The following is a 72,089-nucleotide window of genomic DNA, read 5'->3' as shown; positions in this document are numbered from 1 at the left end:
TTCAAATACAAAGCAATCCATCCAGAGCCCTCACCATCCACCTCCTCTGTGGCTCTCACACTGGGGGCCGCTGTCTCCCTTCCCTCAACACCCAGACACCAGGGACAGCCCCTGACATCCTACAGGCTACTCAGTCCTGAATCTACTCGCCATCCTCCCTGTTCCTTCCTGGGGAATCACAGAAATAGCACTTGTCACGAATTCCCCTCCCTCCCTCTGCCTGCTGACCAATGTGCGGCCTGTCCCCTCCTCTTGGGAGCTGCAAGTAACCAACCATCTTTTTAGAGACAGTCGTCTAGTGATCCGTTGACCTTACCTTACCTCATATTCCCTATTAATAAACTATATTTTAAACCAGTCTCGAAAGAAAAGACACTCTGTACATAATTAAGCATGAACAAATAAAGAACAAATGAACTATGGAACTTGTTATAATGTTCTCAATAACTTTAATATTTTATTATATATTAGGCTGTCTTTTCAACATAAAATTGTGAGTCCATAAGGCTGGAGAGTAGATGAGAAGTTACACGGACAAGACAAGACACCTGGGAATTCCCATACACCTGCACTTGAATGGGGAGCTCAGGCCAACACTTGAGTTGAGTTCCGCTTTGTGGGTGGATGACGCAATTGGAAATTTTTGTTTTTCCAAATTAAGCTTTTAAATGTATTGGTTTAGCAGAGGAGTTAGTTCTAAACTCATCTTTCCAGCAACATTCAAGTGACAACAGACGTAAGATGGTCTGTGCCCTGAGTTATTTATTTAGAATCTGCACGTATCATCAGGGAAACAGCACAGCACATTTCAAAACAAGCTACGTGTTTAGGAGAGAGCCGGGGTTCACGCTGTGGTGGGAAGAACAAGACCGTATCCCCGGAAAATATTAGCTCCAGATTCCTTTTGTTGGGAGCATCCATCTTCACCCATTAGATTTCCAGAGAAGCACCGGGAAAGGACACTGGATTGTTGCTGAGCTTGGCTTCCCCCCCACCCCCATGGAGCAGAGAGCTGAAAGTATCAGACAGCTGTAGTCCTTGGAGCAGCCTGACCCATGGCAAGTGCAGAGAGGAGCCCCTTCCACGGTTCCTGTATTGGTTAGAATTCAGTTGCTATAACACACCGACACCACCCCCCCACGTAATTATGCCAAATAGAAGTTTGCATCTCTCTCACATTCTGATCTGCAGGCAGGCAGTCCTGTGCTGCTCTCGCAAGGCTACTTCAGGAAGCTTCTCTGTCATCCCTGTTGCTCTGTCATCCTAGGGGAATTGGCCTCCTCCGGGGTGGACGTGGGGCAGGATGGAGCTATAGTTTCAGTGTGAAGTAGGACAGAGGGAGAAGGAGAAAGTAAGGCCTGCCTGTCCTATGTAGGAAATATCCTAGAAGTTGCACAAATTTCTTTCCTTCCATCTTGGAGGGAGAGCTTAGTCTCACAAACAACCCAGCTGCACAGGAGGCCGGGAACGTCTGTAGTCTCGGGCAGCCCTGCACTTAGTTAAATATCGAATGTTCAGTTGCTCTAAGAGAGAAGTGGGCCAGGGTGTTGGGAGCCAAATGGTTGTCTCTGCCCCCCGCCCCCACAGGTTTCAATGTTTTCTCTCATCACCCACCCCCTCCCTAACAGAGTTCAAGTTTCATGAGAGTTTTTCCAGACAAATCACATTAAATCATAGCTCAGGACCCAGCTGAAAATCATCAGCCTGTGGGTGCTTTTCATTAGGCTCACTGGCAAATTGCTGGTGGAACTCCGTTACTAACATTGTCTCTGGCTAGGGGACTCGACAGGGAAGGGTAGTGGCAGAACAATAGTAAAATACAAAGTGGGAGCAACAGGGGGACAGGCAGAGGCTTCAAACCCCAGGAGGAAAATAAACACAGACACACTCCTGTATTCAACCCTCAAAATAATTTTGTAGGGAAGAAACAGCTACAATTAAGTAAAATCATATCTAAACACTTAAAATTATCCTCCTTAGAATTTCTCTTAGAATTTTCATTAGTCAGAATCTCCATAAACACTTGATCCAGATGTGAAAGTAACTTTTTTTTTTTTTGGTATATCTAACTAGCAAGGTGTCAGAAAAAAATGCAAATGTAAACGTGGTGAAGATGCAGTGAGACCAGCACTCTTAGATGCTGGATTGGAAAAATGTAGATGGTACCACTTTTTTCTGGAGCATCATTTGGTAATATGCATTAAAGATTGCAAAATATTTATGGTGTTTGAGCTAGTAATTTTACTTCTAGGAATTCATATAAAGATAATAATCAGAGATGCTGACAAAGATTTAGGTACAAGTGTTTACCAAATAACTGGAAAGATATTCCATGTTCATACATTGGAAGAATTAATGTTGGCAACATTTCCATTCTCCCCAAGGCAATCTACACACAGATTTAATGTAATAAAAATAATTAATGTAATGTATCAAATTTCCAATGACATTATTCACAAAAATAGCAAAAACAATCTTAAGATTTGTGTGGAACCACAGAGGACTCTGAATAGCTAAAGCAATCCTGAGAAAGAAGAACAAAGTTGGAGGAATCACACTTCTTGTTTTCAAATTACAATGCAAAGCTACAGTCATCAAAACAGTATAATACTTACATCAACATAGACACACAGACCAAAGGAACAGAATGGGGAGCTCTAAAATAAATCCCTGCATGTACAGTCAACTAATGTCTGACAACAGGGCCAAAAATACTCAATGGAGAAAGGATAGTCTCTTCAATAAATTGTGTTTGAAAAACTGGCAGCCACATGCAAATGTATAAAACTGGATGTGCATGTTGTCCCACTTATAAAAATCAACTGAAAGTGCATTAAAGAAACATTTAACATCTGAAACCATAAAACTCCTACAAGAATATATAGGGGACCGGCTCCTTCACACCGGTCTTTGCAATTTTTTTTTTTTTGGATTTGACACCAAAAACAAAGAAAACAAAAGCCAAAATAAACAGGTGGGAGTACATAAAATTAAAAGGTTTCTACACTGCAAGGGAAACCATCAACAAAGTGAAAAGACACACTATGTAATGGGAGAAAGTATTTGCAAATATCTAATAAGGGGTTAATATGCTGAATGTATAAAAACCCACACAAGTCAATAGCAAAACAACAATAACAAAAACAATTTAGTTAAAAAATGAGCAGAAGAACTGGATAGATATTTTTCCAAAGAAGACATGCAAATGGGCAACAATACATGAAAAGATGTTCAACGTCAGTAATCACCAGGGAAATAAAAATCAAAGCCACAGTGAGATATCACCTCACACCCGTTAGGATGGCTGCCCTCAAAAGCACAAAAGAGGGCTTCCCTAGTGGCGCAGTGGTTGAGTCCGCCTGCCGATGCAGGGGAGACGGGTTCGTGTCCCGGTCCGGGAAGATCCCACATGCCGCGGAGCAGCTGTGCCCGTGAGCCATGGCCGCTGAGCATGCGCGTCCAGAACCTGTGCTCCGCAACAGGAGAGGCCACAAAAGTGAGAGGGCTGCGTACTGAAAAAAAAAAAAAAAAAAAAGCACAAAAGAATGAGTGTTAGCTAAGATGTGGTGAAAAGAAATCCTTGTGCACTTGTAGGTGGGATGTAAATTGGTGCAGCCACTCTGGAGAAGAGTATGATGGTTTCTTGATTATACCACAATAAAGCTGAAAAAAATCTATTGTAAAATGAAAAACAACAACAAAAAAACGCAAAACCACAGGGCTTGTGGGGAAATGGGTTTAGGGCCCAATACTCAAAAACTGTCATTGGTACATTAAAAAATAAGGGCCTGCTAGGGACTGAATATTTCTATCCCCTGAAAATTACTATTTTGAAGACCAATTCCCAATGTGATGTTATTTGGAAGTTCCGTGATGTTAGTTCAGGAAGTAATTGAGTCAGGAGAGTGGAGCTGTCATCAATGGGATTAGTGCCCTTATAAAAAGACACCCGAGAGCTTGCTTTCTCTGCTTTTCACCCAGAGAATGCCTCTCCAGGAAACAGCTCTCACCAGACAAGTGCTGCCACCTTGATCTTGGACTTCCAGCCTCCAGAACTGTGAGAAATAAATCTTTGTGTCAAAACCGCACAGTCTGTGGTATATTTGTTACAGCAGCCCAAACTAAGACAAACCCTAATAAAAATGGTAGTGTAAGTATATGTGCTAAATGGTTAAATATACACCCACAACAATATGGCACTTTAACTTGAAAAGGGCCTGCAGTTTGCTGGTTAATCTGGGTGGTAGAAGGGTTGCAGCTTGTGGGTGATTGTGAAGCAGTGAGAGAAGGGTGATTTGAAATCCCATAAAAAGCTGTAACGTCTGATGTGAGTGGGGTAGCTGTTTGAGGTGTGTGCAAGTGTGTGTTTTGTGTTTTTCCACCTGGCTAGGTTCCTCTGGGTGCAGCTGTGCATTCATTCACCAACTGTTTCTCTGGACAAAATTACATGTGAACACAAGTGAGATTCAGAATATGTTCAAATTGTTCCCTGTATGTCAGGCATGTTAGAGCAACACTTATTGCAACTCTGACAATGTATTAATATCTTTCTCCAAGATGGCTATGAAACAGCATATATGACCTTTAATCTGGGGCTCCCTAAGGATCACGAACTGCAGGTTGAAGGAATTGAAGAAACGGGATTTAAACAATTATTTTTAAATAATTAATGTAACACATTATGGAAAAAAGGAGTACTAAGGTTTAAAGCTTACCTTGGCTTCCATGTTCCATTGAGTCATTTTCTCTTAATGAATTCAGTTCTCAGATTATGCAACCAAAAATCTTTAGGCTTTTGTATAGTTAAATATAGAATATTATAATATAATGCTAATGTAGTATGAGCTTCAATAGGTGTGGAGAACAACATTTTGAAATATGAAAATCCATAAAGCAGGGTTAGTATTTCCATAGGCACCATAGTCTGTGCTGTCTAACTTTAGATTTAGAAAAATAATGACCCTGACTATCTGAGATGGTTAAAGCCAGTTTTTCAACTTTTCTTGTGGTGGGGCCCCACACTGTCTTAACAACATCTTCAACTTACATTGATTAAACAACTCTAAACTAAATGCACTTCAAGAAATATCAATAAATCTTTACCTAATTAAAAATAATATCCCAGAAATTTTCATCTATATTTTGGATGCTTCAGCATTTTTAAATTGGTTTTTACCCTGATTATGTGAGTAATGTGTGGTCAAAATTTATAAAGTACCAAGAAAATAAGAATTATGCACATCTCTATCGCAAAGAAAGAGCTAGTAAGAGTTTTATATATTTACACTCCTCATAAACTCACATGTAAATATTGTTGATTTCCCCCTCTCTCCATATATATATAATGTAATGTAATATATAATTTTTGGAGCAATGCATTGAAAGAATGCAAGATGGGGCATCTGATTTGCAGATGACACAACCCATCTTCCAGGCCTGCTCTAAGGATTTAAATTAGATTCCCAAAGTTAAGGGTTCAACATATGTAACACATAATGTAAATAGTAGCTGCTGTGATACATTTATTGACCTGTATTTAAGTATCTTCATAGACATTATGATAATGCCTGAATAATGTTATGTCAGGAACTTGGGCAATATAGTTTAACCATTTCCTTGCTAGTTAGAGTCTAGATTTAGGGCTCTTCACAATTTTTCCATCTTAAAAGTAAACTATTTGAATACCTTTTCTATGTACAAACACGTTGCCATATCATTTTTCCCCCGTTAGTAGTAGAATTCTAAGGATGGAATTACAAGAGGTTTATTATCACCTCTTTAAAAACTGCTTTCTAGAAATGTACCAATTTATGTATGTGGCTGTTCACCGCTTTTGATTTAATTGTGCCATGTTTTGAAAGTTTTCCTAAAGGTAGAAAAGATTGTATTATTATTCACTTGTGAGATCAACGTTTTATGTTGGTATTTTTATTTAATCAAAGGAATTTTCTGTGCACATCATTCGTGTGTGCGTTTTAGATCTGCTTTATTCTTTCAGTTTAAATCAATTTGCATTAATGTTTTAATATTTTAAAACTAATAGTTTATTTAAAAAAATAGTTTAAAAATATTAACTTATACAAATATTAACATCTTGAAGTTTCCCATTTTTATGTAATTTTTCTTCTATCCTTTATGTGTTTGAGATTTTCCCATCTAGAAACCATATACATCTATATATTTTTTAAAAATAAAACCCTGTTTGAATGTATATCAAATTTATTTTTTATGTTTTGAGTGAAGATGTAAATACTTTTTAAAGAAAACTAACTACCCAGTTTTTCATCACCACTTATTGTATGCTCCATAATGGCTTCTATTGACTGTAATACCTTTATCATATAGGCTCTCATCCTAGAATCTACATTTAGGGTAACGCTAGTCTCAGCTACGAATTGGCACTTGTCATCTACCTCGACAAGGATTAAATCATGTGCTGGTGCAGCTGCTGCAGCCGCTGACCTTCAACACTCCCTGAAAGGAGTTCCGGGTGGAGAGCAGAAATGAGGCACTCTGTGCTCGGGGGAAACTGGCAGGACAACTCTTCAGAGAGTTAGATACTTTCAGGAGAAGATTTTATGAGCCCAATTCTTGTATCCCCTCATATCTAGAAAAACACTAAGATCTTTCATGGTGAGGTCTGCTCTCAAGACTAGCAGCAACCTTCGCGAGACTAACAGAAACATTCTGCAAAAAATATATGTTCTCGATTGCATATACTCCCCATTCACCAAAATCACATATATACTGATCTTCCCCCCTGCCTCTTTGGAGTAGTTTCTCAGAGCTCTCTGAAATGCAGTCTCCTGGGCTATACTCCTCATTTTGCCCCAAATAAATCTGAACTTGCCACTCTCACGTTGTGCATTTTTTTTAAAGTCCACAGTAGTTTACCATTTTCTGTATTAGAACCACTCTCTTAATTTAGCTTTATATATATAATTAGTAAGGCACATTTCACTCATTCTCTTAAAAAAAAATTCTAGCTTGACTTTCAACTAAACCTTAATCACTTTCTTAACAACATACTAGGATTTTGATTGGAAGTTTATTAGAATTAAAATCGAGAAAGGTAGATCTCTCTATAATATTTGGTGCTCTACAGAATCATGGTATTTTCTCTCTTTTTTTTTTTTTTTGGTCTTTTTAAATGGTATTTTGTAAATTTGATTTTTTTCTACTTATTCATTCTCTATATTCCTTTAAAATACGTTTATTTTAAATTTTAGTTGCTTTTTTATGAAAGAGATTTATACATATGTTTTCTATATCTTAAAAGTAGAAAGTCAGCTGTTTTGTGCACTCTTTATGATTCTTGTCCATTGAACTGTTACATTTTTAAGGATTTTCAGTGCCGTTTCATTAACTATTGGGAAATCTCATAATTTCTGAAAATGTCCTTTAGCATTCAACAATTCATATATTATTAATTAGTATTTTAATAAGATAGGATTTTAAAAATTGGGGTATAGTTGCTTTACAATGTTGTGTTAGTTTCTGCTGTACTGCAAAGTGAATCAGCTACATGTATGCATATATCCCCTCTTTTTTGGATTTCCTTTTCATTTAGGTCTCCACAGTGCATTGAATAGAGTTCCCTGTGCTATACAGCAGGTTCTCATTAGTTATCTATTTTATACATAGTAGTGTATATATGTCAGTCCCAATCTCCCAATTCATCCCACCTCCCTTTTCCCCCCTTGGTGTCCATACATCTGTTCTCTATGTCTGTGTCTCTACTTCTGCTTTGGAAATAGGTTCATCTGTACCATTTTTATAGATTCCACATATATCCGTTAATATACGATATTTGTTTTTCTCTTCCTAACTTACTTCACTCTGTTTGACAGTCTCTAGGCACATCCATGTCTCTACAAATGACCCAATTTCATTCCTTTTACTGGCTGAATAATATTCCATTTATATATGTACTACATCTTCTTTATCCATTCATCTGTTGATGGAGACTTAGGTTGCTTCCATGCGCTTTCTATAGTAAATAGTGCTGCAATGAACATTGGGGTGCATGTGTCTTTTTGAATTATGGTTTTCTCAGGGTGTACGCCCAGTAGTGGGATTTCTGGGTCACATGATAGTTCTATTTTTAGATTTTTAAGGAATGGCCATATTGTTTTTCATAGTGCCTGTATCAATGTACATTCCCACCAACACATAAAATTGGTGTGTGGTTTTGTTTTGCACCATTTATGTCTGATATCAGGGTTAAATTATTTTCACAAAATACAGATTTCCTCTATTCTTCTATTCTTGATTCTCTGAAACTAGTTGTTACTTTTGTAGTCAGCTGTTTTTTGTTTTTTTTACTTGTATAACCCATACACGATTTTCAGAAGTAATTGTTGGAAAACTTTATGTGCTTTCTAGCTTATTTTTCTTTCGTTTTAGTTGTTTTAAATATTGCTTTTGAGAATTCATATTTTTCCAGAAAGTAGTCAATTTCTTGAATATTCTAATGTAGTTGCAGTATATATATATGTGTGTGTGTGTGTGTGTGTGTGTGTGTGTGTGTGTGTGTGTGTGTGTATCTGACCTGGGGTCTCACACAATGTCCCTAAATCCCTTGAAGTTTCCTGGGTGATAGAAGTGGGGCTTTTTTCTATGTTTTTTAAAGTGTTAATTTAAATTTTTTTTTCTGGTAGGAAACGATTACTTGCATATCACTTAGACCCTTTAAAGTCTCATTTTTAAGGTTTGTTAGTGCAGTTCTAGAGTATCCTAGAGTATCCTTTATTCTAGGGCTTGTGATTAGTTCCACTTCTAATATGCACAATTTCTGGTGTCTTAATTGAATGCCCCATGTATTCAAGGAGGTTTCTTCACTCTGGCTGGTGAGGATTCTCAGCCATACATGAACTTTGGAAATTATTTAATGTACAGTTTTCCAGTAATTGTTCTTTCTGCAGAAATTGTTCCTTCCCAGCCTTGTGAAATTTCACCTGTGTGTGCTCAGATTAGTACTCGACAGAGACTCAGAGGGATAATCAGGCAGTGGTGGAGGTCTCTCTCTGGGTAGCTCCTTCCTTTTGGATGCCCTGCCACACAAATTATCGCCCCCTGGGCCTCCCAACTCACTGTGTTCTCTCCCTTGCTCTTCCTTTGGAGTCCCTTCCTCTCAGTTCACCTGTAATTTCTGGGCCACTGAAAGTATTTGCATCTAACTCTGTCTTCTCCTGCTCCTATGTAAAGTCTCAGTAGCATCTTCCCCTGAATGATGACCATGGATGAAACCTAAATCCTCTTCTCCTTCCCCAGCTACTTTAAACTCCCCTCTGGATGTCTCCTCTCATCCAGGCTCAGTGAGTCAGAATCATCCATGATCCATTTTTTCATACTCAACAAGATGTCTGGCCATGTTGAGTGTTTCTCCAGTGGAGTGGGTTGAGCAATGATGGACAACGAGAGATGAGCAGACAGCAGTTAGAGACCATGTCAGACTGTGGTGGGCATGAGAATGAATGACACTGCTAAGAAGAGGAACAGATTATAGAGAAGTCACAAGGGTAGAAGAGGTTGGAAAATGTTTTCAAATACAGATCGGGGAGAAATCTGGTAGAGGAGAGGTTGAATTTATAATAAAATAAAGAGAAATGACCACTTCTAGGTTCCTCAGAAAAACTCAGTACCTGCTATCTTACTGGTAACATCTTATCAAATGTTATTTCAGTTAGAAATACTTTAGGCTACAAATCCTTTAGAAACTATCCTATACAGATTTTAGCAGTAGAATAACATAGACCAAAGTTATGCATTGCAGCATTGTTTGTAATGTCAAAAGATGGTTGACTATTAGTGTTTATCCTAATATGGACTGGCAATATGCATTATAGTACATCATCCACTCAGTGGACTGCTTTGTAGGAAACAACGTCCTGATAGAAGTTTTTTTCCCCAGATATTTTTCAACTGAATATAAGGAAGATGTAATGAAACATTATACAACTACTTATGTATTAAAATGTGGAGTGAAGGAAAATATATATTCACATTTTCTTGTATACCCATAAAATGACACTCTGGAATGATACTTGGAAAATCAACCACAGTGGCTGACTTTGAAGACAGGGGTCCTGGGCAAGGGCGGATGGCAGAATACAACATAAAGTATATAATATTTATAGGTTTTTGAACCTTCTACACATATTATCAACTTCTCATAAATGCGGACATTAAATTCTTTTTAAATCTCTAAAAATTAAAAATTATAGCACGATTTCTACCAACTGAATGAAAGTCCAATTTGTTTTTCCAGAAAGATTATCCGGCTTCCCTAAAATGTCTACTCATGAGAATTTTCTGGTGGCTTTTGCTTCTTTTCTTTCACTTTGGAAGCAGTTTTCTGATTCATAATCCTTTGTGTTCTTCCTTAGAAAGAACATCTACCGCTGCTAATTTTATGAATTAAGCTTGATCTAATTTTCTTACCTTTTTCCCCATTTTTCCCTATGAAAAGGCTCTGTACATTCATTATCAGTTGAGACAATACTTAGATAATTCATAAGGCTAGGAGGACAATTATTTGCCTTAATATTTGAATTCTTTCTCTGCATCTGACATATTAATAATGCCAGTAAGATATTGTATAAAACCGTTGACTTTATTATAATAAGAAACATTAGTCAGGAGACCATATCTTAAGACTGATTGTAAAACCAGCAGCCATGTTAACAGTGAGGAGATGTGAGGGGATATTTCATGTGGAAGAGAGGAGAGCTCTCTTCAGAGGTTTAAAGAGTGTTTAAAAGCATGTAGAGCTAGGCCCAGTGGATGGATCATTTGGGAGTCACTCCCCAGGGATACATAGGAGAGAGTCCTGAGCATCTCGAGTGCTGCACAATGCGGTGGTCTGGAGTGGTGGCTGTGGACCCCTCTGTAGATCAGTAGAGAAGAAAGTTGCACCCTTGTGTCTGTACAAGTCTGTACAAGGCGATCTGGCCTTCAGAAAAAGAAATTTGACTAAATCGCATATGGTCTCAGCTCTAATAATAAGATCTTTTCTTGAATCCTTTTCTTTTTGCTCTCAAATTCTCAAACCCGAGTAGTTATTCTGCATGAGACAATTCTCTTTTAATTCCATTCTTCAGTCTCAAATTTTGTAGCTTATCTTCAGATAAGTACCTGTCCATCTTTATTCTTTAGACAAGATAAGCAAGAGGGTCATCTTCTTATCAGACTTTAAAGGAAAACAAATACCTTTACATTTAGACTTTCTAAGGTTCTAAATGTATTTCATGTTCCCACAGTAGTATCTTCAGTCCTGAGTTTGTGGCATTTTTACCCACTTCAGAGATGACTCTGGGGAGTGAATTGGTGGTGGGACCTGACAGACCACTGGGATTTTGAACTCTTGGCAGTTAGATCTCCGTTTATAGAAGTGTTAACAACAAATGGAACAATCAGCATACAGTCCAGGGTTACAGGGATGACAGCCCCGAGAAGGCGACCTATGGATGACAGAAGAGATCGGCCTTCTGACAAGCAGTTGCATTTCACTGCGAGGCAAAGAGAAAGTGCCTGCAGATACAGAGATGCCATCAGCAGGGAGCAGGGAAACTTCACTCAGATCTGTTATCAACAAAAACGTCAGAAGTCAGTCATTCCCTGGGCTTATTTGTGCTTCCTGTTTCTGCGCTCCCTTGTGCTTCGAGACTGCTCTGCTGAGTTGATGTTCTCCTCTGTGCTTTTTCTAAATCTTTTTCTGGGCCAGGAGGATGTAGGAAGCAGAGGTGCTCTGTGGCGGATCTGCTTCATATAACACGTCTGACCGCCTTGCAGCTGGGACAGTATGTGTGCTGAGTGTCGACCTGCCTTCCCACGGGTGTGGCTGGGGTGGGACCAGAGGTCTGAATGGGGAAGGTGGTAGGGGTGCATTTGTTTTCTTTCACTCCCAGGTCAGGAGATCTTAATCTGAGGGGCTTAGGGAGCCCAGGGAGCCTGTGGCCTCCCTGAAGTCATGTATAAAATGTGTTTGTGCACAGGTTTTTATTCAAATAAAATTAAATGCCCTGGATTTACCCTTTCAGAATATTTAACACTGTTCCTAGTCTGTAGAGATCCTTGTGCACTGGAGTAGAACATAGCTGCAGTGATTTCAACACATTTCCATTGTGAACAGTACCTAGTAAAGTAAGCTTTCTGAGTCAAGAGCGAGTGGTGGCTGAAAAGGTTTAAAAACATCCTATGAAGTGTCTAGAATCGGGAGTGTTTGATCTGCACTCTACTGGAACATTTTAAGGTCTAATACTTTGTTTTCCACTTGTGAGCAGCTAGGTCAAGTTTTTTTGTTCCCCCAGACAAGAAAACCTAAATATATAAAGTCTATGTGTCTGGCCAGGGTCAAAGGACAAACTAGTTTAGGGATGGTCACAGGCAGACTTTTCTCATTACCAGAAATTAAAGTGGCAAAGAGTATTTATGACACAAACCCTAAACGCATTTAATTATTGGATAATCTCGATCTACAGAGAGGCAAAGTCTCTTCCTGTGGTTATTTGTAAATACTTCATACAGATCTATTTAAATGGCTTTGTGCTCTTCTAGGATTATTCTCCCGTGACAATGGCCAGGACTTAATGCACTTATGCACAAAACTATTTAGGTTCCTGCTCAAGTGTGGTAAACTGGTTAACAACAAACCAAACCAGTGAACTGTGTTTTAAACTGGTTGATGGTGCCACCTACTGTCCTCTCTGTAGAAATGAGCTGGGACTGGAACCTGAGCCTTATCTACTGAGAGCCACAGAAACTAGGATATGAAGGGGAATTAGACTCAAGTCTAATTATACTTTCTAATTATACTCTATTTAGAACGAGTTACATAAATAGTTATATTTATACCCTCTCCCCAACATTCCCAATCTCAGGTTACAGAAAATAAAACATTAGAAAATTATTTTAAATTGTGGCAGATGTAGGAAACAGTATCAGGCTATCATGTGCTTTCTGTAGATGCAGATTATCCAGTACCAAAATGCTTTTAGGGCTCTGCATCAAACATGCTCTTTGCCATTTCAACTCCTAGTGATGTCCGAAGCCCCGAGCCCCCTGAGTAGCGGCCCCTGCTGTGGACTCGACTGTATTTACTTTACACTGTGTTGAACAGATGACAGAAAATAAAAAGCTCTAAAAAGGAGGAAGGTTTCAGGTAAGCAAAAATAGTATTTTAGAATATTGATTTGGGTGTTTTGTTTTTAATGGACCAATCCATGATAGAACAGGCCCAGACGAGTTTTGAAAATAAAATGTATATTTTCTTCCCTGGAGAGACACTGGCAGGCAAGTTAATTAAAACATATGCTTTCTAGGAACCGGGCATAAATTCTCACTTAGTTTAGACAAATAACTGATTTCCAAGCTGGCTTAAACCCAGCGAGTGCTCAAGGAATGTTCTAGTGACTACTGTGCAGTGAGGGTTTTATTATTTGTGCTTCGAGTGTGTTCTGTCTCTAATCCTTAAATAAAAACCCATTCTCTTCCACGTAACTTACTATTTGACTTGACTGTAGGCTGTATGACAAGACATTTCTGTTATCACATGTAAAATTGTGCATGTGTGCGCGTGTTTTAAAATACAAACAGTGTACACTCTTGTTCAAGTTCATCCTGAGTTCCAAGTACACACAAAAAAACCCCTGAATACTTCAGAGGAAAAGTACAATTTCTCATTCACACGTATCAAGGTATCCATGGTTCATTTGTATATATTCTGACAACTTAAAAAAAAATTTTTCAAATATACTTTTATTTACTCACAGATAATAAAGTTTCATTTTTACTTGTCTTAAATACTGTGTGTTGCCTTGCAGCTTGCTTTTGTCGGGTAACAGCATGACTTTGAGGTGTCACGATTTCCTGCTTTGGGGTTTTCCACTGCTATTTGAGAACACTGCAGAAAGCTTTCCACAGAACCACATAACACTGCTATAAGCATATCTAGGTTCATATTTCATTTCTATCTCTCACCTTCATGCTAATAACAATATGCATAATTAAACGTTTCTAAGTTTTTAGAGATAATTTTCTTTAAAGTGAATATAAAGCCCAGTCACCAAGCAGTTTCTGTGGTGTCTTGTCTTATTCTAGCCTCGTCTTGAATTCCTTAAAACTTTGAGGCGAAAACTTCGTTGTAAACTTTAGGTTAAACTGTAGGTTATCTCTAGCGCAGCTAATTCCATTACTGACATCGGTGGTAATAACCCGTTTTCAGATTAATGCTACTAAAAATATCTAGTACATTAATGACAAAAACAAAGTTATTACAAGTCAGTTCTTAGCATGAGGCTTTGGAAGTCCGCAAGAGCCGGGAGCTGCCTGTCCATGTGTAGGGGCTAAGGCGTCTCATCATTTCCCTTCTCCACCATGAAGGGCTGAGAGGGCTATGACTCCGCAGGGATGTCGAGAGGAAAACCCTCCAGCAAGTTCAGTGCCCCTACACTTGACTCTTCCATGCTCGGTCCTGTCCAGACGCTCACATGAGGGCATCTCAGGTGACACACTGAGAATTCAGTCCCATTTGTCTTCTCACAGTCCCACCAGCACACTGGCTGGGTCATGAAGCTCTTTTGGGGGAGTTATAGCCTGATGGCCAGGAGAGGACACAGGGGCAGCTGGTCTGCACTCTTTCCGAGCAAGGCGGCAATAGTTGTTTATTTGTTGGGTTCTCTTTTCTGCATGTGTAGAATTTATTCAGCATAATCACAGGGACGTTGTAGTCATGCTGTCACACACACACACAAACACAGATATTGCACCACATCCATGTGGAGCCCAAGTGCATTCCATCTGAGACTTACTTATATGCTTTTATGTGCCACAGCCCACCTTTTATATAATACATGTTTCAATGCCAGTTGCTGTGTTGACTTTCTCAGCATCATCTGCAGACATCTTCACGACTGCAGCACCCAGAGCAAGCTGTTTTCCTTCTGCCTCAATTGCAACAATCCTATCTACTGAAGCGGAGCAAAGCTTAGCTCCTCGAGAAGCTAAGTGTAGACACGTGATATCAACTCCTTTGAGTACAAATTTGATGGCTCCTTTATCCACCTGTTGGTGTGGAAAAAGGGTCTTTTTTTATCTCTTTCTGTGTGGAATAACCTTGGGGTTGGATAAAAAGACCCTCTCTTTTTCTAAATAGAATAACTCTCCAGTCACTGTAAAGATTTCTTTCTGTTCATAGCATACCACTCTTTTAACTGGTTCCTTCTTAGGCACGATTGGATGAAGCCATAGTTCAATGCCTGGGAATGGTTCTACTTGTTCTTAATACCCATCATAGCAGGTTTTCCACTGGCTGTAGCTGAACACATTTTCTTTTTAATCAAATTTCTTGAATATGTTTCAAGGTGAAGGGGTGATGATAGGGAAGGGCCGGGAATGGCGAAAAATAGACTTAGCAAGGATACCGCAGACCCCCTACACCTGGAAGGCAAAAGGGATGGTGGCAGCTGGGGTCGTTACTCACAGGTGACGCATCTGGATGCAATTTTCCAGCTCTGGTGAAATCTCACTCCTTCTGCTCCTTCAACTACTTCCTCCGACTATTCATATGAGCACTGAGGCAATTTGTGGTGTTCTTTGGGGTTACCACTTTCTCCCTAGGGCTGGTAGCTGAAAGGGTGGAAGTTGAGCAGTAAGAAGGGACCAAGCACTCATTCTCATTGCAAGAACAGGATGGACGGGCGGCACCTGGTCTACACAGGGACGGTTGGCCATTTCTGCAGGCTCACAGGGATCAGAAGAGTGTGGGCTTCAACGCTCAGGGGCATCCTCCTGAATTCCAGTACCAAGTTAGGGTCCCTCTCACGGCGCTAACGTCCCACGGGCTAGCAGACCTCTGGTGAGTGGCTGACTAACCTCGTCTGGGACTTGGAGCCTGGCTACTTTAACTAATAAATTGTTGATGAAAATAATCAATAAACAATCTATAATAGGAATAGAAAAGCATCTGATTTGAGCCAAACTGTGGACTACAGCCTGGAAGACAACCGCTAAAATAGCTCTGATGACCTGTCTCAGGTAAGCATGGTTTTCAGCAAAGTTTTATATATTGTCAGAACAAAGAACATTAAACAAGTCAGGGATACTTTCCTTTAAGGTTTCAGGGAAAAAACAAAAACAAAACAAACAAACAAAAAACAGATCAGCTCATACACAGAGAGTCAGCATGGCCTTGGCACCTGGGAAATGAGGCTTATTATTGAAGGAGCTTCAGGATTGGCATCCCAGGAAGGGAGGCATTTCATCTTTATTTTTAACATGTACATTCTTTACTTCTGGTCAATGCACTCTTTTCTTTAATAATTAAAGCAGAAGCACAATGTATGTTTGATAGGCCACACGCAGGCTATTCTAGTATGCATAACACTCAAGTTAACTCCTGTATAAGCCAGACGACGTCCCCATACCTCAATATGTGAAAATATCTTTGTCAAAATCCTGGGTCTGGGTGGGGGGTTCAGCTTTTTCTGTTTTCTTTCTACCCGGAAGCTCCTCTTCTTGTTTCGATGGTGACTAGCAATTACTACCCTGTCACCTGTGAGAGTTTGCACACCTGGACCATCGCCTATTCCAGACACTATGGGTGCCCCACCTAGCCCGTGGAAGGGTCCTTGCTACTTCCAACTGTGGAGCAGTCTAGCTCCCAATTCCCTCTCATCACTGCTTCCCCACCGTCACATGTCAGTTTCTCTGGAAGGGAATGTTTACATGGATTTTGGCAAGCAGAGTGCAACTTAAGTGTCAACCTCTGTGACAGGGCAGAGAGGGAGCCGTATTGGCCAGATGACATAGTTGAACAGGAGTCCGGCCCCGAGGAAGCCTTGGCTCAGCCCATGGGGGCTCTGAAGCATATGTGGCCATCACAGGTGTTGTAAGTGCCTCTCTGCACTTGACCATTGGGTGTGGTAGCCCTGAGAGGGACCCATGCATGGGTGACGCTGCCTGAGGGGATCTTGGCTGGAAGTTGCCTGTTGATGGCACTCCAGCACCTGGGCAGTGAGTGTTTTCTGGGCCAGATGTGTGGGTGGCACATCTGTGTGCACCCTGTGTGGTGCTCTATATATTAGAGATGAGTAAGTGGGGAACACGTTAGAGATATTTGTCTTGTCATCTTCACCCTGCTGCACCACCTAACATGCTACACTACCTGATTCTGGTGGTAAACAGTCGTGATGATTAAATTTCTTTAACTTCATTTTGAATTATTATTGTAAAATAGATTGTTTCCTAATATTTACTACATATTCTTGTAACAAAATCTCACTATTATCAGTAAAATTACTTTAGGTTCATTGTGAGTTGTTACCCTGGAGGCTATTGAAATAATGAGGATTCTATTTTCTCACATTGTATAATCTAAGTAGATACACGCTGTTGATGCAGGCACACAGAGGGGCACATCTGGGGGAATATATTAAACAAACGTGACATTAAACACACTTTAGGTAAAGACATCTTGGGGCCTTGGGCCAAATACCACTAAGGGATGGAGGACTTCGAGTCAGCTCTGCACAGAAGTATCCAAAAATAGCCTGAATATACTACACAAGGAAAGCCTATTCTTTAGTTTGTCATAATTCCATCACTGGGCAAGTCTTGGTGAGTCTTTTGTTGGTGTCGTTTTTGTTCTCCTTGCAATCTACTGGTGCCACTTGAGAAAAAATTTTCAGCTGAGGAATTTTTCCTCAATCCCCTATCTCCAGAGGACTAATGGATGTAACCAGAGACATTCTGGGTTGTCACGCCTGAGGAGATGCTAGTGGGTAGAGGCCAGGGCTGCTGCTCAACATCACAGAATTCACGGGACAGCTCCCACAGCGAGAAGTTATCCAGCTCAGAATGTCGTTAATCCCCAGGTTGAGAAATCTTGCCCTAGAGCAAGAGCAAAGGGCTTAAATATCACAAAGTGTGCCTTCTGAACTTTTTGAGCAGAGTATTGGACTAAAACCTCTATACAAAAAGTGAATAGACTTGTTGAGGTTAGTGCCACTGTGACAACTCTTGTTGAAAGTCACCCCCACGTGATACTGTACCTCTCATGAGCTTTCAGTGTAGTTGAGCTTTAAAAGCCTGACACAAGACTGGAACAACTTTGGTCTTTCTCACTTGGTCAATGCAAAACTCTAGGAGGAGACGCTAAAAGGATCATATTATCAGGGGGAAAGCAACATGCAGATGAAACAAGCTGTGAGAGCTTTAGCCCCCACCACAGGCAGTGAAGTCTCCGGAGCTCAGCTGCAGTCACAAGCTGTGTGAAGCAGCTTAGGAGTAGATGCTTGTGCAGTTTAGCCTCCTTGTCCCCAATAAATATTCATTCAATGCCTGCTACATGCCAGACATGGATATGTCACAGCCCAGTCTCAAGCAGCACCGCTGTAAGCCTGGACACTCAGGACGTGTTATAGGTTCTGTGATAGACACCAGAAGCAGCCTCAGTTGAGGAGAGCACAGAACACAGACTAGCCACTGCAGAGGATCTAATTTGTAAACCTTGCAGCTACAAGGGTCCTGCTCACGTGTGAAGCCAAAGAAGTGCCTGATGAATGGCTGATATCCTTACACTGAGTTTACCAAGAAAAGCTGCCCGTCTGGGGGGCTGAGAGAGCAGCCCTGTGAAGGATGTGGTAGAGCTGCCTCCACAGCTGCCTGGTCCCACCGCCCACACTGGGCCAGCTTCCTCACCTCACCTCTCACTTCGTTCATCTTTTTGGCTGAATGAATACATGTCTCTATTTGACTTTTCTCTGGCATTTCTCATTTGTCTGGATGGTTAATCAATAACATTTTAAAAGTAGTCGGACAATTTTGACCATATTAGGTATTTTGCAGGTGTTTCTACCTTTAGTCCCTGTTTACTCTGCCATCTGGAATACAATGACAGCTAATAAATTTCGCAGTGACCAATCTTTGCAAATCTGAGTAGAAATTAGAAACCTCTAAAGCTGTAGTAAATTGAGTGTATGAGAATAGGCTCAATGAAGTTCTGAATATATTTAGTCACGCCAACCTTATCAGGGGAGCTTTTTTCTTATTGTATTTTTGGGCTATATCTTAAAACAACGCACAGCCTGTGCTTAGGTGGCTAGCCTTAGCAAACTACAATAGGTGCTACCATGCACACCCGGGGAAAGTCAGAGTCGCCTTTAGTTGTCCTGCACATCCAACCACCTGGCGAGGGGAGAATAACAGCAGGGAAAGTCTCCAGTGACAGCAGGTACCCAGTTATCACAGCTCTAAAAGGAGGAAGATGGGGCAAGGCCAGCTCACTGGCTGCAGGGAAGGTGCTTACGACTGGCTGTGGCCCCCAGCCAACCTGATAGCAGGCCTGAGAGTCTCAATGAAGGGAAAGAAAAGAGAGACAGGAGGGAGGAGAACAGTGGGGGAGGGTTAAATTCACCTCCAGATGTCCAAAAACAAGTGTCACAGCAGAGACTGGGGAGGAGAGGGGGTCCGGTGGGAGGAGCCGGTGAAGAAATACCTGGAGGAGGCTTCCTCCCCTCTCCACTCCAGATGGGGCGCACGGGGCGGGCGACAGTGTTTGCATCCACTCTCCTCACTAAGAATGTGCACTTCAAGCTGGTCTTGAGAACACACCTCATTCTTCACTGTGACTGCAGGTTGGGTCTTCTCTGCCCACCTCCCCCTCACATTTCACTTTGCCCTGAAGTCTTCATTTTTTCAGGCAAACAGTCTGGCTCAGTGGGAAGAGCTGAGCACCCAGGAGGCAAATCCTGACTCACAGGTGTAATATATATTCATATTAATAGCTTATTTATATATATTAATTTAATTTATTATAATAAAATAATACTATATAAATAAATGTACATATAATGTAAATAAAATGTTAAATATGATATACTAATATTATTTTAATATAATAATATTTATTAATATATCAACACTATATGTTCATATTAATCATACATAGGCTAATTTATTTAGTGACATCCTTGGCATGAAGAAAAGCGAAGACTATAGAAATCAGAAGAACTGAGAACTTTGAAGATCTTTGAGAGAACTCCATGCCCACGATGTAAATGGAGAGAAGTATGTGAAGGGCTCCTGGCCAGGACTGCTCACAGAGATATTCTAGGCTCCTTGTTTACTGGGTCAAGAGTGAATCAGGGTGCCCCAGATGTCTGGATAAAAGCAGGAGCCTAGGGTCCAGGGGCCAGCCCCCGTGGACAATGCCTGTCCTTCTTTCACCACATTGCAGTGGCCCAGCCCGCCCGCACATCACCTCCTCACTTACACTCCTGTGAACAAACGTTACCACTTCTCCTACACAATGAAGTGTGCGTGTTGCAGAAGAATTGGCACCTACCAAATAGCGACGAACATCTTGACACTACGGAGAGAGGGAGAAGGAGAGATAGATGGACAAATAGGTAAGCATGCCACAGTTTTAGACTATAATGTAAAATTTATGAAAATAGAAAGTAATGTTAAAACTCTTTAGCTCTCCTGCTTCCCTGGGGACGAAGTGGTTGCGAGTCTGCCTGCCGATGCAGGATATACGGGTTTGTGCTCTGGTCCGGGAAGATCCCACATGCCGCAGAGCGGCTGGGCCCGTGAGCCATGGCCGCTGAGCCAGCGCCTCCGGAGCCTGCGCTCCGCAACCGGAGAGGCCCCAAAAGTGAGAGGCCCAGGTAATGCAAAAACAAAAACAAAAACAAAAAATCTCTGTAGCTCTCAGCTTTTATTTTTACCAATGCCTTCATTAAACAATTTATCAGTCATCTAAGTACAGTAGATTCTAAATCATAAAATAGGATTTTAATTTTGAAGTACTGTAGTTTTCTACATTACCAGAATGTACCTTCAAATCACCCAATGTCTTCTTAACCAAAGCAGACATTTGTTGTATCTTCAAAGACCCTGTCAGAATGTTCCCAGGAGATTAAAGAGGAGTTTCCTGGAACATCGTCTGCCCTTCCCCTGTTGCCAGAAGTAAGAGTGTTTATTAGTTTTGAGAGAGCTTGGTGAACTGGTTCAGTTCCTACACATGCAGAAATTGCTTGCTGACCAACATGCTCCACTAGGTTCAGCCTCCAATTGAATGTGCCCTAAATCCCGAGCCACTAAGCAGGCCAAGAACCTCGCTGTCCCATTACCCCCTCTGCTTCCACCCACCAGAGTCATGGGCCCACAGGATGCAGAATAGACTGGACTCTAGCCCGCTCATCTCCTCCTACCTTTCCCCACTCGCAGGCCCAGAGAAACCAAGCTCTTTCCCCTGACTTAAGGAGGAAGGAGATCCAGCAACAGTGCCAGAAGAGGAACATGGGAGGGGCCCCTGCACTACCAGAGGACCATGGACTCGTCATGTAGGTTTGAGTGGAACATGGTAGCTGGTCTAAGAGACTCAGGACCTGACACCTATGGGACTTCCCCTGCTGTACAGACTCAGAAACCGTCTGTGGGCTGTGCGAGCTGAGGAATGGTGGGGGCACTTGGATGGACTGGAGGTAGAGGGGAGGGTTTTCCCTGTTGCAAAGCACAGGCTGTGGTCTTTCTGGGCTGGAAATATTGACAGCTCAGCACCTAATGGAGGGTGTTGGTTGGAGGTCTCCTGGTAGTAGAGTTTCTTAGGGAGGTGAGAGGAGATTCTGGGAGGATGCAAAACACCTCCAAGAGCCTTGGACCACACACCCAGCCTTCTGACCCCAGCGGTGGAAGGTAGCAATTTCTTATATTTAAAGCTGTCCCAGGTCAGGACAGCCGATTTCCCAGGGCCTGAACAGTGAGGAATACAGGTGGGTGTTGCTAATGATGAGCAGTGTCCCTGAGCAGAGGACAGATGAGGGTTCCCGAACAGCCAGAACAAAGGCTATTGAGTCAGCAAGACAGTCATGAAGGGGGTGAGGCAGACACCATGCTGGAACTCACAGCAATCTTTGCCATTGAATAAGCAAAGTGAAGTGTTGGAAGAGGGAAGGGAAGATGGGGGACTGTGTGGGGCAGGCACACAGGTGAGCGTGCATGGAACACATAGAACATCTTAGTTCCTTGGAGGGTTTTTATTGAGAAAATAAGGACAGGTCCATGAGGCAGCCCTGAAATATGGATGGTCTAGAAAGTCATTTACTTTTTTCTTGTCAAGCTTTACCTCTTCCGGGTGGAAAGAGAAAAAGAGAAAGAAAGGAAGGAAGGAAGAAAAGAATGACAAGAGATGTCCCTAAGTGTTCACTGGTTCTCCTCCATAGGGGCCTGTCCTTGACCTCAGCAGAATATGCCCTCAGGAGACCAGCACTGTACCTCATGTGACCCCAGGGTGACTGCAGGTCCCAGGGCACTGCTTCCTTGTCCCAAGCACAACAATTTGCCTGGGGGCAGCTGCCCTCTTCACTAGAGTCTATCCATGTCCGGGGTTCTTTTTGCTACAATGAGGGGCACTAATAGTGGGATCATGGTCATGATGGATGACGTTCGGTTTTCCAAGGAAGGGCAGCATGGCTGGGCTTGTGTCCTCTGGGCCTACTGGAAGCTCCAGGTGAGTGGGGGTATGTTGGGGCCAGGCAGGGAAGCAGTACTTAATGTTAGTCAACTGTAGACTTTAAATGGTTAAAATTGAAAATATATATTTTCCAAAAAAAAAAAAAAAAAAAACAACCTCCAAAAACCCTGGTGCCATGTGAATGTACGTGAAATCTTATGGATTAAAAAGAAAAATTCTTAGGCCAAACGAAGGAGTACATTACTGATACATTCTAAAACATGAGCCTCAAAAGCATGATATTCAGTATAAGAAGCCAGACATAAAGGGCACATATTGTATGATTCCAGTCACATGAAATATTGAGAATAGGCATATCCGTAGAGACAGAAAGCACATTTGTGGTGGCCACGGCCTGAGCATAGGTGGAATAGAAGAGACTAATGGGGATGGGGTTTCTTTTTGAGGTGATTAAATGTTCTGGTATTAGTGCCGATGGTTGCACAATTTTGTGAATAGATTATAAATCACTTAATTCTACACTTTTCAAAGGGTGAATTTTATGGTATGTGAATTATGTCTCAACTTAAAAAATGGTGATTAATAAATGTGATTTTTAAAATAACATGGGAAACATTATCATGAGTTTTATTTGCTTCCTGCCATCCTAAGCTCTGTAGATATGAAAAAAGACACACACACACACACACACCCAAATGAGAACAAGCACTATTTACTGAGAACTTGTCTATAGAGCATGGGGGTCAGCCACCACCACTCACATCAGGCTGAGACTCAGGGCACACATAAGAGTGGGGACACTTTGTGGTGGCAAAAAAAGGAAGCCATGTCCTCCCGAGAGCTTGTGATGCAGGGAGGCTTGAGAGAAGCTGATAGGAAGAGGGGCGTCTTACGTGATTACTTAGGGGAACATATTTGGCCTTCCCCACATTTGGTTCTACATGGAAAGGACTGAAAATTTCGAAGCTGTGAGTCACTGACCAAGTCCTGACCCTTAGGTCCTATTGCTGCAGAGGTTGGAGTCTGGTTTTCCAGATTGGTTGCTGCATGTGTGGGGCAGGGCCTTGTGGCTGGAGGGAGAGTTTCCCAGGCTTCCAGGTGGATTTAGAAAATTCTGCATCCCAAAACCCTCCTTCATCATCTTCAAGCAATCAGATACTCTGTGGATAGAGAAACTTGAATCAATGTTTTTAAAATTAACTGCAAACAGAATTATAAATGACTAATGTACAATATAATGACATACTAAAAGGCAAATATCAATAGAAGAATCAAACAGAATTTTATAAATTCCTTCCAAGAAATGAATATGCTCAATTAAAATCACACACTCCTGAACTTCAGTATTTGGTAGTACATATTTGTGTGAAAAGAATTTTCAAATATGAAATATGCAAACCAGGCAAAATCTCCTTATAAGTGAGCATTAACAGCTGAAATTTTGATGATAGGAACATGTAATAAGCTAAATGGCATCCCCCTTGCAAAAGAATTCCATTTTTCTCATTAGCAGACTTGTATCACAAAAAATTGTACTAAATATATTTTAAAGTTCATAAACATTTTGTGAAAAAAACTGCAAACGATAGTAATTATTACAGTAATGTGAATTTACTGTAAATCTTAGGATTTTTTATTTCACTAATGTTCAATTGTAATGAATCTCACAACAAAAAGAGTGTCAATTCATTCAATTTTTTTCTTGCCTCAATACCGAAATCTGGCCATCTGGTCGACCTTGCCGCTGCAGACGCCAAGTGACGTGCAACTCGTGTGAACCTCAACAGGAAGTATCCAGATCGCACACGGGCGAAGGCGCACCGCCACACCGATGACAGCCGTTCTCGACCCAGGACACCATCGGTCCCATTTCTTGCCCTGGAGGGTCCTCCCCTCTGCCCGCGCGTCTGTAGGCCGTTCACTGTCTGCAGAGCTTCTTCAGACAAGCTCCCGACAACAATGCCCACCCGGGACCGCGGCCAGGCTCGTGTCTCCTCCCGACCATCACGTATGCCCCGGCCAGTCCCTGTTTCCCAAATAGAAATGACTACGACTTAGGACCACCGAAGCCTAGGAGGAACTGCCGCCCCTCCATGAGCGCCCTACACGCTTGCCCTCGACAGTCGGCGGTGAGGGGACCTGAACAGGTAGGAAACGCAAGCGCCACGCTGACGAGGCGACCAAGGAGTGGGGACGGGAGGTCCCTGCGTAGACGTCGTTTCAATCTGGCGGGTGGCTCCCGTCTGTTGAGCCGCATCCCGTGCCCCTTCCTCGGGGCAAGAACCGCCCCCTGACCGCCTCTCCTGGATGCCGGAGAAAATGAAGTGGACCCGTTGAGCAGCCCCACCGCCTCGACAACACAGGGCTGTAGCCGGGCCCCCAAGGCGGCGAGGACGCAGCGACGGATCGTTCCACACGGAGTACGACGTCGGGCACGGACATCCTCTCCTGGTTGCGCGTAGAAGGGTAGGAGGTATCGGGGGGCCAAGGGGCATCAGGGAGTGCTGGTCGACCGGCGCAGACCTCCCCCCAAAATTTCGAGGGAGCTCAGTGTCGGCCCCACAGCACACTTCGCTCCACATTCAATCTCCGGTAAGACAGGACGCGCCCACCACTCCGCACCACCGGGATGGTCGCTGCCTGCGTCGCCGGCCTCCCGGAACTCTGGCCTGCGCCTGGCGGGCGAGTCACATCCCTCGCGAAGGTCGCCAAAGCTCAGGAGGGAAGGGACAATATAAAAGCGTCCGCCAGGTGGCTCCCGACAACGGGCTCGTACGTCAGCGTGATGGATTCTGATCGCTGGCCGGCGAGGGATCAGCTCCGACCACCCAAACGCTCGAGATCGTCTCGGGCCATCCGCCTAGGAGCTCCCTGTTGGTTAGGCTCGACCTGGCATGACGCGACCCCAGCAGCGGGCGGGGCTGGGAAGATTTGGGCAGGAGGCTGCCGCGAAGGAGAGGCGCTCCTCACGCTAATGTGGAGAATTCTGCAGTCAGAACCCTGACTCAGAAGACTTGGGTTCCCTTAGTGCCCAGTCTGTTACCTCCTTATCAGGAGACCTTAGCAATTCACTTGGTTGCTCCAATTATCTCTGCCCACCCTACACCTGTGCAGCTCTTCTCTCCATGAGTCTAGAGCTGCTTTCCCAAAGAAGACATCCCCATGCCATTGCAGGTAGGAGCCAAGGAGAAAACTGAACATTTGCAGCTGGACCTATTACATAAATTTTATGTATCCAACACAGGAAGATACAAGACTGAGAGGGTCTTATAACTTTAGCACCACATGAGCATAGTTTTCATGAAACAGTGTTGCACACTCGGCAAGTCCAGGGGTGTCAGGAAGAAGAAACAAACAGACACACACACACACACACACACACACATCCCCGGGTCTAATAGGAACACTTACCAGGGCTGGCAATGGTGGGAGCAGAAAGCCCATTGTTCCCACCTCTGGGGTTCCCTGGGCTAGAATCCCAGCTCATTCAGGCAGATCCTGGTTGTTTTACTGATGTATCTGTGTGGGAGTGAGGTCTTGGAGCTCCCCAGACTGTCATTTGCTGTCCAGTGCTCTACACTTTGTTCTATGTACTATGCCCCTTCTCCTCCATACACAGTCACAATTAAGAAAATAAGAATCTGCAGACATTGCATTCAACTTTCTAATTTGAATGAAGGTTAACAACACAAAGGAACAGAGTTATGTGAATAACTTTGCTAAGGAACTTACATTTATCTTTATAAAACTATCAAAATGTTTATGAGTAGTCTGTAGAAAGTTAAACATTTTAAAATTAGGAAAAATAATTGATTCTTTATTGCTATCTCTCACCAAGCGTCCATTCACCCCAGCACCTATAACACAGGACTCACCTGATGAAACGCTTGCTCCCCACTGACGTAGAGATTTCTGTTCTGAGTCATTCTCTATCCCCTGTGTTCACCGCATTCCTAAGTCCACTGCAGCCAGTAACATGATGAAGGAGGCCACTGAGCCCAAGGGATGACCTTTAAAAAAAAAGAAGGTAAAAACCTCTCCCGTCTTCTGTGAGGTCACAGCCTTAATGGAGGCTGGAGCAAGTGAAAGTAAATGTTCGGAAAGAGAGTGTTTCTACATTGGTCCCTGACCTGCCATATCCCTAAAAGGGTGGTGAACATAACTGGCGTTAATATTTCCTGGGTGCACTTAGAAGATCTGGACCCAAAGTAGAAACCTGACCACTTGGCAAAAGATGGATCAATTCAGGAATCAAAATAATTTTTTTCTCACCTGTTGTTTCATTATCAGGAACTCTGCCACCATCTGCGCTCCTCTGCATCCTTATGCAGGGACAATCCGGAAATCAAGCAGATAAATCTGAAGAAAGAGAAAACAGCCATGAGAACCCAGCCTTTCAGAGTATTGTTAGATATATCAAGCATCAATCCCCAACCACTCAGCTGGGAGTGACCCCTGCCACCTTACCCACAGGCATGCGCAGACAGAAGGAAAGCTTTTTCCTCCCATGGTCAAGAACAAGGCTGCATTGGCTACTCGGCATGTAGGGAGAATATAATATTCTCATTTTGCAGAAAACAATGCAAGTTATGGGGTGTTATACTTTGATTGGACTTACTATTCAGAGTTATTAGTTTATTAATATTCAGTTCCTAGGATTAACACTAATTCCCAGGTAACCCTTATCATGGTCTCCTGGAGAGTCCTGTCTCCACAGCAAGGACACCTCTCACAAAATTCTTATTTAATAATTCTCGGTGAAAGACACCATCATTTGTTCTCCAACACCAATTACAGGCCTTTAGCACCCCTGGTGCACCCACCACCACCCCGGATGCCCTTGCCCTTAGTCACCTTGGTTCCTCCCCATGTGGGAATCAGTAACATCAGAGACTCAACCCTAGCTCTGCCCTCCATGTCCTTGGCCATGTGGCCAGGAGATTTTCTATCAATTTAATGGAGGATGGAACAATCTGAGGACCCATGTCTTTTGACATTACATGTCAAACACTAACCTGGTCTTCAATGAAAAGGTAATTGATTAAACATACCTCATGGATATAGTGTTTGAAACATAAAGAAGACCTAAATCTTAATCAGAAATCTATGACCAGTGAGGGTTTACCAGATAGAAAATCTGTGTGAATTCCGCAAAGTAACATTACCTGTGAATGTAACTAACATGGGGAGATTTTCAATGAAGACCATCACTGAGAAGCTGCCTAGAAGTCACATGTAGAGAGATGACTGAATGATTATTATGTGAGCAATTTTTAACAGCCTCTCTTTCCTTGTCAATAGCGGGGATTTCATGCTGGAGAAGAGCCCACTGAATGCAATGAATATGAGGACATGTCACATACAACAACCTTAACTCCACGTGTGTTACACTTTCAGCCTGAATGGGAGACTTCAGCCGTTATTCACCACTGAATTAACATAAGCTAATTATACTAGAGGGAAACCATGCAGATCTCAGAATGTGGAAGGTTTTTAGTCACCCTCCAACCTTAGACAACATGAGAGAGTGCACTCTGGAGTGACTCTTGCAAATGTCCTGAACGTGGGAAATAATTCAGCTGAAGCCTCGCATTTATACACCAACAGCTCACACTGGAGAATACGAACCTTATAAAGGTAATGCAGCGAGAGAGCTGACTTTTATTCACACCAATAAACTCACACGGGAGAAAAGCCCTATGTTTGGAATGACTGTGGAAGAGCTTTCAGTGACCATCCAACGCTTCAATAACATGAGCACATTCACACAGGAGAGAAACCACAAGGAATATCATTTATGTGAGAAAACACTTAGTCAAAGCCATAACCTTAGTCATGGGGGATAATTCACACTAATGAGAAAGCCTACAAATGCAATGAATGTGGAAAAGCCTTTAAACGCAGCTCTCACGCTTATACGCACTAGAAAACTTACAGGAGAGCCACCCTATGTCTGGAATCCATGTGGTGCAGCCTTTACCCAGAGCTCCCACTTTTATCAACACCAGCGAATTCATACTGAGTAGAAACCCTGTGTCTGTAATCAAGGATATTGAGCCTTCAGCCAGAAATTATCCCTTTTAAACCACCAGGAAAGTCATGTGGAGAGAAAACCTGACCCTGTAATCATGGTGGAAGAGCCTTCAGTTGGAGCTCCAGCCTCAGTATACACAGAGAACTCAGAGTGGACTGCATCCCTGACACAGTAGAGAAGACATCCCAAGGTTTACTACGAGGAGAGCCCTCTTGGTGTAAGCCATCTAATCACTGCTGTAGAAGAAATCCAATGAAATGAATGCTACAGTTCCATTAGTCATGGAGTCATTAGACGTGAGAGGGTTCACACCGAAAAAATAGTCTCAGTGTAATGAAGGAAGGACATTATTCAGTGATTCCTCATTCCTGACTGAACAAGAATGTGCTCACACTGAGGAGATGCCAATTCTAAAGACAATGTGGAAAATCTTTCACTTGCTATTCATCAGAAAACTCATACTGGGAAAATAGTCTATAAAGAATGTGTTAGCATGCAATTGAGTCAATAATTCAGTCCTTCAGCAATTGTCTTATTATTAAATATACAGTATAAAGATGTAGATGGTGAAGGGTTTTGAGAAGTGCTGCAAGCAATATTCAGTATCAAGTAAGAAGAAACAAAGCAAACCTGCTTCAGTAGATCAGGATTTGCAAATACATAAGCGCTACTGAGTGGGTATGTGTCATTCAAAACCATGAAATATTGTGATAAGTAAGAATGAATCCATTTTCTGTTAATACTCTGTCACTGTTGATCAGTTAGACACTTTCTGACTTTATAAAATTATAATCATAATTACAAAGACTGGGATCAATCAGGAAACAACGATGAATGTTAACTGAAAATATAAAACATAGTATGATGTGTGTTAACTCGTACATTAGGGTCCAAATATCCTTATACGCATTCCGGATGAATGGCTTCAAGAATAAATACACACATACTTTGTGATTAACCTCTGCTGCTTCAATTAATTCTATTACTTAACGTTCATTTACTATTTCTCGTATGACTTAAAAAAATGTATACATTAATTATATTTAAAGAAAGGTGAATAATTGTGGGTACATGGACAGGAAGAACTCAAGAATTCAGAGTCAGATGGTGGTTTAACCCCTACATAGCATTTTGTAGCCAAGGGTTTCTTTGTTTGTTTTGTCCAAAAAGAACAGATAGATATCTTCAGGACTGAGAAGGTGAAAGATCTTTGAAGACATAAAAAGAGTTCTACTTTAAGAATGTATTAGAACATTGAGGGGTGCATATAGTAAATCATGTAAACATAAAGGAGATCCCTCACAGAGCCATTGGTAAGTCTACCTTTAAAGCTTTACTCTTTGATGTAGAAAAATTGTACTAAAAAATGTTCCGGGAGAAAGATCACCATAGAGACAACGTCTATTTTGTCAATTAAACCTTCAAGAAGGCTAGCTAGGGAGAGTGTACAGGCTGCCTGATGAGTTCTGGACCTTTTTCAGTTCAATTTCTTTTTCTTTGTTGGCCAAAACATTCGTTATAACCCAGAGGTCCATTGAAGTCTAATGGGTTGAGAAATGGTATTCTAGGGCCTATAAAGCCCATCATGGGGACTTTCCTAGCATTCCAGAGGTTAAGACTTCACCTTCCAATGCAGGGAGTGCGGGTTCGATCCTTGGTCGGGGAGCTAAGATCTCACATGCCTCGCAGCCAAAAAACCAAAACATAAAACAGTAACAATATTGTAACAAAGTCAATAAAAACTTTTAAAATGGTCCACATCAATAAAAAAATCTTAAAAAAATTTTTTTAAAAACCCATGATGTTACCTGCAACATTACTGTGTGTACATGCATCTGAACGCACACACAGACACCCATTCAAGGGAGGGACAGTGTAACAACTATCTGATCATAAAGGGAAAATGCGATTCAGGAATTATTAGCATAAAGGATTCATGCAGGAGAAAAATAAGATAAATCACCCTGTTCATTCATTTATAAACTTTTAATTATTAAATATTTAATGAGAACTTCCAATATTTCAGAACCTGGATTGTTATGATGATTAAACATAAATAACAGAACGCCTTTCTCTTCATAGAACTCTATATTCTAACGCAGGCAATAAGGATAAATTGCAAAACAAAATTTCTGACATTAAAAAAAAGACATGTTCATACATTGTATAGTCACAAAATATCACTACTGGTCTACAATAAAAAGTTGGCACTTCATAAAATAAAATTGACATTTAAAACAGTCTCAATTCTGGAACTTTGAAAAGTTATATATTTTTAGAAATACTGGTCAGTAAAAATATTTTACAAAATTCTCAATTTTGGAAAATCTTCTCTACATGAATTGGGGAGAGCAAAGCTAGGTTTCCTGTCTTAATAACCAGGTTTGCTCTTCTCTATATTCCAAAACAAGTATTTTTTAAATTGTCAGAATTCAAAACTATATGTTTGAAAATCAGTACCGATTTTTATAAGGATAAAAATTCCCTGTACGTGCCTGTTAAAATTCCTTTCATTATCCATTTTATTCAAAATTCAACCGGATACCATTTTAAAGGATAACAGACAAGAGGATTGCTATCTTCCTCTTTATATTGGGCTCTTAATTTCTTTCTATTTTTTTTGATAACCCAAAGCAATCCAAAATAACACATTATTATCGTAAAATCTAGAATTTCCCAGGGTGTTCTGTAGTGTATAGAGTCCCAATGCGATTATATACACTATTGGTAAATTTGAAGTTAAATGTATTCCTAAATACAAAATAAAAATCTAAAAATGCATTTACCTATATGTTTCATTATGCAATAATGCCCTTTTAAGAAAGAAATGGCTTACCAGATGAAAGAATACCTGGAAGTTGCATAATATGTTTTTATATTTAATAACAGAAAATAAGGTAATAAGTGATTTTTTTTGTTGTTATACATTTTTATATTCTTATGTAAATTACATATTCATTGTTTCATCAATATGATTGTTTTCTGGTTTATTTTACTCCAGTGTGAATTATAGTGCATTAACTCTTGATAGTTTTCTATTAGAAAATGATTCTTGATGAAATTCTCTGTGATCAATTAACTTTGGTAAACACTGCCACAGGCAAGAGATGTCGCCAAACCAAAATTTAAAGTAAATACTTTTATGGCTTACAATGTCCTATTTTGAGGCTCAGAAATATCTAGCAGTTTATGCAGTTGATGTTAATTTGTGTGGGTGCTAGGTTTTAGTTACACTAATTTGTGATTATTTCTGAGATGAAAATAAAATTATCTGCAGGTGGATTCCCTTCCTCAGTGCAGGAATAATTGTGAATTAATGTTTATTCTAACTGAGATTACTGAGAGTAATTTAACATATTTACATCTACCTAAAGTTTGTTTCCAGGGAGAAAATTCGCTAAAAGTTTAACTGTTTTAAAAGTATAAATCCCAGCATATGAGTGTCAAAAAATTTTTTTTCCCGCTTTTCCAGAGCAGGGGTTGGCAAACTTGTGTAAAGGACCAGAGAGTAAATATTTTAGATTCGTCATAGGATGTCTGTTATTTCTACTCATCTCAGTCATTGTAGCCAAAAAGCAGCTACAGTAAAACGTAAATAAAGGAGTATAACTGTGTTTCAATAAAACATTATTTATTGACAAGGAAATTTGAATGCTATATAATTTTTGTGGGTTGCAAATAATGTTTTTATGAATTATTTTCAGCCATTTATATATATAAAAACCACTCTTAGCTTGCAGTTCCTACCAGCACAAGCTGGGTGTGGAATTTGGCCAATGGGATGTAGGATGCAATGGCTTGTTCTCTCGAATTACAGTGCAAACATCCCTCCTTGGAGACCAGCATTTCAAAACGAATTGATTGTACTAGCCCTCCGCCACAAAAGATGAAAACTACAATCAAAGCAAAAAACAAGTTACCAAAATCTGCCCAAGATGGGAGAGGACTTACTCCTCCCCCAGGGTGCGCCCCCTGCTCATGTATGGTCCCCTCCTGTTGGCGTCCCCAGCCACCAGCAGTGAGTGAGACTGTCCTGACCCTGTGCTCCCTGTCCGGCCGCATGCATGGGACCAAAGAGTTCCGAGCAATAGTTATTTGCTGGGCACAGATCCTCATCCATCAATTCACCGCTAACTTCTGTGGCTCCCAGAGGGACAGAAGCCACCTTTCCAGCCCCACCCCTGGCTTGGAGTCCAGCCGCTACGGGTCCACCTTCTCTGAGGGCTAATGGCCAGAGTCTGACAGCTGTTGTGGGTTCTGTGCACCCAAATGTGGTTGCGGCAGTGACCTGCTCTTCAACCTCACGGCCAACATCAGCGGATGACTCTGACAGTTCAAGTCACCAAATATCTTATTTTGGTAGGGGACAGAACATCTTCTACAAAACATTTATAAAGAACATTTCTGTTGCCCAGGATGGGAAATCTGAGCCCTTTCACACCAGAGACAAAGATCAAAGAAGTAGCACGCGGGGTGCACTGTGTAGTTGACCACCGCGCTGTTATTCCAGTGCCGACCCTGCGCGCAACGTGCAGCCAGCGAAGCGTCCCGGCGCTGCGTCCTTCGGCTATTAAGCTACAGACCGGGAAGCACGTGGAGCCAGAAGTGGAAGCGGCCCGGTGTCCCAGGACCGGCCCAGAAAACCCGACGGCCCCTCTGGCGTCAGTGTCTCCACGGCTCCTCCTGCAGCTCGGTCGGCAGGTCCGGGAAGGAGCGACCGTGTGTCGGGCGGAGCACACGACAGGGCTCCGGGCTGGGGCGGCGATTGCGGCTGGGTCCATCCCCGCACGAGCTCCCGCCCCCCTCGCTGACGTCGCAGGTGCTGGATGCGTGGCAGGAGACTTGGAGGCTGCGAGGAGAGGAGCGTGGCGGCCTGCAGGCCCAGGAGACTGTCCCGCTTCTCTGCGCTCAGGGGAAGCGGCAGTCATAGGAGCATCACGGACAGTAGAGCGGGTCCTCGGCCCGGCAGAGGGCTTCCCACCGGCCGGGCTCTGCCCCGCGGGGCCGGAACAGCACCTGCTTCCCTCCCTAGGCGTACATCTCAGCCCGCTGTCTCTGCCGTCGCCGAGGGAACTTGGGGTCAGAGGACAGAGAGAAGGGGCGTGATGCCAGCATATCCTCTGGCACCCGGAGGCTGCCTCGTCCTCCGCAGACAGTGGCCTGTCCCTGAGCTTGGCGGCGGGGCCCAGGGCCTCAGACGCGACGGTGCCCTGGCCCTTCCCCAAGCAGAAGACCCGGTGCTCATTTTGAAATGTATAGTCATTCCAAATTACTCTGTTGTGTAACAAGAAGTAACATAGTGTTGTAGATCAGTTATATTTCAACAGCCAACCAACAAGCAAACAAACTCATCCAATAACAGTCCAATTTGTGGTCCACAGAGGCAGGCGTGGGAAGGGGTGGGACTGGATGAAGGTGGCCCAAACTGCAAGCGTCCAGCCGAGAGATGAAGTACCAGGGATGCAATATAGCACATGTTAAAGGTAATAAATACTTCTGTCTCCTACACATAAAACTGGTTAAGAGAATAAATTATAAGGGTTCCCATCACAAGAAAAACACATTGTTCTATTTCGCTAATTTTGTATCTATATGAGATGATGAATGTTCACTAAATTTAGTGTGATAATCATTTCATAGCATATGTAAGTCAAATCATTATACACTGTAAAGTTACTCTGTGCTCTATGTCAGTAATACCTCAGTAAAACTGGAAGAAGATAAATGAATAAATAAAATGGTGCCCCATTGAATCTCGATTAAAATGGATGCTAAATGGAATTTTAGTGGGCATGTGCAGCAGTTTTTGTATTCTAATAAAAAACATTATTGATTTTCAAAAGTGTATTTTGTAATTGAACAGTTAATTTAAAATACTTATTTCATAATATTTTGAACAATTATCTTGGCTGTTAGAAAGGGAAATCTATGTTTATTCTTCCCAAATCTTGCAGAATAGCTTTTCAAAGGTTCAGAATTTTGTAAAATATTTTTTAAAAGCCCAGTCTTTTTGAAAATTTTTGACCTTCCAAAGATCTATAATGACAGTTATAAATCTCAATTTTATTTTTTAAAGTGGCAACTTTTCTTTGTAAATAGTAGCAAACATTTTTTAGTTACACAATTTGTAAACCCTTATGTATGTTTGATTTTCAATATCAGAAATTTTATATTGCAGTGTATTTGAATTGACTGCGTTAGAATGTAGAGTTCTACGAAGATAGGAACATTGTATTATTTACAATTTAGTCCTCATAACAAGCCAAGTTCTGAAATCCTGGAAGCTTTCAGTAAATATTCATTAATAATTGAAAATTTGATAAATTAATGACTGAGGTAACTTAGATGCTCTCTCTCCTGATGACACATTTATACCATTGATTCCAGACTCACATTTTCTCTTTAGGATCAGATGGATGCTATATGTTCTCTGCCTTGCTTGCACGTTTGTGTGTGTGCGTGTGCATGTACACAGACAGGAGCACAGACACACAAATGTTGCAGGTAACATCCCATGCTTTATAGACCCCTACAATACCATGCTTTCACCCATTAGACATCCGTGGACTTTAGGGTTATAATGAATGTTTTTAGGCCAACAAAGTAAAAGCAATGTACCTGAAGAGGAGCCCGACCTTATCAGGAAGCCCCTACACTCTCCAAATCTGAAAATGGAACTCTCCATGTCTCCAATGATTTATCTTATTTTATCTTACCTTATTTTATTTATTGGGGGTATAGTTGCTTTACAATATTGTGTTTCTGGAATGATCTTCCACCTTCTTCATTCTGACATATCTATTTGTTCTAGGTGGGGGGAAAACATTTTGGATAAAAAATTCTGTTGCAGGAATAAATCCCTGCCTGACTGAATTCTTGGAATTTTCATGGTCGGGTCCACAAATTCTCTAGGACTAGGACTCTTGTGAAAAATTAAATGTATTTGTAATTCAATTTTAAGTCACGAGAGGCACATTAATAGAAAATATAAATGGAATAGAATAATTGAGGCACCAGGTTTTACAGTGTTTTGAGACACAGGCCTTCTCACCTTGTGAGTTCATCAGTGTGAATAAAAGTTAAGGCTCTGCTGAAGTGTGTCCCACATTTATCTCATTAAGTGTTCTCTCCAGTGTGAGTTTCTGGTGTATTTAAATATGAGGCTCCAGCTAAACTACCTTCCACATTTATAACATATATAGGGGCTCACTTCAGGGTGAGTTTTCTCATGACATCTAAGGTTACAGCATTGTCTACAAGCCTTCTCACATTGATGAGACCTGCATGGTTTCACTCCAGTATAAATTATCTTATGTTAATTCAATGATGAATAAAGGCTGAAGGCTCTTCCAAATTGATTGCAAGCATAGGGTTTCTGTCCTCTGAGAGGTCACTCATGTGGCGTGATAGTTGAATTCTATGTGAAATCTCCTCATATTTGTTACATTCAGTGGGCTCTTCTCCAGTGTGAAGTCTCTGCTATTGATAAGGAAAGGAAAGACTGTTAAAAGTTTGCTCACATAAAATTCATTTCTTTAGTTCTCTACACATGAATTCTAGGCTGCTCCCTCAGTGATGGTCTCCACTAACTACCCCCCCACCATGTTACTTATATTCACATAGAGTCTCACTTTGCTGAATTCACATAGATTTTTCTATTTTGTAGCCTCTCACTGCCATCGTTTTCTGATTAAGTTTTCGGTCTTCTTTATTTTTCAAACACTATATACACGAGCTACATTTAAGCAACTGCCCTTTTGAAACTCAAGGTACAGTTTTTTTTGGGGGGAAAAATGGTTCCAAATGCAAACTATTCAAAAGCCTCTGCCAGGCCAGGGTTTAAGTCAACTTTCAGTCAGATGGTTGGGCTGAATTCCTCTTACCCTAAGATCATGTCTCTAATGTGGACAGCGGGGTTTATCCCCATGAACTTACTATTGACCTTCAGATAAATGGCTTCTTCCTGAAGCTACTGTCTGTGAACATTTTTAAAATGTTGATCTTTAACAGAGAGAAAAAGTATGAAATGGAGCAATATATAAGAAATTGGAAACATATTATAGGATATTGACAATTAGCATATATCTTTAAGGGTAAAACAAACGAAAAATAAAATGGATGGGATGTTGGCGAGATAAAGATGAGGAAAAGCACCAAAAGGGAGAGACTGAAACAATGGGCGCTGCGTTGACGTTTAGCACCAGTAGCCACAGAGCCATCCTTTCCTCTAAGGCCAAGGAATATGCAGAAGGTTAGATTAATAAGATTGATACGTTCACAGAATTGTGACACCATCGGAGGGATTTTTCCACATTGACTTCAACAAGATTCCAGAGACATTTCACTCAAAGAAATCTGCAATTGACATTACCCCAGTTCTGGATGAAGTTCACAGTCACAGGTCTTGAAAGTCACTGATTCCTAAAATCATGCAGGACATTCTGGTTCAGGCTGCCCACTTTCCCCAAATGTTCAGAGGTGGTGGTCGAGGGTGACAGTACTGAGAAAATGCAGCTGTGTGTATCAAAAGCTCAAACCTGTTTGACATCAAATCCAATGTTCTTCTGGGCTGACTTGGCATATGTCTTTCATGTGCATCACAGAGATGGGCACACTCTGAATACAGAGTGACTTTCATGGTAAAGGACCATCACATGAGGGGTGGTGTGAAATAACCTGCACAGTCCACAACAGAATGTTAACTGTGAGCTGACTGGCAATTAAAAAACGTGTACTTGGGGATTCATAAATATCCCTGCTCCCCACTACTTTCAGTTAAATCTACAGACTTAGCACAAGACAGGCAATATACATGTTCCGCCACTTTTCAGCAGTGACTACAGCAAAGTATTCCCCAATACAAACCTCACTGTTCTCATGTGGGAAATACTTTAATAACCTCTCAAGAGAGCTGAGTGATTAAATGAGCTGACATGACATGTTTGAACATAACAAAACCCAATAAATAAAAGCTACAGGTGAATGAGTCATTAAAATGTCAGAGAGCCTTGATACAATGTCCACCATTTTGTGTGAGTGAACAGACTGTATATACAACTTGGGGTCCGCAGTTGCTGCGTACCTAACCTCGACAGAGACCATTCATTCATCACCAGATATGAGGACAGACGGGCTCAACTTTACAAGCCAGTGGTCCCGGGGTTGCCAAACTGTAAGATGATCCCCAACTGACCTTTCCTGTGGGTTGAGGTCCCTCTTTCCCTCCTCGTTTCCTGGGACCTCACCACTTTGACTATCATGGTCTCTCCTGTAGATTCCTCCTGTCTTCCCTGCTCAGAGACTAATCGGAGACTCTCGATGGTTCAGGCCTCTCCAGGGCTTCACATATGGCCACAGTTTTCTAAGTGTTCCTCTACGTACTATATCCTACTCAATGCACCAATTAAGGAAAAAATGATTTCTGTAAAGTGCTTCCAGTTTCTGAACAAAGGTTCCTAAACAGGGGGAAAATGGCTGGTTTGGAACAAGAATGAAAGGGCATATTTTGTTGTGACTTTTTAGAGTTTTCAAAATAGTCAATTGTATTCTCAGAAAACAGATTAAAAATTGGAAAAACAAAGAAAAAAAAGCAAATTTGGCTCCACTGTCCTCTCTGGGCCAGTCCTGCTGAAGGGCTTCTTCTCTTTCTCCTGCCCCCTCAGCCCAGAACAGCCCTCTAGCTAGCATCTCTGACCCTGGACGTATAGATCTCACCTGTCCACACACCTCCTCCCCTTCCAGACCCTGAACTTCTGTTCTTGCTCATCCTTCCACTTGTGTCCATCACATGACAGAGCTCACTGCATCGCAGACTCGCTTATGGAGTGAGTCACACCCCCGTCAAACCCATGGCTGAGCGGAGAGAAATACAACCTCTCATGTGCTCACTTTACCATCACAGCCTTCATGGAGTCTGGAGCACGTCAGTGTAAATGTTGGAAAGGAGATGGTTGCTGTATTAGCCCTTGCCCTACTCCACGATACTCACAGAGACGCCAGATGACAGGACTAGTGCTCAGAGCCTTGACTTCCACCAGGATACACTTAGAGCACTCAGTCCAAGTGGTGACCCCTTCTATCCACTGGAAAGAGAGTTACCACTTCAGGAGAAAGAACAAGTCCCCACTCACCTGGGGACACATTGCCAAGAACTCAGCTGCTAGTATTCTCTCTCAGAGACACTGTTTACTCTAAGCAGGAAAATCCAAGGAAAGAGAAGAAAGCCATGAGACTTGAATCCTATCTAGAGTTTCCAGACCTAAGAGTCATGAACCCATAAATCTTTACCTGGGAGTGAACAACCACCCCACTGCAAATGTGAACTGGCCTATGAGAAAAGAGGAGTAATCTTGTTTCCCACGGTCAAACTAAGAAGACTTTGGCTACTCCTTCTCATAAGGGAAATATTAGTATCCCAAATTTATTTATTAGGAAATAAAAATCAAAGAGTTTTTAAAGGTAATTAACCCATGATATTCCAAGTTATTAGTCACTTTCCTCCCTCGCCCCAAATGCTAGGAGAACCTCCAGTGCACTGACCCCACTCTCCTAACATGTGTGCCAATCGTCTTCATTTTTATTCCAAATTAATCAAATCAAGTAATTTCAACATATAGTTATGAAGACCAACAATTTCCATATTCCTCTTTCCATATTCCTTCCAAATTCATCACATTTGCTGGTCAAGATTCCAATCTTGGAGGGCTCCAAGTACCTGCTTCTTCCATGACTGAATCTAACTAGGATATTAAATCTGGTAGGGTTCACAAATCTCCCAACATCTTTCAAATATCGCTGGCCATTGTACTATATCTAGATGATTAAGTCTTATTCTATGCCTCACAAATATTTCAGACATTCTCTATATCTTTTGATTTTTAATCATTCTCAGTACTTTCGCCACTTTTCACAAAAGGGACCACCTTCTACTAGACACATTAATCAGATAATTTGAGGACATTCTTCAGCTCACTGTCACAAAATCTACAAATATTCCTCACGGTTTATTCCCAAGCCCATAGTAAGAAATGAGGAATCATCTCTTCCTTGACCAAGCCCAATTTCTCCAATTGTATTCTTTTCTCTCCTGCCTCCCTGGAAACTTCATGTAATTGATTATAATTTAATTATTATTTACCTTGGTATTAAAATACAAATGCTATAAAACCCTAAAAATATCTTCCTTGAATGTTTGATATCATCAAACAACACCAGTCCTTATATAAAGCCACACAAAACCAACAGCCTGATGGGCTGTTTGTAGGTTAAACATATTTATATAAAGACTAATCCTCCAGCTGCAATTCTCTTCCCAGAACTGGCCACAATTCACAAAACAGTGAGATCTCCGGCCAAAGCATCAAGACTGGTTTTGGAGGTTTGTAGAATATTAGCAAATTAAAGGAATCTCTTATACTATCCTTACATGTATCTAAGTGGTTAACGTGTTGAGAAGGAAAAGTTTGTGTTAGGGAAGTTGTTCCTTGATTAGATTTATCCTGATTGGCATCCAGATTAAAGGCGTTCTTTCTTTATGATTATACAATATATGAGGTTATCAGATCTATTAACAGGAGCCCACAGACAATTCTATGCCTGATTCTATAGAAAGAGACTAAAACTTTGAACTCAGAAGTGTGGTAGTTGCATACTTAAGTAAAGACACAAACACAGTTTTCCCACACATTTTGTTTCTGGTGATGACTAAATAAAATTTTCCCCAGGAGGAATCAAAGTCATTTATTATTCAAAGAATTATTAATTTAAAGATAGTTATTTAATTTGATTAAAGAACATTGGTCACAGGCCATCTGAGAGTAGATTAGGTTACTGTGTACATGGAATTTCTGTGCATTTACAATCCTTATGTAATAGTCAAGAGAAACTTACTTTATGACTCTATGGTTTACTATTTTGCAATTGGTGCAGAGAGGAAAACAGGAAAAAAAAGAAAAGAAAAAATACATGAGTAGAGATATCGCGAAATATTACGTGTGTTGCCTGTAGGTTCTATTCAAGACAACAGAGAGAGGAGAGTTACTTAGCTAGTAATTTAAAGAAGGAATCTCTGAGGCACTGACATTTAACCTGAAAGTGAAGCAGTATAAATGTAGCTGGAACTATGTATGTGTATATCAGGGAGGAGATGAACAGAGACGAGAGCGCTCATTGTAGAGATAAAATCGATGCTTGGTTCTGTTTGTGTGGTTCTGGGACGTTATGTCGATGACTGAGCCCCAAATAATTAGTGGAGCCGCTATCTGAAACTGCAGACGAGAGGAGTAGTAGTTTTTATTTGGGGAGGAAGTTCCTGGCTTCTTTCTGATATACATTTCATTGTAGGTGTCCGCTTCCCATGCAATTATGGATGAGACGTCAGAAATGAAATCTAGCATTCGTTTTTACGCATTATTATCATAGTGGTAACAGGAGAAGACTGAATAATTATAACAGTTTTCGAAGATGGTGTATATAGTAAAAAGAGAGAAGAGGGCTAGAATGGAGTCTTGAGATGTTGAAATAGTATTGTTTGAGGAGAACTGCGCACAGTACACTGGCAGGAACTGACTAGTTTAAAGGCAGTGGGGAGTTTGTGATGTCAGAGGACCTTGGAAATATAAATTTCCTGACGGAGGTCATAGTCCAATTCTGCTTGGGTTCAAGTAAAATACTGAGAAACATTCATTGGATTTAATCATGGAGAGATAACTATAATGTTATAAAGGTTTATGTATACGCAAGTCAACAGTAACAGGGAGATCAACCCTAGTAAATCAAACTGTGGGAGGGGCGCCCAGAGATTGTCACTAATCCTGCACTGCTCTTTCAGTTTACTTTGGAAAGAGGAAATTCATTGGGCAGGAACTAGAGAAAAATTGGTTCAGAGATTTTGTTTCAAGAATGAAGAAACTGAAAAAGATGAAAGGGAATGGACTGGGAAGAGAGGGGTGTTCGCTGGTAGAAGAGCTTCAGTTTACAATTAATAATAAAACAACCTCCAGAGAACAGGAGGGAAGGGGATACATTTGAGAAAAATGGGCTTATCCAGGCGTAGAAATGACTTTCAGTTTAAACAGGAGCGGCATCGCCAATGGGTGAAGATTCAGGAATAGGTGTTGACTTCATGACAGTGAGCTGACACATTTCTTCGAATATTCTACTTCATCTGCATTGTAGGAGGTGAACACACTGTTGAAAGTGAGGGAAGGTGAGAATTTCAGGGATTCAAAGAAACAAGGGGAACATTCAAAGTGTGTGCAAAGCATGGGAGAATGGTTTATGATCATGTCCTGGTAGGATGCAGATATTTATAAAACTCATTGGGAGATACGTATGATAGATGCAGCCATAGGAAGAGGAGTTTTTTGTCATCTCTCATTGGGGTCTTGATCATCAGCTGTGCTGAGAGGTCAGAGGGACCTGAGAATTGTTCCATAAAACTCAGGAGACATGGGAATGATCGGGAGGCTGGGTCAATGCACTGGAGGATTCCTGTGTTGGGAGAACCTAAGCACGGTAGTCATTGTGTGAACAGACTGGAGGGGAAGTGTTATGATAACAGGGAGGATTCCAACCACTGATTTGATAGGCGACATATCCAGGTGAAATTTGAATCTGGGATCCACACCTCAACACCAGTATATTTAGGAATTTGAGATTCAGAAACAGCCTGAGCTACGTTTGAATTCTAGCTCTGTCATTTTCTAGCTGCATGATCTTCTCACATAAGCAAAATTTCAGAACCTAGCTTATGTTACTTGTTAAAAGGTAACTAATCTGTAAGTAAGAGGGTTGTACTAAAGATAAATAAGCAAACGTAGGTAAATCTCAATCACAGGGTCTCAAAAGGAATGTTTTCTCTTTTCAGAATCTCAGGATCAAAGGGTTGTGATCCACCCCTCTTCATGACACATTATCAGTATTTGTCTATGCAGTAGTTAATGATTAACATTGACTTGGGTAGCACTTGACAGTTGACACATACTTTCCTATAGAAATATTATGAAGTGAAGAATATTTCTCCCCATGACATTTAGTAGGACAGAACTCCACCTACTCTTTCGCTAATGTATCTGAAGGTGTCGACTAAATTTCACCCCAAATTAAACTTCACTCTATATTTGATGAGCGTGTCTGCTCTGTGTGGATTGTGGTACCCAACAGTGGGCTTATGATGTGCGTACTCCTGCTGCTTTCCTGTGCAAGGGGTTTTTAGCCCTGATTTGTGTGACAAGACCTTCCAACAAGACATGAGTCCCTGGATTGTTTTCCCCACCATGAAGTAGATCCAAAGTGGCCTGGCCACATGGTCCAAGGCCATGGAGGGCAGCAATAGGGTTGAGGCCCTCATGTTGCTTGATTCCCACATGGGGAGGAACCAAGGTGACTGAGGGCAAGGGCATCCGGGGTGTGGGGAGAGGGCACAGCAGGGAGGGTGGGGCCTCTGAAGCACTGGGGCGGGTGTTGGAGAAAAAATCCTGGTGCGTTTGATCAAGAATTATTTCATGAAACATTTGAGAGTGGTGTTCTTTCTGTGGAGTCAACATTCCCCAACTGATCATTGTGCGGGTTTCCTGCAGTTTGGTGTAACTCCTAGGAACTGAACATTAATGAAATAACTCTGAAAAAGTAGCTCTAATAAAAGTACAACACCCAAGGTTTTTCACGTTTTATGTGTAAATGAAAATATTACTGTCTTGATTATGTGCAGTAGCCTACACTGCCTTATTGTTGACCCTGGAGAGAGGGGGGTTCACCATATCTACACATGCCTGGGGGTTAGGTGGTAGAGCTCATTCCCAGGTGAGTGGCTGGGGATTCATGCCTGGAATGCCTAACAATGCTTTAAAGGCCAGGATTCTCTTGGTTGCTTTCCCTTTCCTCATCTTTACCTGCTCAGTTTTTCATCTGACCCTGCATAAGTATGCAGAGGCGGACAAGTGTTGGCTGAGTTCCTTACAATGAAACATGTGAGAAGAGACTTATTTTTATTCTTGAATTGGTCCGTCTTTTGCCAAATGGTCAGGTTTCTCCTTTTGGCTTGGATCTTCTAAGTACACCCATGAAATACTAATGCCAGTTATGTTCACCACCCTGTTAGGGAGACTGATGTGGAAATAATCTCCTTCCGGCATTCACACCCACTTGTTCCAGACTCCATTAATGCTGTGACTTCACAGAAGACATGGGAGAGATTTTCACTAAAAACAATAAATACAGCCCTTAGCCTCAGTAAAGAAAACTTCCCTAATTACCATGTGAATGACTACAACAGCCATAGGTGTGTGGTGAACACAGGTGATAGTAATGAGAGAAACAAGTTTGCAGACCCAGGGTGGGGGTGGGGGGGTGGGGGGTGGAGCAGATGTGAAAGGTGCTGGGGTGGAGGTGGATGCTGGACAATAAAGAGTAATGAGGAATTGTTTACTATTTCTAATTTTTAAAATATTGAACTTTTTATAGACTATATTTGAACATTTTTAAGTCTACAAAAGAAGACAAATAAAATTTCCTTCCTTCACAATAACTCAATTATCCTATGTGTACTTTTCTTTTTAAAGAGTTTCCTATTTATTTATTTATTTTTGGCTGTGTTGGGTCTTTGTTGCTGAGCACGGGCTTTCTCTACTTGCTGCGAGTGGGGGCTACTCTTCGTTGAGGGGCACGGATTCCTCATTGCCGTGTCTCCTCTTATTGCTGATCACGGGCTCCAGGCGCGCATGCTCAGTAGTTGTGGCTCACGGGCTTGGCCGTTCCGCGGCACGTGGGATCCTCCCAGACCAGAGATCAAACCCATGTTTCCTGCATTGGCAGGTGGACTCTCAACCACTGCGCCACCAGGGAGGTCCCTCCCTATGTGTTCTTCACCTTTGTTCAAACTTGAAAATTGAATGTAACATATGCAGATTATTATTTTCTTAATTGTAACTGTGTATTGAGGAGAAAGTGTATGATAGACAGAATGAAATGTAGGGCACTAGACAGGAAATGACACATTAGGGAGCTCGAAGCCCTCACTCCCCGCCAGTGACATCAATACAAAAACCAGGGTTTGTCAGCACAGGGGACCCAAGAAGTGGCAACAATGATCTCTTTTCTGCTCCCACCACACTCAGACCTGGCAGGAGTACGGATTACCTGCCGATATGTGTGTGTGCGTGTGTGTTTCTTTTTTCTTCGTGCCACAGCTGGACTTGCTGATTGAGCCTGCGTGTTTTAAGAAAAGAATGGCCATGTTGTGCTAACAATACAGTGGACCCTCCGTCGCTCTTGTGTCTTTGGGAGTTGAGTGCACACAAAATTTGTATGATGGATCCAGGCGCGAACTTCCAGTTTTCCTCTTGGCTCATACCTGCTATGCCAGGGGAATATTCTTCCCTTGGGAAATCAGCTCAAAGGTTTTGGAGAGAAAGGCTGCACAGGTGTAGGTTGGGACCAGCAACACTTGGCATGGACGACTGGGCAAACCAAGTGAATTGCTAAGGGTTCCTGATATGAGGAAATAGGCTGAGGACATAGGAAGGCCAGGCCTGCAGAGTGAAAGTTCTTCTTGCCTGTAGGTAGCTCTGGGTGTGGGTGGAGGAGAGACATTGAGGGGCTGAGATGCCAGCCGCCTGTCCCAGGACTGCGGAAGGAGGGGGCAGAAAAGCAGGAAGTGTGGCTCATGTTTGTTTCTGACACACTCATCGTTCTGGTTCTTGACTCCAGGCTGTAAGGAGGAATTTACTCTTGTTTTGCAAAGTCGCTTTACCTATTCCAATCCTCTACTTTTCCATTTACTCTTTTCAAAAGATATATATAAACTTGCTATTTTCATTAAACAGCTTGTCATCAACATTTTTTCCAAGTCAATAGCTATACATCTAGCTCATTAAAAAAAATATATCAATAAACCAAACCACAAAGTGATAATACTGTATTGTCTGAATGTACTTGAAATTTACTTACCTGGTCCCTCTCAATGGCTGTTTTCTAAATGTTCTGTTCTTAAGTAATACTGATATCAATATTCTTAGTACACATGTATTTGCACAAATATTCCCACCTACCCACTTCTTGTCATTTGACTTTTCTTGTGGAATATGTAAAGATCAATTAGGTGGTCAAGTTATCAATCATTTCCTCTATGGCTTCTGGGCTCTGGTTTTTATGTTTTAGTAACATCTCCACTCTGCAATTACAGAATAAAATGTCGTCCGTGTTTTCTATTGGTACGTTCATGGTTTCAGCTTACAGTTCACGCAGTCCATCCCCCTGCAGAATTTTCCTTGTTTACAGCGGCCGGCGGCCCAGGAATAGCGTGAAGAGCGCGTCTCCTTCGCGGCAGCCTCCCGGCACCATCCTCCCAGCTCCTCGTCTCCCGTCTGCTGCCGGGGTCGCGCCGTGTCGTGCCGAGCCGGGCGCTAGCTCCGAGACGGACTCCCCGAGACGAGCTCGGGCGTTTGGGCGGCCGGCACTGCACCCTCGCCGTTCGGCGATCGGGATCCGGCCCGGGGACGTTCGAGCCGGTGGTCGGGCGCCACCTGGCGGCCGCTTTTATATCGTCCCTTGTCTCCGGAGCTTCGGCGATCTTCGCGAGGGCTGACATTCGGACGCCGGGCGCGAGGCAGCGTTCCGGGACGCCGGCTATCCGTGTGGCGATTGTCCCGGTGGTCGCGGGGCATGGGCTCCTCCTGCGTTCGCTGGAGATTGGGTGTGTAGGTTTACGAGGCTGTGATCGTTGCCGCGCTCCTTAGTGAGTTGTGAGGGTTGCCTGGCTTGGTCGACCAGCAACCGCCCGTGCCCTCCAGCCACGGGAACTGAGCGGACTCGACCCTACCTGGGCCACCCGTCGCGTTGTGTAGGGAGGGGTTCTTGCGAGCCCTCCGGAGCGCTTGAGGTTTGATGGTCCGTCCTTCTGAGTCACTTTAGGTGCGTTCATTTTCTACCACTTCGGTCCACCAGCGTCCCACTCCGGACGTGGTGAACGCACCAGGCACGGGCGTTGAGGCCGTTGGAGGGCCCGATGTGCTTGTTTACTGGCGCGCTTGGGTCCCTGTCTCCGGGGCATGGGCGCTTGCTGCTCTCGCGGGATTTGGACGGGCAGACATGTGTAGTGTGAGGCCGGCGCTGCGCTCCCTAGAAGTCGTTGAGTGGTGGGTCGGCTCGGTTCGACCACCACTCCCTTGTGTCCCTTGCGCGTGAAACGCCCACTTTGAAGCACGTGGTCAAGAGAGGGTATCCATCCCCGGAATCGTCCGTGTGGCCCGGTGGTCGTACTTCCGCTTTACAAGTGTCGCCTGGGAGTGGTTCAAAGTCTCCTACGGACGTGGACGCCGACAAGTTTCCGCCGGCCTTCTCTCTTGATCCCGTTTGCCCTTATTCCCAAATATGTTTTTCTCCGCAGTGGGTAGGGCCCGAATGGCATAACGAGGAGGCACTGGAAGTGGGACCACGGCCTTCACGTCCTCCACGTTCTCCTTCCCACGGGACCGCCACGCCCCGTCCAATAGGACACCCAGTGCTGCTTCTTGGCCGCCTTGGGAAAACGGTGCGTCCCGGTCCTGTCGCCGTGGTGGAGCTCCTCCCCTGCGTCTACTTTCTCCGAAATCCGCGAGAAGCGGTCATGGGGCTGCGCAGACGGTATTCCCCTGCAGGCCGAGCTGCGTCTACGGGGGAGTGACCGGCGTCCCACTTCTGTTGGCCACGTCGGCGAAGCGCTTGAGTGGACCAGGTCCTCTCACCACAGGTGAGAGCAAGGAAAGTCGCGGGCGAGAGGTAGGGCGCCCCAGGCGCAGCCACGGTTCCGCCTGTGGCTTGGTGGTCGGAGAAGCCTAACAAATGGGAAATGGGGAGCTGCCTGGGGCGTCTGGTGATGGTCGTGTGGAGGCATGAGGCGATGCGCAGTCCTGGGTGGGCGCGGTTGTCAGAAGCTCCTCGTGAGAATCTCGTACTGGAATGGCCTCTGAACGCACGTGTGGATGAGGAGACAACCCGGAGAGAGAAATGGGACCTATGGTGGGCCAGAGGGGATGAGTTTGGAGGAGTGGAGGCGCACCTTCTCTTCCGTGCCATCCAGATCTATACCGGTGGTTTTTCCTCCATTTGGTTGTTACCTGGCGTCCGCTGCTGCAAGGAAGACTAGACCATACAGCGTTGTCCTGGCAAGAAACAATTCAGTGACGAGAATTTGTTTGGAGATCCATTAGTGTAGACACTGGTGAAGTGAGAAATTCTGAGATCTACAGAACTGAAAATTACTATTGTCGTTACTCAACAGCATTGTAATTACCATTGTTTGTAATTAGTGATAAAACTGAGTAAAGTTGAGTCACACAGTAGCTGATTAATTGGAGATGATCAAAGAGGGGTTTTCAGTATTTCTAAATGCTGCTAAATGGGCAGAGGTCAAGGTGGAGACAGCAGGTATGTGCCAGGTAAGGCTGTGACGTGTGTGAGAATAAAGAGAGGTGCTGAGAAGATTATGGAGGGGTTCTGAATGGTACAAGAGGCTGGAAAGCATTCTTAAAGATATGTGGGGGGATAGATATAAGTTGCAGTTTACAGAAAGAGAAAGGCTCATTGCTAGTCTCCACAGAAGGATTCAGCAGCAGAGTATCTTATCAAATGCTGTTAAAAACACTCCAGGGGGCTTCCCTGGTGGCGCAGTGGTTGAGAGTCCGCCTGCCGATGCAGGGGATGCGGGTTTGTGCCCTGGTCTGGGAAGATCCCACATGCTGCGGAGCGGCTGGGCCCGTGAGCCATGGCCGCTGAGCCTGCGCGTCCGGAGCCTGTGCTCTGCAATGGGAGAGGCCACAACAGTGAGACGCCTGCATACTGCAAAAAAAAAAAAAACAAAAAAACTCTAGGTTATAAATCCTTTAGAAACATACCCTACACATTTGCTAGCAGCAGAATTATGCATTGCTGCATTGTTTGTAATATAAACAGATTATTGAATATCAGCGTGCATCCCAACGTGGATTGGCAAAGTGCATTATAGTACGTCATCCATTCAGTGCACCGTCATGCAGGAAACGATGTCTTGATAGAGGATAATTTGCAAAATACTGTCAAATGAATAAAAGCAAGCTATAACAACACCGTGCCCAGTGTTCTATTTGTCTTTTTAATTAGGGTGCCAAGGAGAAATGTATATTCATATTTGCTTGTATGCACATAAAGACACTCTGGAAGTTTGCTGTGGGAAACCAGATACATGGCTACCTGTGGAGGGCAGGGGCTCCTGGGCAAAGAGGGAAGGCGGTGCGGGGCACAATGTAATGCAATTTTCAGGACCTTCAACCATGTACATGTATTACAACCTCTCTAGAAAGCCAAGAAATTGAATTTTTTAAACCTCCAAGGATTAAAATGCATTTACTATTTCTACCAACTGAATACATGTCAAGTTTGTTTTACCAGGGAGAGCTATGCCTTCTCTAAAATGTCTACTCAAGCCTTCCATGGTGATTTTGACTATTTTCCCTTACTTTGGTAGCAAAGAGAACCAGGGTAATCAATGGCTGTGTAGTTCCTCAGCCCCTGCAGTGGCTCCCCTGCGTTTTTCTTTCAAATACTTTATACACTGTGTTTTTTGCTGCTATTTTCATGTTTTATTTGCAAGAAAGAGGATAGAGGAGAAATAAAGCTGTATTAGGGTTTTGCTAGGGTTGCCAGAACAAGATAGTGCAGACTGGGAGGCTTAATTTTCTCACAGCTCTGGAGGCTTTGAGTTCAAGATCAAGGTGTCTACAGGTTCAGTTTCTTCTGAGGCCTTGCTCGCAGGTGGCTGCATTCTTGCTGCATCCGCAGATGGACTTAACTCTATGAGCTGAGTGTGCATGGCTGTGTCCTAATCTTCTCATAGGGGCACAGCTCTGGATTAGGGCTCACCAATATGACCCACTTTAACTTCATCATCTCTCCTAAGGCCCTATTCCCAAATACAGTCACATTCTGAGGTACAAGTGTCTGGACTTCAATATATGAACTTACAGGGTTTCAGTTCAGACCTGAAGGGAAGCTGCTCCCCGTTGGTTGAAGCAGAAATCTCAGAGGAGAGAGGAGTCTTCCCACATAGCCTAGAACTTCTTGACACAGCCAAGTCATGACCCATAAGCCTGATTCCGTGGTTTTGCATGTCTCTGTGACAGAGAGTGGAGGTCAGGGAATGACTAAGGAATTATGTCCTCAGTATATTATCACTAAATATTTCTGCCTTTTGGAGGCCATGTGTTCACAAAAGTAAAGAAGTTATGTTTTGCTCAGCAAGTTCTCGGCTGTGGAAGTACACAACACACTGAGGAATCAGCCTAAGTGTCTCCCATATCCTGATCAGGCCATGGACACAGGAGCAGGAGACAGCCATTAGAGGCCACAGCCTTGCTGGGAAGCAGGTGCATCACCAGTTTAGCTCAATCAGATCTCTGTTCTAGGTGCTGAGCTTGAGGAGGACGTCAGTCCTGGGACACTGTGGACACAATGCAGAAAAATTACCTTAAACCCTGAGTCATACTTAAATAGAAAAAATGTGAGATATTCTTATTGCCTCCACTGAGCTATAAACTTGGTGAAGGTGGCAATTTATACATTTCACGTCTTAGTCTCCAGAAAATTCCACATGCTGGAATCCTGGAGACTCTCAATAAATATTTGTTACTTTAATGAGTGGTGTGTGAGAGAGCTACCTGATTTTTCTTGAAGACTCTTGTCCTATGATAATTTACAAAATCCAGAACACTTGGGAGATATGTTCTCCCTTAAGTATCTGATGGATACTGTGGACCCTCCACCTAGTAATGCACATGCACAGACACAAACACATTGCTGCAGTTGGCCTCAAGTGTTCTATTTCCCTCTTTCCAAGCTCATAGACCAACCCTTTAGCATTCTATATATACGGGCTTTATACTGGTTTTGTGTGTGTGTGTGTGTGCATCAAGAAAGAAAAAGTTAATGGATTTGAAAGGAGAGAGCACATCATGTAACTCCTGCCCTTTCTCAAGCCAATCTGACAGCAGATAAACTTAGGACATAGGCATTCTCCATGGGGACCATCTCTTTTCCCTAGGTATTATTTTTCTTTATTCTTAACATCTTTATAGAGTATAATTGCTTTACACTGGTGTGTTAATTTCTGCTTTATAACAAAGTGAATCAACTCTATAGCCTGGTCCTTATTGATTAGTACCATTCTCATTGGAGGAAGAATGGAACTCGTGAGGGGGACCAAGTCCTTCTGACTTCCCTGGCTCAGGGTACAGAGGGTGGGAGGGGTGGCCCAGCCCCTGCCCCTGCCTCTGTTTACTCCCTGAAGAGTAGGGGCCACAGCCTCAGCTGCAGAAGCAGAAGAGCCACTCCTCTTCTCTTTGCTTAGTGTTCTCATGCAATATCTCTTCCAATATTTTCACTTTCAGCATATGAATGTCCTTACTTCTGAGTGAGTCTCTTGTAGACAACATATAGTTGGACCCTTTTTATGTCTATCTTGTCCATCTTTGTTTCTTTTAATGTTATTAAATACCTATATTTTAGTATGAAACTTATTTTATTTCTTTATATTTAAATCTATAAGACCTACATAATTTATCTTAGTATCCAAATTGGTTTAAAAACAGCCACCCCTGACTCTGTGTATTAAATAATTCAACCATTTTACACTTAACTTAAAACGACATCCCTATCACATATTAAATTTTTGTTTTTCCTTTTCCTCCTATGTCATAAGAATGCCCAGAGGAACTGAATTTAGTTGACTTCTTTAACTGTATAGAATACCTAGTTGTATTATATGAGAAGGCCATGGCAGGAGAGAAATATAATTCTACACACTAGTATGTATTCTAGACTGAATAGTCTCTTTCACTGACCATCAGACTATTTCTACTTGGCTTTGTATTTCCAGTGAAGTTACACTTTCATATCCGCATGGATAACATGGCTTAAAATGCCCTGTACATCCTCAATATACCTGTAAATACATTTATCGACATCATTCGGTGCCTACTGTGTACCATGCACCAAGCTAAGGAGTGAACCAGACAAATACAACTCTTCCCACAATGTGGCATGAATATTATCTGGTAGAAGACAATCCTTAAATAGTCACACCAGTAATCCATCACAGCTGTGTTTGGTGCTACAAAGTATACCCTTTGCAGCTGAGAAGTCTCGTTTCCAGATCTGTTCACTTCTGCATACTTTGAGTGCACAGCCGATTTCCAATTCCCAATGAAAAATACCAGAAGGAACTTGGAGAATTATCCTCAGAGTATTTACAAGATGTCATAAGCTAATGAGAGGAGTAGGAAAAAATAGTTAAAACAAACCCCTAAAATATTAGGCAACAAAGTCTCATGAGCTCAATGCACTTGGAGACAGTCCTTTAAACTCTCAGGTCTATATCCTGAGCAAAGCCAGTCCCATGGCAGATGAGGTCCCAAACAAGTTAAATAAGATCAAGAATGTGGCAGAAAGGCAACTCCAATGCAGGATCATTTTGCCGTTTGAAAGGGAAAACCTATTACTACCATTTTATGTACTGTGACCTATTTTCCTGGGATGTCCCTATTCTCTACAATTGAATAGGTTTCAAAACTGTGGGCAACTGGAAAGAATAATGTTAATAGCCGAAACAAACAAAAAATTCCTTTATGAGAAAAAGAAAACCAAAAAAAACAAAATTTTCCAGCCAGCAAATTTTACATGCATTAAGAGGCTACAGAGTCACTGACAGTGATTAAACCACAGAGCACCAGTTTTCCAGCTCAAACTGGAAAGGATTTTTTTTTTAATTAAAGTAGATATGTCTGAGGGCATCTAAATATAAGTAATTCTTTTCTTTGTAAAAAATTTCTCCCTCAGGGTGGGATAGGGAAGGTGGAAGGGAGATGCAAGAGGGAGGGAACATGGGCACACATGTATACATATAGCTGATTCACTTTGTTACAGAGCAGAAACCAACACATTATGTAGAAACTATACTCCAATAAAGATGTTTAAAAAAAAAATTCTCCCTCACTGAACCCATTTTGATGGTAACAAATAAATGTGACTTTAAAATAGCCTAAAAAAAACCCCAACATAAGTTTTTGTTTGTTTTTTGTTTTGTTTTTTTCAGTACGCGGGCCTCTCACTACTGTGGCCTCTCCCATTGTGGATCACAGGCTCCGGATGTGCAGGCTTAGCGGCCATGGCTCACGGGCCCAGCCGCTCCGTGCGTATGGGATCCTCCTGGACCGGGGCATGAACACGTGTCCCCTGCATTGGCAGGCGGACTCTCAACCACTGCACCACCAGGGAAGCCCCAAGAGGCCAATTTAAAACAAAAACAAACGGGTAACTTGTATTTTTACTTTAAAATAAGTTTGAGATTTCTGAAGTCTATGTTGATGAAAGAGGATGTCAACAAATTCACTCATCACCATACATAAAGTTAAGCTTTCTAAACTAAATCTCTTTAGCATGAGATCAAAAACAGTCTGCTCTTAGAAGATCCCCAAATGCTATCTCTTCCAACTCTTTAAAAGCTAGCTTGTTTCTCCAAGAAGCAAAATACATTCATTTTTGCAAACAGGCACCATAGGTATCTGAAATGCAAAATAACCAGCAAGCCACATTCTTTTTCACAGAATTAGCGGGAACTATCACCTGTTTCTCAGATTGTTTATGTCCCTGTTTTCTTTTTTTTCACTGGCAGGACGGTCCAGAACCTCTATTTTGCCTTTTCCATCTTCTGAATTAGGAAGCTTAATGGTATCGATGGTGACTTCACCTTCAGAAGAGGTGCTATCATCTTCATCCTCAAATTCTGAACTGTCCTCTGAACTGCCTTGTGAATTCTCTTCTGAACTGTCCTCCTCTTTTGAATCAGACTGATTCATCTCAAACAAGGCCATAACCATTTGCATAACTTTTCCGAGAGTGTCAATATTTTCAATATTGAAATGACCAGGTGGTGCAGCTGCCATTTCTTTCCTTAGCTTTTCGTTTGCCTGAGCCATCTGTGGGAGAAAGCTCTGTACTTGGTCCAATAGGGGACTCCTCTTTTTCCGAACTTTTTGAAGAGTGGAATTCTTTCTGGAATTAGGCTTGGAGTTGATGACCAACTTGTCCCGTATACCTCCGTGGCCGACACTGCCCGCCGTCAGCACCTCCCTGGACACCGAGACCCCGGAGCCGTCCCAGGAAAACGACGAACAACTCGTGTCAGGCTGGGATTCGCCGTGGGCCTCCATGCTGCTCGCCCGTCTTCAGAGCAGCCCCTCCAGGCCCGGATGCCGGATAAAGGCTAGGGACATCTTTGTTTTTTAACTGATGAGTTTAAGCTATATATATATATATATATATATATATATAAATTACTGATATGAAATGACATTTAATTGCCAATTTGTTTTCTGTAATGTCATATAGCTTTTCTGTCCCACATTTTCTCACATACTGACGTCCTTTGTTCTTACTCTTTGTACTGACTCATTTTTAAAATTAATTTCTTTGGCTGTGCCAGGTCTTAGTTGTGGCATGGGGGAACTTTGATCTTCTTTGTAGCATACGAACTCTTAGGTGTGGCAAGTGGGATCTAGTTCCCTGACCAGGGACTGAGCCCAGGCCCCCTGCATTGGGAGCGTTGAGTCTTCACCACTGGACCACCAGGAAAGTCCCCTGACTTGACTTACATTTAATTTCCTTCTGTGTATATTCTATAGATATTAAATTTGTGGACACCATGGAGATTACATATAAAATCCTATCAAACTAGCTTAAACTGATATCAACATAATTTTAATCACATGCAAAATCTCTATTACATCTCCTATTACATTACACATTAATTACATATTATTAATGTCACAAGGCACATATGTATACATTGTTTTCTGTTAATGTAGATGTACGAATTAGTTATTTGGGGATGCTATAACAAAATGCCACAGCTTGGGTAGCTTATAAACAGAAGTTTATTTCTTATGGTTCTGGAGGCTGAAGTGTGAGATCAAGGTGGTTAGGTAAAGGTCTTTTCTGAGTCATAGACTTTTCATTATATCATCACCTGGAGGAAGGGGCTAGAGAGCTCTCTGAGGTCTCTTTTAAAAGCACACAAGAGACTTCCCTGGTAGACCAGTGGTTAAGAATATGCCTTCCAATGCAGGGGACATGGGTTCGATCCCTGTTCAGAGAACTAATATCCCACATGCCAAAGGGCAACTAAGCCCATATGCCGCAACTATTGAGCGTGTATGCTGGCTCTAGAGCCTGTCTGCCACAACTACAGAGCCTGTGTGCTGCAACTACCGAGCCCCCATGCCACAGCTAGATATGAAGCCTGTGCGTCACAACAAAGATCCCACGTGCTGCAACTAAGAGCGAATGCAGCCAAATAAGTAAATAAATACATATTTTAAAATAAATAAAAGCACACAAATCCTATTCCTGGAGGCTCTGCCCTCATAACCTGAGCACCCCCCAAAGGCCCTACATCCTAATACCACCACATTTGGAGGTTTTATTTTTAACATATGAATTTTAGGGGAAAAAATCATGCAATAGCAATACATTTATATTTTAATATTTTGGTTTTAAAAAATATCCTAGAAATAAAAATTGTAGTTACAAGTCAAAATTAAAGATTTTTTCTTCTATTTGTCCATTTATTTACCTTTATAAGAGAAATATATTTTTTTATATGGCCTCAAGTTTCTGGTGTCCTTCCATTTGAACTTGAAGTACTCCCTTTAGCATTTCTTGAAGGATAGGTATTATGGTACTGAACTCCTTCAGGTTTTGCCTGAGACTGTCTCTAATTTTCCTCATGTTTGAAGAATAATATTGTAAGATATAGAATTGTTGGTAGGTAGTTCCCGCCATGCTTTAAGCATATCATTTCACTTTCTTCTGGCCTGCAAAATTTCTGATGAGAAAGCAACAGATAATCTTACTGACAATCACAATTAAGTGGATCATAATAATTGTCACATATAACTTTGTTTATATATATTTCTTAATGCTAACCTATTTACAAAAGTACTTATTGTTACAAACTTTTGTATTTATCATTTCAAGACAACTTAACAAATCAATAATTTTATTCTACTTATTTATAAAATAAGAGGTTATTAGCCAAAATTATGAATTCATAGCTGAAATGTGTGGTAAAACATTCTTGATAAGAGTTTTTCATGTCTGAGAATTTTGATATGAACTCTGGCTTTTCAGTTTGATTTTAGCATTGATAGATCCAGTGTGAGGATTCAATGTTGACTAAGGAATTAAAAATCCCTCAGGGCTCTCCTTCATTCATTACAGTAAAATTGTTTTCTATGCTGTGAAAAATCATGTGTATGTAAGTCTATTCAATGATATTCTCCAGTTAAAATGATCTCCATGTCAGTTACATACACATAGTATGTAAATCTTCTGCATGGACATCCCCTCTTTGTAACATTTCTACTAGATATCATCAAAATTTAGTCTAATTTAGTCTATAAAGTGAACACTTTATGTTGGGCTAGTGTTTACACTGCACCATAACTGAGTTCTATGAATCTGCTGAATTCCTCACTTACCTCATTCCCAGGTTTCACATGCGGATGACCAGAGTTCACACCTGAATAAATTTACTATTTTCTTACAGCTACATTGGTCCGCAGGGAAATAACTTGCCTGAATATCATTTCTTGCTTTTAATGGTCACAATTTTTGCTTGAAATAAGGCAAAAATAATAATTAAATTAAATAAATAAGAAACGACACATGTGACATTAGGGGGATTAAATTGTTGAAAAGTACATTACATGGGGAAAAAACATGAATTTGAGAAATACACCAGTGAATAGAAACATGGTTTAGAAAAATGTTAATAAGATGTTCAGTGTTTAGGTAAAAGAAAAATAAAATATATTCAGACGCTACAGGGAATATGAGAGGAAAAATTATTAAAGGGACCATGGCAGAGACAAAAACATGAAATTTTAACTTCTACGAGGACAGGAATTTTGCTTCTCTGAGGTGAAAAGTACAGGGGGAAACGTGAAGAGAAATTGATGTGTGATGCATAATGACAGAATCTGGATAATTTGACTCAGTGGCTTCACATACATTTCTAAAAATATCCTTTAGTCGAGCCACCTCCAGTTGACATTCCAAGTGTCCTGCTCCCTCCCCACACAGAGCACATGTGTCTGGAGCTGACTTGGATCCCAGCCTGGGGAAACCCTCCTCTTCCCTCCACACCTACTCTTCTTGCTCCAACTGGGAAATTACATCTGGTTTGCAGAGCTGATGCCCTGATACATGTGGGAAATGCTAGATGGATTTAAAGTTCTGTGTTGAGAACAGTGCATGCAATGCAAGTGCAGGACAACATGCTAAGGCTCAAGTGTGAGGGCATCAATGGCAGTGCAGGTTCGAGCACGCTGAAGAAGGGAAACACTGAAGGTTGTCACCCGACACTTCACTCAAAGACAGTAAAAGTCTCTGGCTGCTGCTGTTCTGCCCAAGAGGAAAAACAGTCTGCACGCTGCCTAGACGTCTCAGCCAAGAAGGAAGCAACGTTTTCATAATATGGTTAACACTGCTTTCTAACAGAATCCAATAAACATAAGACCCATGAGATTATTACTTGGAGTTCATGTAGAAAGGGGGATACAAGCTGTTATGTGTTTTTTGCTGTGTTCAAACCTCATAATAGTCCCCCGAGCAGAAGAATTACTTAGCAACATAAAGTCACTTGTCTGTTACATAAAATAGCCCTTATCTGTGTCCAGCATTATTATGTGTGTTGGTGGCAGACTAGTAAGGAGTACGTGCGATTGTGGTAATGGAGACTGTATCTCCATGAAGGGGCACATGTGCTGTGATTAGTAAAGGAACACATTCGTTCCAGGTTGCTCTAAGTGCTACAGAAGCATGAGTTAGGGCCAAGAGTGCAGCAGCATATGTGGAAGCTGTAGAGCCTATCTCAATAAGACATGCATAAGGAAGTAAATAAATATTGAGAGACGCACTCAGAAGATGAGACAACGGGCGTCCTCCAGCATCACATCTGTGTACATCTTTGTCTGCAATGTGTCCAGCAGGTCCTACTCTTTATGAGTGAGTTCTACAAACACGAGCTCAAAGGTCACTGATCTCTAAAGCCCCGTCAATGGCTCCTCTGGGCTGATACGGCATGTGCCTTTCATACATATTCAGAAATATATATACTGTGAACAAATATTACTAAAGGAAACATATGAGGTGTTGTGTAAAATAACCTATCAATTTCCCAAGGAAGTAGTAATTCAACTTTCGGATAGGTTATTATAAAAATTTTACATGCAAATTCATAAGTAATCTTCTCTTCCCAATTCCAAGTAAGTCTGTAGATGCATCAAAATGCAATCAATAGCCCTGATCTGCCACTTTGTCAATTGTCAGGCAGTGAGGGTAGAGATAGAGTTGAAGCTCCATGTACATTTTACGTGTTTTTTTCACGTATTGAAGGTGTATCTGGAGTCCTGCTTTTCTTTCCCGGGTTAGAGCCGCAGACATCAGTCATCAGAACTCATGAGATTTGCTGGATCCATGTGTCAGGAAAGCCCAGGATCAACTTTTCTCTTCTACATAGTGCTCTCCTCTGGGCTTGGAATATGAGACTTAAGTCAGCCCAAGTCCTCCCATGGATTCCTTTTACCTGCTGCTGTTTAGTTTTGCTCTATTTATACCTTCACTATGCAAACCTACAACTGTGGCTCCAAAGCATGTGCTAAACTCGGACTCTGATTTCAAAATACTCCAAGAAACTTGTCATTCAATAAGGGAAGTCTGTAATCCCTCAGTCCTTAAGTTTATTAGTATTATGATTGGTAGTAGTACAATTAATTTCTTTATGATAGTAATCACTATCGATATTATTATTTATCACTATTGTTGTTATTGCATTTCTTATTAAGTTTCTCTGCTCATGAATGTATCCAATTTACTGAAGAGTATTGTGGAGGGTTTTCAACAGACTTACATACACATGGTGCTTCCTGGTTCCTGCTGTACTTATGGGTACTTGTGGGTCAGAGAGCCTCCTGAGATACTCAGACTTACCCAGTGGAGGAAGGGACAGTTGTTACTGTGAACCCCAGGGAGGACATTCTTGACTTTCCTGAGCCTCTAGTACAATGTTTAAGTCCTCTTAAGTGACCAAAAAGAGGGACCAGTGCAAGAGCCCTGGAAGATACCCTTGTCCTGCCAGACTCAGCACAGGATTTTCCACCTCAACTCTGTGCCAGGAACCACTCTCACGTCTCCTGGGAAGGCTGGAGAGGGTGTCCCTCCTGGAGTCTAGTCCTCCGAATTAGAAAAGTCAGCCCAGGAACTGACATTGTGATAAGTGAGGAGTAAGGAGAGTATCACTGGCATGCCTGAACCTAGGGACATGTTCCAAATTCACTCAGGGGTCCAGGAAAAGCTGGTGCAGCACTGGCAGACATAGAGATGGTGACTTGCCTGCTCAAGTAATCATTTCTTTTTCTAACTCCCCCAGGGAGCCCCTGCACTGTTTGTGCCAACATATCATCCTCCCTGCTGACCCAGGATCACCTGCCTGTTTTCTCCTCTCAGAACAAATTTCTTTGTGCAAACCTAGCATTCTGACTCTAAAATACCCCAGAGGACATCTGATATAGGTACCCTGAAATTTACTTAGAGGAGTCTGTACGCAAATCTGCAATCTTTCTATGTTTATTTTTCTCTTTAACAGTAGTACTGGTAATATCATCATAATTGTCACTATTATTGTTTTTAGTGCATTTTCTTACCTTTATTAATATGCATTATCTTTGTGGTTGTTTTTACATAACATTGAGTAGACCTGCTCTATGCTACAGATTGTCTGATTTACTGCAGATCATATGGAGGGTTTCCCAACATACAAAATACATACACCTAGCTACTCCTGAGCTCCCACAGCACTTAGCTCAGTGCCCTCGACTCAAGGTCTCTATGAAGCTGGGGCTGAGGTCTCAGTTGTCACTCCACAAGGGAGGATTTTCTCGAAGACTCACTGAGATGGGTACTGGCAGGATGCAGTCTGAGCTGAGGGCCTAGTGCCTCTGCCTGGAGGCCTGGGACTTCCCTGTGTTCTCTCCTATGTGGGACTCTCCATATGGCACCTAGTAACACCCATGCAGGCTTCCCCAGGTCCAGGGATAGGAGAGACAGACAGACAGAAACAGAGAGAGAACACAGGATGCAGCAAGTGAAATAGAAGTGACAGAGGTTCTGTCAATGAATCTTAACACTGACCTCCCCTGATTTTCTACATTCTGTTGGACAGAACCCAGTCACTAGCTACTTAGTACTTGCAGAAAGAGTTTCATCGCTGCATGTGGATCACAGTCTGTGGCTGGGAACACCCAGGAAGGCATGTTCAGTGGTCTCCCCCAGAACTGGGAAAAGTGGCTGCATTCTGGAAATAACTGAAAGTGACAAAAGTTCAGCCTCACTCATCAGAAGAGAAGTGAAAAGGAGACAATGGGTTATGTGTCATTTCTCATCCACTAAAGCAGCAAAACAAAAGCTCCCCAAACTCCTGAAACTGGAACCCTTGGTGGGAATGAGGCACAGGACCACTCATTCCTCAGTGGTAGGAGGGGCACCGACTCTTCCTGGAGGATGATTGCTGCCTCATCCCCAGATGCCACCCACTTGATTAAGGAGGTTACTTCTAGAAAGCAAAGGTGCATTGGTCAGAGGTGTGTATGAAGAGTCCACGTGGGTAGTGTTGTCTGTCTTATTTCTAAGAGCCTTGCATGGACACCTGCTTCCAGAGGGGAGCTGGTTCCACTGACAGTGAGAACAGGCTGCAGCTGTTTAAAATGACAAAGTCCATACTACCCAAAGCAGTCTACAGGTTTAATGTGATCACTATCAAATTACACATGACATTTTTTCACAAAACTAAAACAAATAACCCTAAAATGTATATGGAACCATAAAGACCCAGAATTGCCAAAGCAATCCTGAGGAAAAAGAACAAAGCAGGAGGCATAACCCTCCCAGTCTTCAGACAATGCTACAATGCTAATCAAAACAGCCTGGTATTGGAACAAAAACAGACATATGGATCAATGGAACAGAATAGAGAGCCCAGAAATAAACCCACAGAACCATGGTCAATTCATCTCTGATGAAGAATAGACAATGGGGGAAAAGATTGTCTCTTCAGCAAGAGGTGTTGGAAAAGTTGGTTCATGCAAATCAATTAAATTAGAACACTCTCCCACCATACAAAAGAATAAACTCACAATGGCTTAAAGGCTTAAATATAACACATAACACCATAAAACTCCTAAAAGGGAACATAGCCAAACATTCTCTGTCATAAATTGTACCAGTGTTTTCTTAGGTCAGTCTCCCAAGGCAATAGAAATAAAAGCAAAAATAAACAAATGGGACCCACTTAAACTTATAAGTTTTCTTACAGCAAAAGAAACCATAAACAAAATGAAAAGACAACATACAGACTAGGAGAAAATATTTCCAAATGATGTGACCAACGAGGGCTTAATTTCCAAAATATACAAAAAGCTCATACAACTCAATAACAAAGAAACGAAAAAACAAATCAAAAAATGGGCAGAAGACTTAAAGAGACATTTCTCCCAAGAAGACATACAGATGGCCAATAGGCACATGAAAGGTTGCCCATCATCACTAATTATTAGAGAAATGCAAATTAAAACTACAATGAGGTACCACCTCACACCAGGCAGAATGGCCATCATCAAATGTCTGCAAATAAGAAACACAGGAGGGGGTGTGGAGAAAAGGGAACCCTCCTACACTGTTGGTGGGAATATAAATTGACACAGCCACTATGGAGAACAGTATGGAGGTTCCTATAAATAAAGTTGCCTTATGGTCCTGCAATCCCACTCTTGGGCATATATCTGGAGAAAACCATAATTCGAAAAGATACATGCACCCCAATGTTCATAGAAGCACTGTTTCTAATAGCTAAGACAAGCAAGCAACTTAAATATCCATTAACAGATGAATGGATACAGAAGATGTGGTACAAATATACAATGGAATATTACTCAGCCGTAAAAAGAATGAAATAATGCCTTTTGCAGCAACATGGATGCAAGTAGAGATTAACATACTAAGTGAAGTAAGCCATGAAGAGAAAGACAAATGCTATATGGTATTACTTATATGTGAAATCTAAAATATGACACAAATGAACCTATCTACGAAACAAAACTAACTCACAGACATAGAGAACAGACTTGTGGTTACCAAGGGGGAGGGAGTTGGGGAAGGATGGACTGAGAGTTTGGGGTTAGTAGCTGCAAACTCTTACATATAGAATGGATAAAAAACAATGTCCTACTGCATAGCACAGGGAACAGGATATTCAATATCCTGAGATAAACCATAATGGAAAAGAATATAAAACAGATGTATATAAGTGTATAACTGAGACACATTGCTATATGACAAAAATTAATACAACATTGTAACTCAACTGTATTTCAGTTAAAAAAAAAGAATCAGTTGATGTGAACAACACTAAAAGCCAAATGATCATAAGAGTCATATACAGAACATTCTCTCCAACATACGCTGAATACACAGTCTTCTCAAGTGCAGAAAAAATAATTTCTAACAAAGACCATATGACAGACCACATATCAAATCTTAATAAATTCAGGAAGACTTAATTTACACCAAGTATATTATCTGAAAATATTATTAAACTAGAAATCAATAACAGGAGGAAAACTGGAACTCTAACTAATACAAAAAAATTGATCAACACTCTCCTAACCAACTAATTTATCAAAGAATAAATTTAAGAAGAAATAACACAGTATATGGAGAAAAACTGAGATGGAAACACAGTATACTAAAAGCTATGGGATGCAGCAAAGGAGTGTTAAGAGGGAGGTTTATTGCAACAAATGCTTACCTTCCGAATTAAGAAATATCTCAAATAAAAAACCTAATTCTTCAGTTCAAGGACGTGGAAAAAGACAAAACTGAGCCCAAAATTAGCAGAAGCAAGAAAATTATAAAGATTACAGAAGAAATCAGTGTGATAGAGAAGAGGAAAACAATAGAAAAGAAGAGTGATACTAAGAGTTGCTTCATTAAAAGATAAAATTTCGAACCTTTAGCTAGACTAACCAAGGAAAAGGAGAGAAGACCCAAATCAACAAAATTATAAATAAAAGAGAAGACATTACAACACCACTACAGAGATAAGAAGGATAACATGTTACTTTGAACTACTATATGCTAAAAAACTGGGCAACCTAGATAAATGGAAAAAATTCTTAGAAAGATACAACCCATCAAAAGTGAATTAGGAAGAAAGAGAAAATCTAAATGAAGCAATTAGTAGTATGGAAATTAAATCAGTAATGAAAACTCTTCAAATGAAGAAAAACTCAAGATCAAATGGCTTCACTGGTAAATTTTACCAAATATTTAATGCATTAATGCCAATCCTAAAAGTCTTCAAAAAAGAAAGAGAAAAATGGATAAGGAGAGAAAACTCCCAAGCTCAATTTACGAGGCCAGGATTTCTTTGATAAAATAATCTGAAATGAACACTGCCAATTACAGGCCAATAACACTGATGAATATAGATTTAAAAATTCTGAATAAATACTAGCAAATCAAATAAATGGGATGCATCATATTAATAGAACAAAGGAAAAATATAATATCAATAGGCACAGAAAAAGCATTTGTTAAGTGAGGTATAAAATGAATGTAACTCAACATAATAAAGGCTAAATATCGGGACTTCCCTGGTGGCACAGTGGTTAAGAATCTGCCAGCCAATGCAGGGGACATGGGTTCAAGCCCTGGTCCGGGAAGATCTCACATGCTAAGGAGCAACTAAGCCCATGCGCCACAACTACTAAGCATGCGCTCTAGAGCCCGTGAGCCACAACTACTGAGCCTGTGTGCCACAACTACTGAAGCCCACATGCCTAGAGCCCATGCTCAGCAACAAGGGAAGCCACTGCAATGAGAAGCCCACGCACCACAATAAAGAGTAGCTGCCACTTACTGCAACTAGAGAAAACCCGCATGCAGAAGCAAGGACCCAATGCAGCCAAAAGTAAATATTTTTTTTAAAAAAAGGCCAAATATGACAAAGTCGCAGTTCAAAGCACACTCAAAAATGAAAGTGTGAAATTTTTGTCTAATATCAGAAACAAGACAAGGGAGTCTACTCTCACCACTCATTCAGCATAGTAATGGAAGTCCTAGCCAGGGCAATCAGTCAAGGAAGAGAAATAAAAGGCATCAAAATTGGAGATTAAGAAGTAAAAATGTGTCTATTTTAAGATAACATGATTTTATATATAGAAACTGAAAAACTTCACCAAAAATCTATTAAAACTAATCAACATAATCAGTAAAGTTGCAGAATAAAAACTTAAAATGCAAAAATCAGTCATATTTCTATATACTAACAATGATCGGAAAAAAGAAAACCATTCTATTTATAAGAGCATCCAAACTAATAAAATAATAAGGAATAAATTTATCTAAGGAGTTGAAAGATATCTACAATACAAGCTACAATACATTGATGAAAAAAATTGCAAAAGACAGAAATAAATGTAAAGTTATCCCTTGTTCATGATTGGAAGAATTAATATTTTTAAAATGTCCACACCACCTAAAGCCATCTATGGATTTAATGCAATTCCTATCAAAATCCAATGGCATTTTTTAAAGTAGAATAAAACAACAGAGAAATGTATGAGGAATCACAAAAGAACTTGTATATGCAATGCGATCATGAGAAAAAACAACAAACCTGGAGGTATCACATTCCATGTTATCAAACTGTATTATAAACTATAGTAATGTAAATAGTATGGTATTGTCATGTAAAAAGGCATACACAACAATGGAATAGAACTGAGAATCCAGATATAAATCTATACATATAAGGTGAACTAATATTTGATAAGACAGTCAGGAACACTCGGTGGAGAGACAATCTGTTCATTAAACAGTGCTTGGAAAACTGCATAGTTACATGCAAAAGAATAAAGCTAGACTCCTGTCTAACACCACTCATGACAATTAAATAGAAATAAGATAAGGTAAAGACGGGAGGCCATAAAACTCCTAGAAGAAAACAATAAAAAATTTTTTAACACAGGTCTTAAATATTATTTTTGATGATACCTTAAGCACAAGCAACAATTTAAAAAATTAGCAAGTGGAACTATATCAAACTAAAAGTCTGCTACACAGCAAAATATATAATCAACAAGATGAAAAGAGCCTATGTGATCAAAAATAATATTTGCAAACCTTACACCAAATAAGGGGTTGATATCCAAAATACATTATAGAACTCAGTAGCACAAAATAAGCCAATTAAAACCTGTGCCAAAGACCCCAACAGACATTTTTCCAAAGAAGATATGTGAATGTACAACAAATACATGAAAATGTATTCAACGTCACTACACATCAGGGAAATTAAATCAAAACCACAATGAGATATCACCTCAGGACTGTTAGAATGGAATTCATCAAAGAGACAAGAGATCTGCTAGCAAATGCTAGCAAAGATGTGGAGAAAATGGATGATTTGTATGCTTTTGGTTGTCTTATAAATTGGTTCAGCCTCTATGGAAAACACTAGAGAAGATCCTCAAAATTTAATAGGGCTACCATATGGTCCAGCATTTTAAACTATGGGAATATATTAAAAGAATTACAAACACTATGTTGAAGAGATATCTGCACCTCCATGTTCATAGCAGCAGTGTTTACAATAGCCAAGACATGGAAAAAACGTGTGTCTATCAACAGATGAGTGGATATAAACTTTGTGATATATTTAGAAAAAGGAGTAATATTCAGCCATAAGAAAGAAGGAAATCCCGCCATTGGTGAAAATATGGATGGACCTTGAGGGCGTTATACTAAGTGAGAGAAGTCAGACCAAGCTTACATGTGGGGAAAAAAAAAATAAAACAACAAAACACTCATAGAAAAAGATCAGATTTTCGGTTACCAGAGGAGGGAAGTGGGAAGAGGCAGAATTTGATGAAGTCCCAAAGTACCAACTAGCAGTTATAGGGTAAGTAAGTATTGAGAACGTTATATACAACATGATGAATAGAGTTAACACTGCCATATGGTATATTTGAAAGATGTTCAGCAAGTAGATCTTAAGAGCTCTCATCACAGGAGAATATATTTTCCTTTTTTTTCTTTTCTTGCATCTATATAAGATGATGTATGTTAACTAATCTTACTGTAATAACAATTTCACAATATATGGAAGTGAAATCATTATAATGTGCATTTTCAACTTAAATAGTACTGTGTTCAATTATATCTCAATAAAACTGGGGGGAAAATTACAACACCTTTACAATAATGCCTTTTAAATTTAAAAAAAAAATTGAAAGCAAATGGAAACACAACTTGCTAAAACTTATGGGCTGCAAGAAAAACAGTAATAAGAGAGTTTATTGCAACAAATGCCTACAATATGAAAAAAGAAAGATCACAAATAAACAACCTTACTTCTCAGGGGACTAGCAAACAAAGGAACAAACCACTAAGCTCACAAGTAGCAGAGCAACGAAATAAGAAATATGAGAATAGAAATAAAACAGAGACCATGCAAACAATAGAAAACATCAATGCAAGAGGTGGTTTTTGAAATGAAAACAAAATTAACCTTTTAGCTATACTAATGAAGAATAAAAGAGACTACTCAAATAAAATCAGAAATGAAAAAGGAGACATTACAACTGATGCAACAAAAATACCACAGCTCATGAGAGGTGACCATCAACACATATATACCATCAAGTTTGATACCCTAGAGGAAAAGAATTCCTAGCAACATAAAAACTACCAAAACTGAATCATGAGGAAATAGACAAGCCTAACAGACCAACGATGAGTGAAAAGATTGTATCAGTAATAAAAAATTTCCAAAAAAAATGGCTAGGTCCAGATGGTTTCATTGGGAAATTCAACCAAACATTTAAATCGAATTAAAACAGATCCATGTCAAACTTTTCTAAAAAACTTTGAGGTACATTCCCAAACTCATTTGATGAGTCCAGCATTATCCTGATACCAAAGCTAGATAAGAACACTACAAGAAAAAATAAAACTGTCAAGTATTACTGATATAGATGCAAAAATTCTCAGTGAAATACTAGCAAAAAGAATTCAACAGTATATAAGTGGTCGTACTTTCTCAGTTTTTCCAAGTCATCGGGAGGTGGGGAACGACAGGGATGTACTCGGACGGCGCTTGGCCTTCCCTGGCCTCCGCACTGTATCCCGAACTTATTCACCAATTTTTTACGTCTCTCGCTGGAGTGGAGCCCGGGCCGGATGGCGAAACAAGGAGGCGCTGGGAGGGCGACCGCGAGCCTTCCCTTCCTCCTGCCCACGGGACGATGACGCCCCAACCCACAGGCCATCCAGCGGTGCGTCCTCGCTTCTTTGGGAGCCTGGGTCCGTACAGGTGCTGTCGTGGCACTGGGGCTGCTCCCCGGGGGCCACTTTCTTTTCTGCATGTTCCACAGGAAACAGTCACAGATCTCCGTAGATGGGATTCCCCTGCATTCTGGCTGCGTCTACACTGGCAGCAACCGGCGTCCTGTCTCCTTTTTGCCTCGGTGCAGCGCTTGTGTGTTGACAGCACACGCAGCAGGTCCCCTCACCGCGGGGGACGACATGGAATGTCGCGGGCGAGCGGGGAGGACTCTCCAGGAACCGCGACCATCCCACCTGGGTCTCCGTGGTCAGAGCCCCTAACAAACGTGTGGGAAACGGGGTGCGGCCTGGGCCATCCGCTGGTGGTCGGGAGGAGCCCTGAGTCTGGGCACAATCCTGGTTGGAAGCGGTTGTCTGAGGCTCCCCCACGGAATAAGCTCTCTCTCTAGATCCTGGGAACGGTGCTTTATGTTTCCATGAATTAGTACATTCAAGCCTGCTGTTCTAAAACAATCTGGAAATGGATTGCTCCATGTCTGCAATGACCTGCCAGTTTCTCAGTACCGAGATAGGTATCTGCCCTTCTTGTGAGAAAAATCCTTTGGCTCCAAAATTCTAATATAGGGGATAAACCACTGCCTGACTCTGAGTTCTTGGAATTTTTCTGTCCAGGTACACACAGTTCTCCAGGAGTAGCAGGCTTGTAAAAGAGTAAATTAATTTATAATTTTCTTTTAATTTATGAGAGAAATAATACATTAAAAATTGAAGTAACAGGATTAGTTGAATTAATGTTGACTCTGAGTCCTCTGTGTGTTCTGAGACTGGAGCTCCAACTGGAGGCTCTTCCACCATGAGTACAGGTGTAGAGTTTCTCTTCACTTGAGTGTCCCGGTGGTTTAAGAAAGAGAAACTCTAGCTGAAGGCTCTACCTCATTGATTGCAGATATAGAGTGTCTCTTCTTGAGTTCTCTGATACATATAAATGTGAGAGCAGCATCTAAGAGTTCTTCCACATTTATTATATTTATAGAGCTTCTTCCCAATGTGACTTCTCACATGATGTCTAAGGTCATGGCTTTGTCTTATGTTTTCCCACATGATGACACTCACAAGGTTTCCTCTCCAGTGTGAATGAGTCCACGACTTTGAAGTAACCAAGTTTCAACTGAAAGTTCTTCCATATTTATTCCAGACATAGAACTTCTCTGCTATTTGAGCTCATATATGTGAATGAAAGTTGGCCTCTGATGAAGGGTCTTCCACATTCACTTCGTTTTTAGGGTTTCTCTCCAGTGTGATTTTTCATGTGTGTAAAGGCAAAACTCCAGCTGAGCTATTTCTCACTGTCATAACATTTGTAGGGGTCCCTCCACGGTGAGTTCTCTCATGCCATCTAAGTTTAGAGCATTGACTAAAGCTTTCCCACATTGATAGGATCTATATGGTTTCTCTGCAGTATAATTCACCTTATGTTATTGATACTTAAAAAAGGAATATTGGCCAAAGACTCTTCCAGATTAGTGACAAGTTGAGGATTTTTCTCCTGTGTGAATTTTTGGTGTATATAAAGGTGAAGGCTCTAGTTGAATTCTTTCCCACATTCATAGCATTTATAGGGATTCTCCCCTGTTTGAGTTAATACCTGTGAAATTCACGTTGTTGTGTGTGAAATCTCCTCACATGCATTACATTCCATGGACTCTCTTCCAGAGTGAAGACTCTGCTATGTGCAAGGAAAGGAGAGGCTGTTACAGATGTTCACGCACGTCCATGTACTCATTTCTCTACGTACTGGCTCTAGTCTGCTCTCTCACTGGTAGTCTTCTTTTAAAGTAAACGGCCCATGTTCGTTCTATTCACATGCAGTGTTACTTGGTGAATTCACACTGATTTTCTATTTTGTAGCCTCTCGCCTGCATAACTTTCTGATTAAATTTTAAGTCTTCTTTATTTTTCACACGTTATATACATGAGCTATGTGGAGGCAATTCCCCTTTTATTGAAACTGAAGTTCCAGTTTGTCTTCAGGGAAATGTTATTCCAAAATTTAAAGTATTCCAAATATTCTACTGGGACAGAATTTATGCTCAGGCGTTTTATCCATCAGCAGATTGTCATGAACTCCTATTTTATCCCATTACCAGGTCTCTTATGTGACGACTGAGTTCATCCCCAAGAAACATACCGTTGACCTGCAGATAAATGGCTCCTTCCTGAACGCATGTTGTATTGGTATCATTTCATGTTTGTTAAGGTCACCTTCCATGTCTGAGAAAAAGAGAAAAGAAATAGCTACAGTGACTTAGGGGAAGGAAAATTTTGCAAATGCTCACAAGGCTAATGTAAGTATGTGTCAAGTATTGACTTTAACACAGAGAAAAGATGTGAAATGGAGGAATATAGCAACAATTAGATACATGATATAGAACATTGATGATGTATACTATTTTTAAGAGTAAAATGACTGAAAAATAAAATGAAGGTGGGATGTCAGGGAGATTAAGACACAGTAAATCAACAAAAGGGAGAGACTGAAACAAAAGTTGCTACATGAATAACAGTAACAGAAAGAGCACTTTCTCAGAAGCCAAGGAATGTACATAAAGTTAGATGAATAGAGATTAATGTGCTCAAAGAATTAGGACACCATTGGAGTGGTATTTCTGCATTGGCTTTACAAGGTGTGAGAAGACTTCTTCTTCAAGGAAATCTGCAGTTGACATTACAGGTCCTGTTCTCTCACTGACCAGGCCCCTCTCCACATAGAATCTCAAGAGCCTGGAGCCCACCTAGAGCTGGGACTCTGGGAATCCTCTTTCTTCCTCTACACCTCTTCTCCTGATTACGGCTGGGAAATCACATCTACTTGTAGAGGCAAAAACCATTTGTGGAAAAATGTATATGGATTTGGAGTTCTGATTTGGGATCTGCGTGTGGTCTTCAGGTTCACATCAGGAGGAGAAGCAAGGCCAACAGGAAAGAGCAGCACAGGGAAGGGCGTCCTGAGCTCTGGCAGCACCACCAGCCCTTCCCCAGAACAGAAGGACACTGACCATTACTTCAGATGTTAAGGAACTGTCTGTTGATGTGTAGGTCCCAGCACTTTGACAGACTGCAGGATCATTTTTTCCCACTTTCCTCTGACCAGTGTGAATCAATTGTTCTATAGTGGATTAATCTTTATTTTCAAAAAAAAAATCCAATATTATAACTCAATGCCAACCCTATGACTTGAATTTTAAAGGGACAATATCTGTTCTGTGTAACTTTGTAGGGTTAAACTCCACCAGAGTTTGCACAGCAGAATGGTTTTTGAAAATATTTAATGCATTTATTTATCCATTTAAGGCCTCCATGCAGTGAGCGCCCAGCACTGGTCTGAGTGTTAGATATGGAGCCGCAAGAAAGACATACTACAGTTATCGGAAAGTCTACATCTTTTGAAATGGCAAAGATGAAGTAAACAAATGAACAAGATCATTTCGTCCAGATTTTAGTAAGTGCTTTATGAATGTATATGTGTCAGGGTGGGGAGGGGAGTGAACTCTGGGGAAGCTACTCTGGATGATTTTTTATTAAATAAATAAATGCTGACAGTGTCATCCACAGAGAACAGATGACTGTTGTTCTCCAGCATCACATCCCTGTGCAGGTTCCTCGGAGATGGCTCTAACAGGCCTCCCTTTTTTTTTTTTTTTTTTTTTTGCTGTATGTGGTCCTCTCACTGTTGTGGCCTCTCCCGTTGTGGAGCACAGGCTCCGGACGCGTAGGCTCAGCCACCATGTCTCACGGGCCCAGGCGCTCCGCGGCACCTGGGATCTTCCCGGACCGGGGCACAAACCCGTGTCCCCTGCATCGGCAGGGGCACTGTCAACCACTGAGCCACCAGGGAAGCCCAGGTCTCCCTTTTTTGATGAAGATTATAGCCACAATTTGAAGGTGGCTAATTCCTAAAAACATGCTGGACTTTCTGGTTCAGGCTTCTCCATGCCCAAGAGTATCCAGAGGTAATGGTTGAGGGTGACTGCACTGGGATAAGGCAGCTGTGTGTATCAAAAGCTCAAACCCTTCTTGAGGCCAAGTCCAATATTTCTCTGGGCTGACTTGGCATATGTCTTTCAAATGCATCACAGAGATGTGCACACTCTGAATACACAATAGTTTTCATGATTAAGGAATATCACATAAGTGGTGTGAAATAACCAGCACATTCTATGACAGAATGTAAGTTCTGAGTTCCGGGCTAGCAATTATAATATTTGTACTTGGGAATTAATAAATAAACCCTGTGTTCCACCAATTTTTATTAAATCTACAGACAACACAAGGCAAGAAATATCCATCTTCTGCCACTAATCAGCTTTGATTGTGGGCAAATTATTTCCCATTTTGAACTTCACAATTTTCAGGTGTGAATAAGTTTCATAACCTCTTGAGAGAGTTGAGTGATTACATGATCTAATAGGTAAGTGCTTCTCACATAACAAAAGCCAATAAATAAAAGCTATATATTATTATATGTTATTTAGTATTTGTTCAGGAATATTGTCATTAAAATGTCAGAGAGCCTTGAGGTAATGTGCACCCCTCTGCATGACTGGACAAGTTTTATAGTAAACTTGGGGTCAGGAGGTGTTGCCTGTATCATCTCCACTCTCATCAGTGTTCATCACCAGATGTGAGGACAAAGTGTGTATGATGAGTCCAGGTGCAAAGTTCAGTTGTCCCCTTGGTTCACATCTGTTGTGTAAGGGGAATTCTTTCCCTTGGGAAAGCAACTCATGTCATGAAGTGAAGAGCTAAAACCATGGAGAATCGAGCCAGCAGCCACTGGTGGGGATGACTGGGGCGCCTGAGTGAATGTCTAGGGTCTCCCAGGATGAGGGAACAGGCTGAGGAGGTCAGGTCTGCAGAGTCAAGTTTACACAAGGTCCCCACTTGCATCTGGGCCTGGGTGGAGCAGAGACATTTACGGACTGGGATGCCAGCTCCTGCCTGGGAGCTGTAGTAGTAAGGGGCAGAAAAGCAGGAGGTGCGGCCCATCTTTGTTTCTGAAGACACTCATCTTTCTGGCTCCAGACACCAGGCTATAAGGAAGACTTGATT

At 41.6% G+C, this 72,089-nt stretch overlaps 1 long non-coding RNA gene and 1 pseudogene across 1 annotated transcript; both read right to left on the bottom strand.

Moving 5' to 3' along the window:
• Positions 1-23,173: 23,173 nt before the first annotated feature.
• On the bottom strand, positions 23,174-46,179 carry LOC137218230 (uncharacterized). The gene is made up of 4 exons (XR_010940547.1): positions 45,459-46,179; positions 26,750-26,836; positions 26,353-26,487; positions 23,174-23,637 (listed from the first exon to the last, which is right to left on the bottom strand). It is a non-coding gene; the product is annotated as an uncharacterized lncRNA (long non-coding RNA).
• Positions 46,180-52,830: 6,651 nt separating this feature from the next.
• LOC137218219 (NOP protein chaperone 1 pseudogene) lies at positions 52,831-53,770 on the bottom strand (annotated as a pseudogene).
• Between the last annotated feature and the right edge of the window lie 18,319 nt (positions 53,771-72,089).

This window comes from Pseudorca crassidens, unplaced genomic scaffold (genome assembly GCF_039906515.1).
Source record: "Pseudorca crassidens isolate mPseCra1 unplaced genomic scaffold, mPseCra1.hap1 Scaffold_64, whole genome shotgun sequence".
Classification (NCBI taxonomy): Eukaryota; Metazoa; Chordata; class Mammalia; order Artiodactyla; family Delphinidae; genus Pseudorca; species Pseudorca crassidens.
The sequence above is the reverse complement of the archived record's forward strand: the minus strand, read 5'-3'. Positions and strand labels throughout refer to the sequence as shown.